Raw genomic sequence first — 72,064 nt, 5'->3', positions numbered from 1 at the left:
CTCAGAATCGACAAACAAACTACACCATTTAAATAAATCACTACATAGGTGCATACTTTTCAAATATAATTTCAGACGGGCCAAAATATATGTAGACATAAAAAGGAGATTGAGTGCGAAAGTTAGGCTTTCTGTAGATGCAGATTAGAATGAGTTACAGGATACATTTTCGATGACGTTTCTTATGTAGTGTTTTGAAAGAATAACACGCATTTATATAAAGTTGCTGTAAGGGTGCAGATTTCTTTCGATCAATAAAAAGTACATTACTTTGGGCAGGTGAACAATTAATTAGACTTATCGGGACAGGTGTGTGTTAAATCGCTATACTGCAATGATTATACATGTCTGTATCGTGAGAGGAAGTGATTCTTAATTAAACCTTCGTTTATTTAACAGTCAGACAGCCTGGAAGGAAAAGGTTAACCTTGAGCTTTGTATTGAACATGTCAGATTTGAAATTGTCCAGAATCAGTTATTTAGAAATCTAGAAATCATGCTGACTACAATTTTGGCGCTTTCTTATAAAAGGCGGTAGATATTTTAATTCTGATTGATTACGCTAACAAGGGCCGTTTTTCCCGCACAAAATGTCTTGGTTTTGATATGCCCTATCGAAAACTTTAGTCAGTCTACGTTTTCTTGCAAGAGGAAAAATATAGAAGACTCCGAGATTGATTTAGAAGAAATTTTCTCGCAAAACATTTATCCTAGGGACTGGATGTCTGGAAATGCGACAGAAACAATTCTGGCGGTAGAAGTGAGAAAATCTCGACAGCCAAGGGGAATTAGCTCAAATGACGCATCCACGTACCTACTTATCCAAGTATCTACGTATCTATGTACTTACGTATCCACCTTCCCACACAAAGTCTGAGGGCCGAAAGAGGCGAGACAATAGAGAGTTTGGAGAAGAAAAACCCAAAGGACCAAGAAGAACGACCACAGTGAAGTTGGAGTGAACCAGAAATAAGCAGGTTATGAAGTTGTACAAGGCAATGACTTCGATTGTACAATCGATTTTATGATGAACCAATTCCATCTTTTTAAACAGATCGGTTATTTATATAAGTATATTTGTGTTTGAAATTCGGTGAATGATTTATTTCAAAAGAGAAGTGTATGTTCCTAATGTAACGTATTATCACAGTTGTTTATGTAATTGATGAAATTGCTGTATTTCATGTACGGGGGCTCGTGTCTTTTTGTTCCATATATCTGCTCAGGTCTCTATTCCATCTGTACGTTTCACAATTTATATCAATATTTACTCGATCCGGGCAAGAACACCGACGGCGATCACTCTCTAGATAAAATAACCAAATAAAGCGGACACTTTGTAAGAAGGTACAATTCGCCAATCAACCTATCAACACCTTCATCACCCACAGCTGCCAGCATACAATTATATTTGCATGTGAAACCTAATTATTTGTAGGACTTCGTACGGGCTTGAGAGACACGTCAGTATAAGAATTGATCCAAATAATTCAAAGGTTAGACAGAGCAATAATTATCCAATCGCAGTATTTGCTGATATGCGGGCCTATTTTGTGTCAGACATACATTATGCGTCACAACGTTAAATTTAGTATCTTCTATCTGTGGATGAGATGAAGAAAGCAATTATCTGATAAAAACGCTAACACTTACAGCACTAATTGATTGTAATAGGTCATGAACGATGACAGATAACAAGAACGACAATTAAAATACAATAACTTGATGAGATATCAGTTAAATAGTCTAAGGAATAATTTAGAGCTGGTTCGATAAAACTGGACTGGATTAAGATGCAACTATTAATAGGAAATGCTCAGCAATTATGGAGGAAACATAGTATGAAATATTATCCGTGAAATCATTGGAAGACGATACACTGTCTCATTACGTATTATTTAGAGGAAAAAAATCAAGATTTAAGCGGGAGAGTTATATTAAATATGTTGATTGTAAATAAACAGTAGGGTTGGAATGGCTAGATGTAACAGGAGCGACAAATACTTAAATCTATAAAGATATTTTATCTTCTCGTACCTTTTAACTGCAGAAGAAATTGCATACTGGTATATACATTTAGATACTGATATTTTCAAATTTAACCATGATATGGTGTGTATCTTACAAGTGCATATATGCACTTAACCTTATCCCCTAATCTTTGACCGTTACCCCTCACCTGCCATCCTTAGGCCACTGGAAGAGAAACAACGTTCAGTCGTCGTCAGTTTGTTATAAACGAAAGGCGATTGTCTCAGAGGTAATCAGTATTTTAATGCGAAAATATTTGTTCTAAGAAAAAACACCTGGGCTGGTGATCTTTAAATATTTGTTATAGCAAACGGGTCACGACCCAACTGGGATTTAAAACAGTTCTTATGGCAACAGAGCTACCAGCCAAGAGCCAACCCACGCACCAAATAGCATAGAAGCCAGAGCATATCCTACCATTTTATTAACTACATCATTAAGTAAATAATTAACCATGAAATATGTATACAGTTTATCCCCTAGATATAAATATGTATCATATTCTAATAAACGTGAAGATGCGCCAATGAATTATTTCCGTCCTGTATATATGTATCTGGTATACTTTGATACAAAATTCAAGTTCACCTGAACGTTTTGACTTTTGTTGGTTCTGTAAACTAGTCAAAGTCAGTGATGCGACTAGTGCAAATATATTAATCTATGAGGCACGTCCTTTATAACAGATACAACTCTCATTATTAACGGGGCATTTTCACAGTAACACATAACAATGCACGAAAGCCTAAATATGTACATGACTTACTCAAACAGATACCATTATTAATGAGACAATATTGCCCATCCAACATGAATCGTTTGTGTAGACAAATTAAATTTGATAGCCAAGCAATGGCAGCATCCGATAAGAAGCGATATTTAAGTCCTATAAAATACTGTAACTATAAGAGATTTGACGATAGAACATGATGCTTATGCGGTATACAAACTGAAGAATTGTATGTTAGTTGCATAGATTTTCAGTTCCAGGCAGATATAGTAGATTTACAAGCATTAAAATGTTGTTTTGGAGTTAAACGCCATTTCTCAGCAGAAGATGTGCTATATATGGCAACCAGTATAACTGGTGAAGAAATAACATGGAGAAGAAGAAGAAAAAAAACGATTAGAACCACTGAACCACTGGAAGCTACTGTCAGCTCTCTCACATACCAACAGTGACCTATCACTAGTCCACGAACCCACCTGGTGATATGGCAGTGATCGGTATGACCGAACGCTTTGTTCACTCGGCCACCCGGGTTCCCCAATCATGAAACTGATTTAATAAGAACTACATATATATTTTGTCTGTGATACAATATCCTTTCAAAATATGTATGGCTTAGTAATTAATAAAAAAAATGAAGAAGACATACACGATTTCATTGTTACAATATTTGATGAGATCAAAAGAAGAAAACAGTTCGATGAAGGAAAGTAATTTTATAAAGTAAATAAAAGAGAATAATTGGAGAAAGATTTATTCCAGTCACTCGGACAACAAAGCATATGTAGTGGAATGATTCGATCAAACATTTAGGACTTGAATATGGAAGTATACTGCTGAAAATGAAACTAGAAACAGATATATTACAAAACCGTATTGATGGATACTGTAACAATGAATGATACCATCGATCTTTCGACATGTCGTCAATTAAACCAATCAAGGAAGAAAGTAGTTCTAAAGTGTGATTTAAGTTATTTTCGCCATCTTACTGCAGATTACAAATGGATCCCCCAGATATAAACTTAGTGATAAAAGCTTGACCTCAAAGTATAAGTGTATCGTTTTGTAAAGACTATCTTCCTAATTTCACGGGATTGCTTTTTCTAATTAGAAAAACAATTTTATGAGTCCCTGTACCAGAGAATTTTAAAGGACAGAGTGTATATATTATATATATCTTCAAAATTGTGAACATTTGGAAAGCTGAATAATGATTGACTAAAATATGTGCAATTGACATGGAAAGGGTATGACGAATCTTTTAATAGACGAAAGACAGAAGGAAATTTTGTGTCACTAAAACGTTGTAGTAGTTATTATGTAAAAGTGTGATAATATAAATGTAACAAAATTATTATGTATGTTTCAAAGAAGTATACTGAGGAAACGGAACGTAAAAATTCATAGTACACACGATGTAAAGATTATGCAAACACAATGAAATCACGATGGTCTTTTACCGGAGGTGATACAGTAATGACCAGAAAATGCAAGAGAATAAATATTACATGCGAATGTGGAAAACCTATAACCAAGATTCCACGTTTTATCATGCAAAAGTAGATTACGTGTCAATTGTATAATTTGGAAAATCCCTTTAAAAATACGAAATTTCGATTGCAAGGAAATAGTGCAGTGTGAAATTGCACAGACTTTATTTGCTTCAAAAATACCAAACATCTAAATGAAGAAAAGCAAAGGCTTCCCTACTTTGTAATCTATATCTATTAAAGAAATAAAAAGAACTGTAAATGAAACTAATAGTTATAAGAGAGCTACAAGTTCTGTTTTAGAAAAGCTTCGACGAAAAAATATTTGAAGTTGGAAAATAAATATATAAAATTAGTTTTATATTTTTTTAAATTATATATATAGCTGAACCATACTTATAGACAGTAATCAGTAGAAAAATGGATATTTATATTCTGTAAATGTCAGCTTAATTTATCGATTCAATTCGTAAGGTAGTGTTACGATAAGTAGACAATTTGGACATTTAGGATATGTAAATGTCAGCTTAATTTATCGATTCAATTCGTAAGGTGGTATCACGATAAGTAGACAATTTGGACATTTAGGATATGTAAATGTCAGCTTAATTTATCGATTCAATTCGTAAGGTAGTGTTACGATAAGTTGACAATTTGGACATTTAGGTTATGTAAATGTCAGCTTAATTTATCGATTCAATTCGTAAGGTAGTGTTACGATAAGTAGACAATTTGGACATTTAGGTCATGTAAATGTCAACTTAATTTATCGATTCAATTCGTAAGGTAGTATTACGATAAGTAGACAATTTGGATTGGACATTTAGGTTATGTAAATGGCCACTTAATTTATTGATTCAATTCGTAAGGTAGTGTTACGATAAGTTGACAATTTGGACATTTAGGTTATGTAAATGGCCAGCTTAATTTATCGATTCAATTCGTAAGGTAGTATTACGATAAGTAGACAATTTGGATTGGACATTTAGGTTATGTAAATGGCCACTTAATTTATTGATTCAATTCGTAAGGTAGTGTTACGATAAGTAGACAATTTGGATTGGACATTTAGGTTATGTAAATGGCCACTTAATTTATTGATTCAATTCGTAAGGTAGTGTTACGATAAGTAGACAATTTGGACATTTAGGTTATGTAAATGTCAGCATAATTTATCGATTCAATTCGTAAGGTAGTGTTACGATAAATAGACAATTTGGATTGGACATTTAGGTTATGTAAATGGCCACTTAATTTATTGATTCAATTCGTAAGGTAGTGTTACGATAAGTAGACAATTTGGACATTTAGGTTATGTAAATGTCAGCATAATTTATCGATTCAATTCGTAAGGTAGTGTTACGATAAATAGACAATTTGGATTGGACATTTAGGTTATGTAAATGGCCACTTAATTTATTGATTCAATTCGTAAGGTAGTGTTACGATAAGTAGATCATTTGGACATTTAGGTTATGTAAATATCCAGCTAGGTTTATCGATACAATTCGTACGATAGGACATTTCCGTAAACGTCCAAACAGAGTTATTGATTTAATTTGCAATATAGTGTAACGAAAGGTATAAAAATGGAAATTTATGTTCTGTAAATGTCCAGCTAGATTTATCGATTAAATTTGTACGATAGTGTTACGATAGGACTACAACTTGGATATATAGGTTCTGTGAATGTCCAGCTAGATTTATCGATTAAATTTGTACGATAGTGTTACGATAGGAAGACAACTTGGATATTTAGGTTCTGTAAATGTCCAGCTAGATTTATAGATTAAATTTGTACGATAGGAAGACAATTTGGACATTTAGGTTCTGTAAATGTCCAGCTAGATTTATCGATTAAATTTGTACGATAGTTTTACGATAGGAAGACAACTTGGATATATAGGTTCTGTAAATGTCCAGCTAGATTTTTCGATTAAATGTGTACGATAGTTTTACGATAGGAAGACAACTTGGATATTTAGGTTCTGTAAATGTCCAGCTGCATTTATCGAATCCATTTGTAGGACAGTTTTAGGAGAGGTAGAAAATTTTGATATTTATGTTCTATAAATGTCCAGCTAGATTCCTCAATTTAATTCGTAAGATAAGTGTTACGATTCCATGGTCACAACTAAGTAACAGAAAGAAGCAAAATCTACATGCTCTGTTAAACTTAATCAAAATGTATTGATCACAAACGTTATAAAAACTAAATAAAAGAAGAACTTACCGTATTAGGAATTGAAACCAAGATAATAATAATAATAAAGTTATATTTCTGTCCAAAAGAATTGAATGTTCCGAATAAATATGAAATTCTCGAATGAACTGATATGCTAACAGTCCTGATGCATCACGATGACATTATCCAGTAATTTCCAGTAGTACCGAAATATTATTGTAGCTCGATATAACATTTGTGGTTCCAATCAATATTCTTAGCAAATGTTTCCTCTCAAATAATATCTAAACACAACACTAAATACGTCAGAAGCCTGATGTAACAACAAGAACATAAGAAATAAGAGTGACCAAACATTCCAGGTCCACGAACATATATACAAACATAACAAGTGGAAACGCATTTGCTTCTACTCCTACGTGACAAATAGCAAATATTCCACATCGTAAAAGAAACCGCCTGGCTCAAACCATTTAATAGAAAGTAACATTTTTCTGCTGAGGCACCATCCAATAAGAAATACCCTAACATGTCAACATCATTACTACTACTATCATTAGTAGTAGTTTGATCATAGCTATTTATAGATCATACGCAATCTTGGCAGTCTTAATATGATAGGATGCAACCTATGCACATGCACAACTTTAGCTATAGATAATCAGCTTCCAGACTTGAATACAGTTTACAAAAGGGATCTACATAGCAACAGGAAATATATGCAAATGAGTAAATCATCGGCATATGCAGATTGGTGTCAAATAAAAAGCTAAAACATTAATGATAAATATTCCATACAGCTGAACAATGTATGATATATAATATGAAAACCTTGAGCAAATATAAGTTGGTTGTATTAATAAGACGAACTATTCAACTTAACATATTGACAGACTCAATAGCAAAGATAATTCTATATTTAAATGTACAAACTGTCCACATCAGCTAAAGGCTTCTTTTTTCTATGATGTGATTTTAAAATTACATTTGAGCCAATGAAGACTATTTCGCTAAAACTGAGAACACGATTAATTGTACTGGTGTTAGCGAAGCAAGCCTAACGTTCAATGCATAATAGACATTAAAAACAGCTTACCAACCGAATGTTTCCTTAAATCATTTCACAAAGAGTATTTTCCAATAGTTTATAGAGAAGACCATATAGTTCAGCTTTATGAATATTTATTATTAGTTGCAAAACTGTTTATCATTAACTTGCATTAAACAACTGCTGAATTGATATTCACTATTAATGATAGAAAATCTTCCATCTATATATGTCATATCTGTGAATAAGTGTTAGTTTCCTACGAAGCAAACTGCAAATTAAGAGATCGTCATCACCTAATTGCTTGAAGTGGAGGTCCACTAATAATTAATAATTAGTGTGAATACGCTTTTGAGCTCATTATCAAAGCCTGTCGATTGAAATCAATAAGTATAATAATTCCAAATAATGATGAAAAACATCAATCGTCTAGTACATATTTTATAGTTCTTAGATCTGTGAAACGGAGTGAAACTATCTAGAGATCGTATTACTCTTTTTACAAACCGAAAGTTAAAAATAAATAAGATGGAAGCAACAAATAAAAAAATCTCTTGCAATTTGCAACAAACTAAGATTACGTTTATTAGACAGTTATCGGTTCATGTTCTCGTTTTAATCACTATAGCCAACTTGATGAATATCTTCCTGATGATAAGTTCGTTTTATCTTATTGTGGAAAAAATATCCGAACGTTGAAGCATGGAAACAAGATTTTTTATAGAAATAAGCTATCATCAATCAAATATTTTTTTTTTAATCGCTGGATCAGGAATTAGGGTAGAGAACTTCCAACATGTAACATATTTTATGAAGCATTTTAGGTTATATTCTCATGGTGATCTTCACGTAAAGAAGGATCCTGTTAAGTGATATTTTTAGAGATTTCGGATTGTATGTATGAATAATGACAAGGTTGATCTAGCAAATTTTCAGAACAAGTTCACGGTGCTAGCTTGGATAAAAAAAAATAGAATTAGAATTACTGTACAGGTATAATTTGTTTTTAATGCTATAGTCTTGAATCATAAGATGAATAAAGCTGATAATTGAATAAATATGTTAAAGAAAATCATGAGTGTTGTAAGGACAACCAATCACGAACTCACAGAGAATACGATATATCTCTATCAATGTCATATATTATGTATCGATAGGTCAACAACCCATAAACCTCTGAGATATTAAATGGGCATGGGGAAGATTAAATAAAAGAGCTTAAGGCAATTTTATGTCATGGAGTGGTGATTTAAAACCGGAAGGATTCTAAAAGTAGATTTAGTGTTAACAATAGACTTACTTAAATATGTTTTAAGATTATCTTTTGGCATCACAAAATAGTATTTCCTGGTGCGGTTATCTCAGTTAAAACGGAAATTGACTGACGATAAAAAATGAGCAACCCTTTGGTACCTAAATTATTATGTACATTAAACAAAACGATTTGTTAAATACTTTCGTAATGTGAAGCTTGTAGGTGTCTATGGAGTTAGGAATAAACCTAAAGAAAGTTATGGAACATTTATATTCAATCTAGAGCAGTGGCTCAAATTATATATATATATATATATATATATATATATATATATATATATATATATATATATATATATATATATATAAGCTTTAACAACGTTTCTCAGGCTTTGATCACGTCTCAAACTTAGCTAAGGTCATTATAAACACCAGCACCCACTACAACGAAAGTATACTCATAACTTATCTGTTTATCGTTAGACCAGTAAAATGCACTGTGCTTAGCTTAGATGCAATGTTTCAATGATAATACTTTTTCTCGATTAGTAGAGGAATGTCGAGAAAAAGCATAATCCGGTCAACTAAATACTGTGTTACTCAATCTTGGTGACTTAATTTATGAATGTAATTATATGTGTTTGCTTTGTTTTGACAGAACGAGTCATTGCTGTTGCATTTCAAAAGTTATTTGTCATATCTTTCTTTTTTATTCATCATCTCATCATCCCATTCCAAATAAACTAAACTGAACAGGTAATTACTTTTTGTAAATGATAACAATAGTTCATCTTCTTATTACTGCTGCTCGTCCTGTGTAATGCTGGAAGCTTTGCAGCTGTCTCCGACTGACAATAACAAGTACCAAACAACGATTTCTTCCTTAATTACTTTTACGGTAAAGAAATCAAGCAATTTTTTTCTTTCTTCAAGATTAAAATGTGTTTGGTTTTAATATAATAGCTAAATTTTACTCTATCATTATATATTAGATAATAGCTGCTTTTTGACTCTGTCATTAAATGATTACATTTCTTTTTGTTTGTTTTCAAAAGCAAAACAGATTCTTAGTATCCTTATCCGAAGCAGATTATAGGGTTATATCAAGAAAAGAGTTTTTCACAAAACAAAAAGTAGAATCATTTTTAAATATATTGAAAGGAAAATGATCGGTTGATAATTCGTCCCTACTATCTGGGATTAATTATCTGATTTCATATCTTGACAATATTTAAATCTGAAATTTTATTAAATTTTCTTCTATGTCGTGCTATAAATATAAATATTGTATCCGAATCGGAAATTAAGGTTGCGAACGGGAAATAATGTAAGAACAAAAATGAATTACAAATAGATTGAAAACTGTCAAATTATATTTTGTGGGTTTTTTTAAAAATTTTTTATCAATTTTTTTTTGGATGTCTTCATTTCTTTATAATTATGATGTATTTGACATCGATGGAGAGAGAGAGAGAGAGAGAGAGAGAGAGAGAGAGAGAGAGAGAGATAAATTCAAATCAGCGTCTCTAGGAGATTTAAAAGCAGTTAAATCAATACAATTATTTGGCATGTTTTATCATATTGTAGCAGTAAGAAGATATAACTGATGATGAATTATTAAGGATCCTAAAATGTTATCATACCAGACATGCATGCTAACGTGGGAATGCACGTGCCAGCAGTAAGAATGTGGAATGCAGCAATAAGACATAGCCATGATGGCATCACGGTATAATGGTGCGTCCGTCTTGCTACTGATAGAAGTCTGAATACCAAGCTTTCTTGATTATTAACAGTATCTATTAAGTCTTCCATTTTTCACTTGAATGGGCAACTGTTATCGGTGTCAAGCAACTCTCTTGGACGATCTTTCTTGCAGCAAGTGAAGGGAACACAATTTGCTATCTGATAGAGGAACCGGGGAAAAAATGGAATATTGATTTTTGCTTTATCAAATCATGTCGTCCCGCAGAGTCTGTGATCGTGTTAGGGGAAATTGTTCATCATGTAAGCGATCAATCTGGCGGCTGTTATGAATGGTGTAACGCACTAGACTTCTATCAGCGAGGATTGGGAGCCTAGAAAAACACTTGTAGTAATTAACTATTACTTTAATATAGAGAGGTAGGGGAGATACGGAGTCTAGTGCTTTATTCACTAAGCTTTATTAGTAAAAGCGCTAAATTAAATAAACGAGACATGTTTCATTCAATATAACGTTAAATACTTAGCATACCAGCTATAACATCAACGATATATTGTCATTAAAAATTCAATCGAAAGAAAACACACACACACACACACACATACATACATGCATACATACATACATACATACGCACGCACGCACACATACATACATATATTCACTGGAAATGCAAAGTGCTCGCCTGGAATATTAATTTGGTATTATAATGAATTCAGACAAGAGCATCTATGCATTATACGAATGAGATGTATATAGAGACTGATCGCCCATCATCCCACTCCAGGTCACTGGCACATTATCGCATTCGAGACTACAGGCACATCAACACATTCAATATTGGAATTTATCTGGAATACCAATGGAATTCAATTGGAACTTCATACATTTGAACTTGTGATAGAACTTTTAGACTATTTGGGATTATATTCACAATGCTGTGAGTTCGTTTAAATTTTCACTTTGCATGTTAAGGAAATAGATTATTTGTTAAATTTTGTTTTTTTTTTCTTTCTTTGCTTTTGATATTACTGAGTTTAAGAATATAGATTTGTATCATTGTATACACATCATATCATACATTATCATTACAATGATGAAAAGGGAGAAGAAAAAAAGGTTCATCTGCGTGTAATGGCAAAGATCAGTAATGTTTTCCAATTCACTTTGATCTAGTAAATTCAAATTATTGTTATTATTTCAGATGTCATGTTTTATGCGTTCTCCTATCGATACCAGTACCTTTTTTAAAACACATCAAGAAAAGCTAGGAATGTATGACAATATGGTCTTATGATCTTCAACTGCAACTGTGAATTTATTGGCAGGAGTCATTTCTTAAAATACGTATTAAGCTGGCAGTCTAATATTCTGGCAAGAGCTCTCTAATTTGAAGAACTAAATGGTTCAGTAATATGTCATCCGCGTATCGAATTAATAGCTACTTGGAGTTTACGTTGGATTTCAGACAACTTATTAACTAGTTAGTAATTGGCCAAGACACATGATGTCAGCTGATTTCTTTAAGTCGTTCTTTTTAATCCGCGTAATTGGCTGAGGAGTGTAAAGCTAATCCTATAAGTAAAAGAAACCTTTCAGAATATGTATCACTCTCGATCAATAGGAGCAAAGAGTGTATTTGTAGCATTTGAAGACGGAGAGTACATGCTACCCTCGAGAAATGTGTACGTTTGTATTTTTCTTGGACAAAACAATGTAACGTTCTTGACCTTTATTCAGCAAATTCGTAATATATTTCCATTCCATTTATGATCTCACCTTATATTTTTGTTTTAAATTTCAATATTCAGAACTATTCAACATGCTCAGTCATTTTCCGCTCCCATTATCCACTTTCTCGCTCTATTACGCATGCAGATGCATATTTCCATGCATGTGTAGCAGGCAGTCTTTGGTTGTTAATTGTATGCCCAACAATCAAAGTAGTCGGACGATTATAAAGGATGTTGAACAATGCAAATGGACTTTATCTTCAAGTGTTCGCCGTGAGGAACGGCTGAGTGTGTAGGTGAATAATACAAGCAGTCAATTGTCTTCCGCATAGCTTGACCTCACCAAGATGACCCCTTTCAGACTTCAGATTTCACAATTGTCTTCAGCGCAATTTGACCCCACTGGGATGACCCCTTCCATAATAATTGATCATTTACACTTTATTTCGTGATACTAAATAACTTTGTAATGTCACGTGATACCGTACATTTTGAATATGGGCATGTGCAACGTTAGCAGCATCTGATTAAATTTTTGAACCTGACTAATGTATCGTCTAGAGACTGTTCCAAAACAATGGTCGTTTTGTCGTGTGATAAACCGAAGCTTACAGTTGTATTTCTAGTGATGGGGTTTATTTCCATTTCCAAAAGCTGCTAAACTTTCTTAATTCAAAATATTTTGATTATTACGTTTTAATGATGGTCCAGTTTTTGTCTTCTCAAATATATTCCACAGATTATTCTTGCATGCGAGAACAGTACAATGTTTGCTTTTTCTCTTTACATAAAAGCGAATTGTATTTTGCAATTTTTTCATATATATCACGTGATAAATACTCAGTGTAGCTTCTAAAACTATGAAACATCTTGATGTCATTTAAGCAAGTATTCAGTGAAACAAATATTTGCTACCTCTTTGCAATTTTATGACCATTTCAAAAGCGGAGCAAAACATTCCAATTTTCTCAAATATCAATAGAGTAGATATCAACTACTTTTCCATGTAGACCGTTCCAATGTGATTCAGACCCTTACAGCGGTCTATATTTCATGGGAAACGGGAATAAGTAGTTCCGCTATTTGAATTAGGACTTGCGCACCTCATTTGCTAAGATACTTTTTATTAATGGCACAAAAATGCAAAATTGACAAAAGTAACTTCTTTCAGAAAAATATGTCAACTTTAACTATAAGCACAAATTCAGTCAAGACTTTTATAGTGCAATCAGTCATGTCAGCCAATAGCTGGTGAACCTTGCATTAGTCAGAGATAAAGAGATTGGGGGTAGGGTGGTATTTAGTAAGGTTGATTGATGCCGTAGAATTATTTTTGGTATAAACGGTCGCAGTATAAAATCATCTTTAAAATCTATGCTTTAAGCAATGGTGGGTTATTATAAAGAATGAACAAGTACAGACAACCCTGAGAAAAATTTCTTTGAAAATTCTAGTTTAACATAGCTAGTTACATAGTGTCTGCAGAATCTGACGAGGTGATTATATTCTGTCTGCAGAGGAGGAGGAAGTTCCATTTTGTTGAGAAATTCAGAAGGTAGTCACATTATGTCTCCAGAATTTGAGAAGGTGCTTAATTCAGTCATGTGAATAGGTGTGTCATGACAACACCGATATCAGAAGTCGAAAGTGCTATAAACAGAGTATCGATACTAAATTAAAGTTAAATTTTAATCTAAATTCTAACTTCAAATAAACATCTAACGGACTCAAAATAAAGACTCACTACCATCAGTTAGATGCCCATTTTCTAGCTTTGAAAGTAAACGTCCAGTTTGATTTTTATTTTATTTTCATTTTCTTGTCTTATTTTAATATCAACAATATTTAGATTTATTAGTTTCAATAATCAACGTGGTCGTTGAAGTGATATAATTTCATCGGATGTTTACTTATAAATTACGATAAGACTAGATGTGACAATAAACGTAAAGTCGACATGTTATTTCATTTTAAATTTAAAGCAAAACGCCATATATATCTTCCAGGCAAGAGAAAAAATCTTACGACTTGAGGTGGAATTATGTTGAATATGTCGGAACCTAAAGAAAATAAACTTGAAGTGTGATTCTGAATGTTCTTGGTGACGATTGCTAAAATTACCATGAGATAAAAACAAGTCATTCCTGAAGACACATTACCTTATGTGATGATTTTTAAGTTTCTGTTACGTTCAAAGCACACCATAATTTGTACAATGAATGTTTTCTCGGATATATTAAAAGTTAGTTTAGATCTGGTGTTCAAATCTCATGGAACTCCTTTAATGTCTTTGGTAAAATTGCTAATCATTTGCAGTGAAGATTTCAAGAGACGATTCTATGGAGATTCTGACACATCCGTCTTTAAACAGCACGGTCTGTTTGAATGCAATTATCAATTCGATGTTCGTAGGAGATGGTTGTTACAATAATTCATCCAAAATTCAGATGTGTCGGGAATAGTACATTTAGAGTATATATTTTCTTCAAGTCTTTTTTCAAGGTCTTGGCTTGGGACGCATGCCTATTGCAGTACAAGTTTGAATGACCATAATTTCTAAGAACTACACATCATAATCAAGAAAAGAAATCCAGTAACTTAAACAAAATCGATTAAAATTATCGGATTGATTTTTTCAAATTTTATCTGCTGTACTGATAAAATACCATGAATAATTTAAGACGTATCTTTCTCTTTGTAGCAATTTTGGTGTCTTGTTATTAATTTTCCGATAGGAAATTTGCAATAATTAGCACTTTCGTGTGCCCAGATAAGAAATTTATAATCAACAAAATGCCGGGTTTCGCAATCTGCCGCGGAAAAATTAAGGTTTTATTTCCCAATAATGACCCCAAACCTTATTATTATACTGTAAATCAAATCGTAATGTGCGACAAAACTACTACAGTCGTTGGTATTTTGATTATAACAAAATACCAATTGCATTGTAATGAATCCACCAAAACAAGGTGACTGGCTACTGAGGATTGATAAAAGTCACGCAACCTATCTGCAAAGAAATTATCTCTGATTGAATACAAAAAATAATTAGAAGAGAGTGATGTTAAAATATTCGGATCAATAAATGTTGGCATGTTGGAATATCATTGAAATACTGCAGATTGTATGATAAATAACAATAGTTAAAGTGAATAACTAAAAGTGGATAACCAAAAATTCAGAAATAATTTCATATAACCCAGCAAAGTGCATAAGGATTCATTGACCGTAAAGGCTATCCACACCCCTGTTACACCACGCATTTTTCCTCTTAGGCTTATCATGCGGTAATATGGTGTAATTGATGGCGTCATTGTTACAATATTTATTAAAATCTAATATAATTGGATCCGTAGCTAGCAGAAAAAACTATTAAAATGAATTAGAATTAGACGTAAATTGCAAATGAAATCTACCCACGAGTTTAATAAACACTAAATGTGGGATTTTTGTTGTCATTCATTAAACTACTTCATATAGCTTGATATAAAGGTCTCAACAAAAGGCGAGTGAAACAAACCAGTTCGATTTACTGTTGTTTCGCCTGGTGTTATTACTCGTAAATATTGTCATTAGTCTTTAATATGGGAGTAACATTTTGTTTTTCTAATATAGTCAAACTTCTGTGTTGATTAACTGTTGCTGAAGTCTGTGTGTATGTGAGAGAGAGAGAGAGAGAGAGAGAGTATGGAAGGAGACATCGGTGCCACTCTTAAAACTTTAATCTGTGAACTTAACTTACAGCAACATTTTTATATACAAACATAACATAATAATTAAATATGTAACTTTTAAAAAAGCAAGCATGTCACCATACATTCAACCAGTATTGAAAAATACTTGCGTTTTGACAAATAGTGTTCATTAATACATAAATATAATGGATAAAGAGATTAATAATAATCGAAAAGTATATCTAGTGCGCCTATTCACTATGCTTAATGTGAATAATAAATAAGTTAATAATTATTTAAAATGTCTGGCATACGCATGTGATTATAAAGAGGCTAATTGGGAGGCTGGATAATTATTGTATACATAAAGGGACCTAATGGGGGGATATTGATAAGTATTTTATACATAAATGGTCCAGGTGGGAGGCTGGATAATTATTATATACATATACTAACGAGCAACAGTGACGTTCAGTGTTACTTTAGTGGCAACCATTTTATCAGGTCCCCACCCACCCACCATTTCTATCTAAACCATCCAGTTCATCAAAGTATAGCTGGCCCAATAATCTGAAAAGTTTCACATCAACTAATATCCAGGTATATAATATAATAAGGTATAAGCAAAATATATATTCGAAAGAACAAAAAGGCTTGCGTATGGTTACAAAACAATTCAAGTAAAAGTTAACGGATATAGGTCAAAGAAGCCAAGTTTTTTTTGTGGATGTAGGAAAATTATCGAAATGAATCATGCTTGAGTACATAATAGAAAGAAATCAGGTCACTATTTCAAAGTACTGCTCGATAAACACTTACACAATAATAATAAATTTTTCTGGGCTGATATGAATTGCTTTCAACGAAATACCACAAAATTGTCTCCATCAAAACGGTGTCTTAGCTAGATTAGACTAGCTGAGAACGTCTTCTCATCAAAATTAATTATCAAGGAAAAATAGTGCAGAATTCGATCTACTAATTAAGTAAAGATGCACAAGCTAGAAGTTACTAAAGATAACGATCTTAACAAAAGTGACATGTAATAGAAATATCGTTGGATGAAGACAGTTCAATTATAACAGTTTTTCGTACGTTTTTAATATATTTTTCTTTGATATAATGTGAAACGAATGAACAATGGCTAAACAGACATAATATAAATATATATTTAATACAGTATTAAACCAAAAGCATACGGTAATGAAAGAATCATATTTAGCCTTCAGAAGGTACTTAACAGAAATGTTCAACTCTTCCAGGTCGAGGTCCAGCTAGCGATTTTCGAGCCACATGTAATGTCATAGTAACCAGATAGTTGTACATGCCTGGCTTATAAGCAACAATCGGTGCATTCAGCTAAGGTCAACTGCTATTTTTACTCATTTTCTCTGCTTTTAAATTATAGGCAACGAGATATATTTATCAACTATTCATTATTTGGTTTATTATGGCTATTTATTTTCACGGCGTGAAAGTTTGTCGTCGAAGACTGAGATGTCACCCCAAAATGTTTCCAACATTATTTTGAGTTTGTGTGGGTTTTTTTTTGTAAACAAAAAAGAACAAATTGGTACACAGAAATTGAAAAAAACATAAATCATTTTCATACAAATACAAAGAACATGTACAGTGTGTTTCGTTTATGCGAGTGAAGTGGAAAACAACCACAGAAACGCCAAGTTTCAAACAGTATTAATATACATTAACATTTAGTTTCACCTAGTATTTCGTAAGGGAATTCCACTTTGTATTTTGTTTACATCCAGTCTCGAATACAGAACAGGTTTGTTTAAGTTATTTTCCATAAACCTTTATCACATTATATTAAATAGTCGTGATTGGATAGCAGCACAATTTGGTGTGATATTTTTAGCCAATACATTGAGTCTATATTCTGACGACCAGATAATTATATTACGAAAAAGTCATATAGATAGTAATATCTTTAGTCAATATGAGGACAAGAAAGACTGCTTTTTCTTTTCGAAAATTTTCTTTGAAATGAATTCATTAATATATCAAAAATCATCGGGGCGTTCGTATGCTAGGTATCCATTTGAGGCCGCGCTGCTGTCAACTTTAGTTTGCTTTGTTGGTTTCAATTCTAGATGGTTTTTACCATGCATATCTACATAGGTCTTTCCATCCCCAAAAGGTCCCCCGTTTTGCACATACGTCATGTATTGCTTTGATGGTGGATCAGAAACAAGCACATCGCATTCATTTTCGAATGGCTTATACTCATAAATCTTTCTTAGTAGTAAGAGTACGGGGGCATACAGAATATTGGAGAGAAATATTGCCATGTTGAGCCATAGAAAGCCAATGCTCTGTACAATTTGCCCAGCGACAACAGGTCCAACGGCATATGCTAAAGAATACGATATATCAGCTATTGCATATACGCTTCCATAGATTGAGACATATCTAACGTCTACGAGGTATCCCAGTGTTGGCAGTAGGGCTGTATCGACCATAGCGATTCCAAAACAAAGCACGGCCAGAGGAAATATAAGCACAAAAAACTCCGTACAGAATGGTATTACACAACATGAAATACCTTCCATTGCCAAACCAATCGCTGCCATGAGCCACTGGTATTTCGGGAAAGATCTTGCAAGTTTTACAGTTAGATATACGCCTGTTATGTGTGGAATGAAGGCAGGGAACCATACCAATCCTATTTCCCATTCAGTTGCATTCATAACATAATGCATCCACATAGCTATGGTCGGTTCCAAGAAGGCAAGAGATACATTTGCCATTGCCAGGGCTCCGGCTGTCACAGCGATATACGGGTCCATTAGCAGTCTCCATATTGGCGTGCCTTTCAGTCGCTCTTCTTTTGGAATCAATGCCCTTTGCTTTCTGACTGGTTTCATGACGAACAGTAGTAAAATCCCATCTAGCAGACAGAGTGAAGCCAATACCAGGAAAGGGAGCTCCTTTCCAAAGAATTCGTACAACACACCTCCAAATGGAGGGGCAACAAGGCATCCAAAAGATATGAATGCCAATGCAATACCCAAGGCCTTGCTTCTCTCCCCCTCCTCTGTAAACCTATCTGCTATCATAGCCAGTCCTGATGTGTCTGCAAAAGCTGATCCAACGCCTTGCAAACTTCTTGCCAAGAATAGGATCGCGTAGCTGCCACCAAATGCAAAAATAGATGTGGAAAAAAACATTATCACTAATCCTATAAGCATTGGGTAGTCATACCCGACTCGGTCTATGAAAGCGCCTGTAAAAGGGTTAACTAACAACTGAAGAATCGCTTTCGATGCAAATAGTAGACCTATGGCACCCCCTTCATCTCCGTAAGAAATTGGGGGAGGCGGAATGTTTAGAAAAGTATGTTTGGACGTATGTGTTACGTTTGGTTTGGTGGTAAATCCTGTATAGTTTGCATAGTAAGAATATGAAGTGCCGTTGTCTAGAGAAGCTATTGTCGTGTTGATCTCATCCATAATCTCCATTTCGTTTTTGCTAGCTTTCATTTTATGAAGATATTCTGGAATAATTGGGACAATAACCATATAAAGCATGTTATCCAGAAGCAGAGCTATACATACTGTCACGAGTACCAAACGTCGCTGATGTTTCGGATCGCTCATCTTTTCGTTTGCTCTTTCGTACAAGCTCTCAAGCTTGTCTCGAATGGCCATCAGCGTGTAACCCATCTTTACTTAGATTTTGTTTTGGATACAGATACAATTTTTGAATCGCTTCCTTAAAGTTCAGCCCAGCAGCAATATAACTTTCTTTTATATCCAACTTTGGAATTTATCTTGGTATTGGTACTCACATGCAACAGTCCATGAATTGAGAAGAGATCAACATCTGCATTTTTTAAGTCCACTGACATCTCCTAATTGAGGGTTCATCTTTCAGGTCTCCATGGCAGTCGCAGTCACACGATCCTCTGCATCCACCAATCATTTCCAGTGATCCTTAAAGAACGAAGAAATGTCCATGTTATTGAACATTCTTTCTGTACGGATAGCAAACAAATAAACTTCCTCTATTGCAAATACTTATCCACAAAGTGTCAGAAGACATTCTGAATACAAAACTATATATGCAAACGAAGAACTATCTTCTCTTGCAAAAAAAAAGATATAATTTTAAGATCAATTACTCCCGCTGTCTTTCTACCATTCTGGAAGAAAGCTTGGCATATAATTGTCGTCGATGCCATGTTAAATATTGGATATGACGATTCAGCCTGAAATCAGAATTAGGCGGAGATGGACATCAGTAAAGTCGAACATTTTTTACTAAATATGTTACAGGTGACCAAAAAAGTAAGATGTCCTTTACTTCAATTCATTGTATCCGAATTCACGAGAATTAACAGTAAAAGATTAACAATATGTGTGTTTTTAAAATACAGCATGCATTTAGAATAGTTGGTTATCACTATATCGGTAATATGGATCCAAACGTAATAATTAGAACAATGAGTAACCGTGCATAAGCAGTAACAATTGTTACCACGCATGGAATGCTTCCTCCAAACACTGCGAGTACTATAAGACTTAAAGGATTGCCCCGTGATTTATTGGAAAATTAATTGAAACGAATTGACGTTACGAATATATGCAGTCTGGATGCAACTATTTTTGTGAAAACGACTTTGAAAATACGTGAATATGTAAAATGAGTAATAGAAATGTGATTCCGACATCGTTTCAGTGCCATACAAGTCAACAAAACGCGAGTAATAACACTCCAACAACATCGATGTTTGACTGGGGAAAGCAAATGACGGTGCGTTACTATTAATTTCTTTTTTTTTTACCTTCCTTTAGATAGCATGAATTTAACCGAACGAATGAAAGAAACAAGAAGACACAAGAATAGAAATGGAGACCGAGAACAAATATTATGAGTATAATACTCGTATACTGTATTGCCAAGATTAAGATCAAATCATGATATTGTGTATCTACTGCATCTATAAAGTCATTTACTCACACCTTTCATAACATATATTAAAACTAACATATAACACTAAGGTGTTCGACATAATCATTCATGTCAAACTGCATTGACAAAACCTTTAGACCAATGGCTACTAGCAGTAGAATCAGGCGATCGTACCGACGCAATCTTCATTGATTTTAAAAACGCATTCTGTTTTATTGAAAATTCGGTGCTCATTAAAAAGCTATCAGCCTATATGTTTTCTCCAAACTCAGTTGCCTGGTTCACGTCATATCTCACATACACCAGGTTGTCTGCACGGGTAAATATACTTCTGAACCAAGTCATATCTTATGTGGTGTTCCTCAAGAATCTGTATTAGGGCCACTTCGTTTTCTATTATTTATCAATGATTTAGCCTGGTATCCAGCGGACTCTAACACATATCTTTTCGCTGACGATTCTATATTGCGTTTATCTGGTAAATCTCTAGACTCTATTAAAAATAAACTTCAAATCGACCTCAACAATATATCAGGTTGGTGTCATCAAAATAAAATGCATATTAATATCTCTAAAACGAAATGTAGGACAATTGGAACAAGGCACCGTCTATCTACTAAGATGGATTTACTTCTAGCTTAAGATGGCTTAGACATATTGTCAAAGATCAAAAACTTCTTGGTATTTACATTAATCAACATCTCAGCTGGAATGCACATATCTATCACTTATGTGCAATGGTAGTCAAAATAATAATTCTATTAAAAGTACTTTTAAAATTTCTACGTCCCCAATCACTTGAACTTTATTTTTTTCGGGTTATATATACTACCACTGATAGATGATGGCTATCCCATTCGGGGAAACACATCCAATTATAATCTATCCAGAACTGATAAACTTCAGAAAAGGGCAGCCCGAATAATACTGAAACTTCCTGTTATGACTCCCTCGAATGTCCTCTTTTCACGTCCGCAATGGCTACCTATACGAAAACGTATTCTTTATTTTAAAGGAATATAAATCTTTAAACGGTCTTTCTCCAGATTATATCACTAGCATAATTGGACTAAGATCATCGAATACTGAGCGTAATTTCCGATCGACGACTAACAACGAACTCCAGATCCCGTGGTCGAAAACCAATAATTACAGAAGCTCACTTACTGTATCAGCACCTACTGTATGGAATTCCTTACCACTGAGGATACGCAATTCAAATTCCCTTGCTTCTTTTAAAATATCTTTAATGAAATTCTTTCTTGAATAACGACAACGACATATTAAAGGCTCTGAATAGAAAACTTTATCATTATATCCATAAATAATATGTCCAGATCTTATTCGATATATGTAATACGTACGACTTATGCTGAAATGTACGTATCTGTGAATAAAATATTACTCATATGTGTATATGTTTCCTAGTATAGTTACACATAGTCATTCATTTTAAATATGTATGAATGAGTGTGCGAAGAAACCTGATAATGTGCATAGTCTTGTTTTGTTTTGCTTTTTATTTTATTTTTTATTAACATAGCCAATTACAAAACCTGAGTCTCACGTGGCAGACGGGTCAATCATGACCAAATGTGGTATCCTCGTTAAAGATAGTTTATTATTATTATTATTATTATTAAAACAATAACATATGGAGTATCATTAGCAATAGGATGGCTGATGCAATGGGGGTATTTTTAAACTCTCTCTCTCTCTCTCTCTCTCTCACACACACAATTCTGACATGTCCTGACGATGTGGACCGGTGTACACAGAGCAAAATTAGTTGTTTTATTTAGACCCTGCCTTTGGATATTTCTAATTGAATTGCTGATAAACAATTGTATTAAATATGTTTACATTTATCATATATGCTACAATAATTATCGGAACCATATTTATGGATAATACAGAATGATTTTGTTTTTATTCATCCTTTGTGTTTATGAAAATCCAATATTTTTATATATTTTTTTTAAATATCTGAAATATTTTGAATTAAAAGATTGGTGTTTTACCTTCTGACACAAAACAAATTTTTTTTGTAATGTTTCCATATATATGTCAATTATGGCAAATAGATTAATCGTTATAGTCTGACAAATATCTGACATATTTACTAGCCTGATGGTTGGATTTAGTTTATAATTTTTATTACACGTTGTACCTCGCTTTTAAAATAATCATATCATTATATATGGTTTAAAATTTTCATATCTTTAACTAATATTTATATACAATTTTTCATTTCTATCAGGGGATAAAATCATGCAATGTAAGTCGATTGTTCACAAATCACTGTCGGTGGATAGATTGGCTGGCTCAAGCCGTTTGGGATTATTGTTAATGTTGCGTCATGACATGAGACTGAGCGTTTTCATTGAATAAATATTCCACGGGGTGGGGTGGGTGGGTGGCGGAGCATGCCGACTACTCAATTATCAGAGAGAATGTTCCATAATAGTTTATTGATACAATTTTGATGTCAACTTTTTTAAAGTTCTGCCATGTAAGACACATTGTAAATCAACAATAATGTACAGGGGATAATTTTCGAAGGGAAATACATTCTAACTTTACGTCAATAACTAATTTCATGTTTTTCAAAACTTGGTTATATAACGAGATAGACTAAAGAAAAAATGTTGCAAAGAGTGGCAACTCCTACCACGTGAACAAAGTTGAAGAAATTAAAAAAATCAACATTCTTATTAAAAGTGCCATTTTATATTTGGGGCTCTTGTGGTGGCAGAGTGGTCTAAAGAGTAGCCTTTACTGACCACTACTTTTCTCACATCTGTCCACGTGGGTTAGAGTCTCGGGCTCAACCAATGTGAGTATTTGAGAAAGCTGCCAGAAGTTTCCCGTTGGTATGTGGTTCTTACAAAGGTTTTCTCGGGTTCTTCCTCCACCAGTATATGCAGGTCGCCATATATATGGCCTATCTTGTGCTGAGAAATGGTGTTAAACCCCCAAACAACAAATCCTGTACCAATTATACTGGCCGCCATATATAGCATATCTGGTGTCGAGAAATGGTCCTAAAACCCCAAAGCAACAACCGTTCTGTGTTAAAGAAGTGAATGTTGCAAACAATATAATTAGGTCTAAATTGATTATGATTGATTAAACTTAAACCCAATTGATAAGATAGCTCTTAGACATGATATCATCGGTAAAACACGTGCAAAACATATTGTAAGGTCTTTCACATCATATTCAATGTATGTATGTATGTATGTATGTATGTATGTATGTATGTGTAGTAGAATACAATCGTTGAGGTATGGTCTTCTAAAGAGGTAGCTAATAAGCCACAAATAAGGAACCTATTCAAAACCTCAACAGAATGCAAGTTGTTGTTGTAGGGTTTAACGCCATTTTTCAACACACGATAGGCTATACATGGCAGCCAGTGTTAATGGTGGAGGAAGAACCCGGGAAAACCTCGGAAAGAACCACCGACCCACGAGAAGTTACTGGCAAGCTTTCTCACATACCCACATTGGCTGAATCCGAGACTCGAACCCACGCAGACAGAGGTGAGATGGCAGTGATCCGTAACGGTGAACGCTTTAGACCACTCGAGGCCCCCAGAATGCAAGTAAAAGAGCTCGGAAAATGAATAAAATTGATATGTTTGTTACAAGGCAAATATCATCTATATTATCTTTGTATTAAAAAGACATGAATGGACAAAAGCCGACTAAGAATGTCATACGACACATAGGAGTTAAGTCCTCATAATGTGCTTTCATACTTGAGCTAATGGTAACCTTTCATGCATACTTATGAACATGACAGAGCAGAATACAAGCTTTAGTTAGCATTACATTGCAAAAGCAATTTACATCTATGGACGTGAGCAAATAAACATGTCTTTCTTCATAGGATAAGCAACATAAATTCTACTGAGATAACCATAAATGATTATCAACAACGTTTTCCTTCAATATAACCATTACTTTATATTTTGGGTAAACGTTTCCCAGGGCACACTAAGTCGATTTATCCTTTAGGACATTCTTGATACACACAAAATATGTTCGGATCGCATTTGCCTTCGAATAAGTAGTTTCGGAGCACTAATTTTATTTAAACACTACATTTATATCAGAAGTATTCCATTATGTTGACAAGATAATGTTTTAATAGCGTTTCTTCAAGACACAATGTTCCGTTTTTCGTGTCCGTTTTTCGTGGGAATCGATAGTTAATTTCTGGTTTTGCGACAGGTTCATACATTAGACGCGCCAACTAGACTCTCACTAAATGCTTTATGGAAAGACTAAAGATGTAGTCAGAATCTTATACCATAACTGTTGTTTTTGTTTAATATATAAGTTTCTGTAATTACTCAGAGTACCCCATAATTCATAAAGTCTCTATAATTATTGAATATAATATCGCATGTCGAAGCGGTTTCAGAAGCTATAGATGTTTTGCTGCTATATTCAGTTCATAGTTATGATCAGTTCCAAAGCACGTGTTTTGTTCTCACATCAGTTCCAAAGCACGTTTTTTTTTTCAATTTCCTGAAGGATGTACCTTTTTTTTCTTATTCTTCTAAATTCATGGTATTGTTTTTTCTTATTATTTTCTTCATTAATATTCTAATAACATGGTATTATGAACCAAAGAAGTTACATTATAAATCTAAAGCAAACAGGCAATACGGTATGGGATCAACAGATGCTGTAAAATTTGCAATATATTATGCAGTTAACCGAGTTACCTGACTATGATGGCGAGGTCATATAAAGTCGAGAGTGGTCTCATCATAAAAGTCTCGGTCTGTTGAATTGCAAACTAAAATATAACATATTATCTAACAACGAAGAGAGACGTCATGTGAAGGCGTTTGTCGTCTCATACTGATTGTCACGGTCTGTAGGCTTACAAAATAAAATATAATTCAGACTGAACACGACGTAAAATCATCCAGACATTGATATTCGTCACGTTACAATTTGTGAGTACACTAGGGATTTGTGGGGTTACACATCTAATATTATTGCTGTTCAATAATACTGTCTTTAGTGGCGGATTTAATTTCATGATTATTTGTTGCCGACGAAAAAAAAATAGAATTTAAAATCATCCACGAATATTTTTGTTTTCACAGTGTTGACAATTTTAAACCTATGACAAACTTTGCAATAAAAAAAGTCTACATCGTAATAAAATTTGATCTATAAAACGCTGAATAAATCGCCATGCCTTAACATGATAGATATTTCACTGTATGAAATTAACTTAATAAATCGCCATGCCTTAACATGATAGATATTTCACTGTATGAAATTAACTTAATAATATCAAGAAAATCTCTGAAAATAGTGCATAATAGTCACGTACTGATTGTCAAAGTCTGTAGGCTTGACAATAGTACAGAAATAACACGGGACATTTGTACATAATGGTTACGTAAGAACAGTACAGAATGATCGCGTAATAATCGTATATAATAGTCACATAATCATATAACAATATAGTAACTTAACAGTAGTACATGATGGTCACTTAAAAATAGTACAGAATGGTTACGTAACATTAGCACACAATGGTCACTGAATAATATAGTACACAATGTTCTGTTAGCAACAGTGCATGGTGGCCACTTCACAATGGCGCAGAATGGTCACTTAACAATTGTACAGGATGGTCACTAACCAAAAGTGCATAACGGTCACTGAATAATAGAGCAGAACAATGCGAACGAAACAAGGTTAAGAAAGACACAAAAAACTTGAGGAATGTGTGACTTAGCGCGTGCCGCATGATCAAAGCCCACAAACATACTGTCCAGGGGTATTTCTCCGCCTACTGTTTATGTGCGTGGTAAATGATTGATATTTCTACATTTCCAAACAACATATTTCACAAATGCTGTAACATGAAACTCAAATAACGAAAACATGTGTGTTCTGTAACTTGCGTTAGAATACAGTTTGAATTTTTGGGTGTATTCATAACATTGGTTTATCTACTATAATGTCATTTTCAACCACTTAGATGTGGTCAAATTAGCATATGTGCATTTTGGTACTTTGAACTTAAGCTGGACTTTCTTGCTCAAGAAGTTTCGAGAATATAGGTCAAGGGCATTTACGTGAAATTTCTTAGAACATTTTATAAACATAGAGCAATGGCCGTCAGTCTTCCAGGATATAGAGAGCCTTGAAAATGTCATAAAATCGGTTATAATAGATTTGATGTCAACGAGTTTTCTGATGCAGATTTATATTGTAATAAGTGAATCAAGAAGACAAAAACAAGAATATTCATCAACAACAAATATCATCGTTAGATACGGTTGCAATTGTAAGACTTCTTCCATAAAGGCAAGCCATACAAATATGACATTAGTCAACGTATAATATGGTACAGCATACACCATTGAATGCTCACAAATGTTCTTTATATGTTGCTGATACCTTCCATTATTTTCGAAACTTTATCTCAAGAAACTTTGAAGCTTAATAATTTATTCCTTGAAAATGCTTTCCAGGGGCTATTTTTGGGAATATTATTGGAAGGGAACGCGGATGGGTGTATCAAAGTAGATAATGAGTCTGTGTGATGGAACCTCTTGCAATTTAAGTATTTCCAGGACACAATTCCAACGACCTAACTTTATATGAAAATTTACTCTTGGAAACGTTCCTGATGCTTCGCGCCTACTTCCTCCCGTCCCCCCCCCCTTTCCAGATTCTACGAATCCCTGTGACTTACAGTGTTTCGAAACAACATAATCATTTCCTTTCTTAAAGCATAATTACGAAGAGCGATACAAAACGGCAGGCAAAAGCAAAATGATCAACTCTTTGAACACAATGGTATCACTTGACTTCTAACTAGGTATAAATTAATGTTATTAATTTACTTAGGTTCAAATAAAACAATGAAGTGATAGTTCGTGTCACAAATGAGACAAATCATGAAATAGGAACAGCACCATCTCCTTCTACATTATTTTCTATATTATAAATATTTGATGCAATAAAATTAAGGTGGTGTCTAGGTGATAAGAGCAACATATCTTGGTAACATATATTCCTGAAGTGCAATATTTTTATCTGTATGAGCAACTCTTTGTTTGTATCCAACTGAATGAGTTTATATCATGAAAGAATGTAACAAAAACTGGTATCCGAAGATACAGATCTTTGTTAGCGGTGTCCATTGCAGATCCAAATTTGCAAATAATTGGTACAATCTTTTACTTGATTCAAAATGTAGTGACAATCAATGTTCGTATTCAGTTGTTATCTCTCAGATTTCAAACTTCTACAGGAGGGTACTAAGGAGATGTCGTGCCATGACGTATCGTACGTGTACAAACAAAGTCTAGTAGTCCCCTGACACTTGGTTATGCTTATATTTTGCTGACATATGATCATTAAACCCGACAAGCCCTCCCAAATGTCTCGTAAATGTAAACGAATACCAGACTTTCGTTATCAACAGGAACCAACGTGAAGATACCAAAAAGCAACTTACCATTTAGCGAGTTGTGATAAGTAGCACGAACTCCACTGATATATATATATATATATATATATATATATATATATATATATATATATATATATATATATATATATATATATATATATATATAACAATCCTTTCAAGTGCACTCGATACAGCAAGAGATCACATGTGTCAGGGATTTATTAAGATAAATGCAATACACCGACAACGAACAGTGCGAAACCAGTATCTAACTAGCGTGAGCGATTTTGACTCTTCAATGTCTTTTTTGCACGGCAAATAAAAAGCATAGACAAGACAAAGAAATAAAACAGAAAAAATGATTATGTTTGCAAAACTTTTCATGGCTATTTCTGCAGGAATTAAACCTTTAACTTTATTATGTTTAAACTAGTTTATTTCAACGTGGTGCTGATACTGGAAAATATTTTTATTGACCTAGAAATCGATGAGCCATAACGACATCTGTTCTTTTATGTAAATTAATGTAAGCGCAAATTATATCCCGATATCACATTGTTATAGTAAACATTATAGGCTATTAAGCAAATTTAGAGAATTTTTTAAAAGAAAACGTGTTGGCTGCAAAAGATAATTTTATTTGTGCATGGCTGTCTTTTTGTAGTCTTCTTGGTTAAACCGCTTGGTTTGAATGTTTTAAGGCGGCGTATCTAGTAAGATTCCTTTTCTTTCCTTTTCTGGGAACTCCAGTTGGGGTTGTGAGCAATTGCAATAAGTGTTATATCACTGAAAGTGTGGCCAGAGGAGGAGTAGTGTTCTGCGACCTGGCTTCTGTACAGCTTCGTCATCCATTAAGATCTATGAAGGATGATCCTTTTGTATAGCTTTTCAGTTTCTCCGACATACTGAATGCTACAGATCTTACATGTGATGAGATAAATGACATTCTCTGTTTTGTACGTTTTGTTTGGACCATGTATGTTTAATTTTTCTCTAGTCACTGTGCTAGAAAATGTCCTGGTCTCTATCATATGTTGACAGGTTTTGCACCTTTTATCGCCACAGGGGCCAGATTGACTAGGACGGAATTGATTAGTGATTGGCGTTAGCTTTGCCCTGACTAGGATGTCCTTGAGGTTTTGGTTTTTTTTTTTGGTCTCCGTTAGGCTACTACAGGTTTGTTAGGGAGGATTAACTGTAGCTACTACATGATTGTTATAGAAGATTAATTTTATCTTTGGGCCACTGTTTCCCGATGATTTTACCTACTTTGGGGTTTGTCTGGATGGTAGGTCAGGAAAAATGGTATCCTATCACCCTTTTCCTTCTTTCCATATTTTAGTATGTCATCGCGATTTGTTTGTTTTATCCCTTTGGGCTGCCTCCGTAATCAGGTCTGTGTCGTAGCCTCGGTAAATATTTAGATAGCTCTTCAGTCCTTTTTAGGAACGCTTCATCGTCGAAGCATATCCTCAGTGCCTGGCTATATGGGATGTTCCTAATGCAGTGTTTTGAATGACAGTTGCTTGGGAGGAGATACTGGTGTTTGTCGGTTGGTTGCGAGTATAAGTCGGTATGGAATTTGTTTTCTACCAATCTGCTTGTTGTGTCCAGGAAAACGTGGTCTGAGTTGGAGACTTCTGCCGTGAAATTTATTGAGGGATGGAAGTTGTTTGCCTTTGATATGAAATAATCCAGACTTTCTCTTCCATAGTACCACTTCATTTCTATATCCTCGATAAAGCATACCCACTGATATGGTGTAAGTTCAACCGATGCTAAAAGTTGACTCTCCAGTATTCCCATTAAAATATTAGCATACAAAGGGGCCGTTTTTGTACCCATTGCGGTTCCATTGATTTGGAGGTAGTTTTCTTTATTGAATTCAAAGTTACTGAGTTTTAGGACAAGCTCCAGGAGTTTGACTAGGAAGTGAGTGGGTGGATTGCCTACAGTTCTAGTTTCCCATGCTTCTCAACACGCCAGTATCCCTTCGTTGTGCGGTATGTTAGTATACAAAGATATGACGTCTAAGGTCTGGCAGTAATGGTTTGCTTGCTTTCTTTTTTATGAGGTAATTGTAGTGTCCTGAAGATATGATGGTAATTTGAGGACATGTGGTCTTATAAAATGATCCAAATATTATGATATCCTTTCTGTGCGATGCCGGTTACCGGATATTATAGGTCCGGCCGGGTTTTCTTGTTTGTGGATTTTAGGTAGACGATAAAATCTACCTGCCCAGAAAACCCAATCAATCTTCAGTAACACTTGTTTTAAAATAAAAAACGCAATGTATGTACAGATTTTGGATCCATGAAAGCTATAGAAAATCGTAATAAAAGAAATCAAATTATAGTTGTATTTTATATATTCTTGTAGATCTGCAATAAATTATGAAAATGAAGTATTTTTTCCTTAGATTACGATTTTCAACATGATATGGTATGACTTCTTCCCAGCTAACAATTCAACAATGTTGCATCAACGTTGCACTAAGGTTGTGGCAGTGCTGACATATAACATGGTGGCAACTTGATTTGTTGAACTTGCTGGAATGTTGCTACAATGTTGTTGCTTAATGTTACAAAATAACATGCCTAAAACATAAAACATTCCGACAACATTTGAAACCTATAAGGAAAAGTGAAGAAAGAAAGCTTCTTGTGTTTCTGAAACCTATATGCCCCAATGCTATCAAAAACGTCCAAAACTTCAATTAAACATGACAAAAATGTCAGCATTAACATCCATTCAGAAGGTGCTGAGATAGCAGGACTTTCAAGATGGCTACTATTGTCACAATATTTGATGCCATGTCTGCACCATTTTCATTTGTGACGAATCAAATATCACCAGTTTTTTTTTATCATAATAGAATACGTAGATTCAAAATGACAGAACACGTAAGTGCACAAATCTTGCAGACAATGTACACATTTGCGCACTTGAAAGGCAGTGATGCGTGATAAAGTCAAATATAAAACGATGAACTTTGCACTGTACATAATTTATATTGAACTGTTAAGATACACTGAATAAGAATCTGACAAGATTTAATAGTAAGGATGCTTCGTTAGGAAGAGACAAGTGAGTGTAAAAAATGAAAACAGGTCTACATATATTTTACCACCATTTTTAGTGACTTTATTAAGATTACAAATCAGAACTAGTATCTCAGCGAAGTCAGTCGGTGTCTTGTTTTGCTTATGCTCCTGTAAATTGCAAAAATAAAAGTAATACTTGAACAAAGCCATATCACTTCAGTACTGCTTACATATGTAGAAATTAAGTTACCTAGTGTAATGAAACTTCCTTCGCTGTATTTGTGCTTCCCTTAATATCATTAAGTAGGGTTTACATGTCAACTTTTACATACATTTGTCAATTGAAGCAAGTGGTTGGTGAAATCAATTTGCACAAAGGTAGATTTTATTTGTCATGATAATTCACTTCAGTAATATTCCAAGTTGAAGCAGAAAAAGATGGACGGAATTTTCTGTACCAAACTATTGGCAGTTTTTCTTTGCAATTTAGAAATGCATCCACTTTTGAAATACAATTCCCAAAAGACAAAATTCTAATCCAATATTTATGAAATAAGAGAGTAATTCCTGGAAATCTAACGGTACATGCAACATTACTTGTAAAATTGGCAATTTGTAAATGCTGTAGCAGAACAACCAACTTGGATGAAAAATTCAATATATTGTTCTTGTAGTTTTCTTTAGTTTATTTTTTTACTTCATAACGTTTAGAGTATTGTAAAATCAAAAACAGTTTTGAAAAGAAAGTAATTTTAAGTCTACTTTAAAATTTATTCTTTTCTTTGAAGGCATTGCTGCTCGCTATTATCATACTACAGCTTCAATATTTCATTTTTTCATGAACAAAACATTACATAAAATAATCGATTCGGAATATAGAAAAAATTTAGCAAAGAAATAAAGATAGGGCTTGCACAGATAATGCACAAAATGTTGCACATTTGGTAGAATATCCCAAGTATTTCCATTGAAATTTGAGTGTATCGTCCAATCGCACATTTGACTCCTTATGTACGTACTTATCAATCAAACTATGCCAGTATTATATAATTTTAACCAATAGCATCATATCAATAATAAAAAATATCAAAATAATGACAAGGCTCATTCACATCTGTAATTATCAAAATTGAATTACTTTTTACTGTGCATTTCCTATTTTTAATGTATGCATATCAGCATGTATACGTCTGTGTGAACATTAACTTCTTTAAATTCTGGTTGTAATTTAATATAATTTATTATAGTTAAATTTGTAAATATAGTTTGTTAAGAACGATAAATCTTATTTTCTTGAGCTATGCGCAGCTAAAAACGTGAACTCTAGCACTTTATTACGTAAACCCATCCCCACTATTTGACTTGAGAACCCCGCCGGTCCCCCTCCCCCCCCCCCCGTGTATAAACATAATTTATTTCATACGAGTCAGATAAAAGTCACATAAATGCGCCAAAACCTTTATCATGTTATGCATGAATTGAACACGTTGGCAATGGCACCACCAGGTGGCCTGATATTAATATGTGTATGAATGCGTCAACAGATATGATGAAACAATCAGCCAAAAAGAATCTCTGTTCCACAATAGCAAAGTCAGTTCATGCAACTAAATATGGGAAATGTAGATTAATTTAATTAATATACATACATGGCTGGTTGAAATTAGCAGACAATACATCGTCTCAGCCACAAACGTTATTATGCTGCTATAGGAAGACACAAATGTCGGTTCGTATATTCGTAAAAAATTGTAAGGTCAATGATAGCATGTAATATCTGTAATCATAAAAGCTAAAGAATAAAATATATTCCCCCCAAAAATTGTAAACTTCATTCAGTTATTTCTTTATGAATTAAAACAAACACAAAAAAATACGAAACTGTGATTGTTCCTCCTTGTTCCTCCTGATAGAGTCAAGTTAAACACAACATTGTCACAACGTTGTAACAAAGTTACATATTATCTTTGTAAAAATTATATTATTTATTGTACACGTTGTAATGATCAGCCATTTGTAATTTTATTGGACATTAGAGGGCTATTAAAAGGATGTTTTAGCAACGTTGCTAGAACGTTGTATTCCCACGTAACCAAATCAGAACCATCCAGCAACTTGTGAAAACGTTGTGTCTTATCTGCATTGAAGTGTTAAGAAATCAAATTAAAGAACTACAAATACGACATCATAAAACAGGTAAATTAGTGCGTGAATGCAATGGAGCCAAGTCTGAGGAATGGTTCATACACTGTTTTCAAGTTTGACGTATTCGGCAATGTTCATTGTATGCATGCTTACGTAATTCATCCATAAAACGATTCATGTTATCTTTGTAGTTAGCATAATTTTTGCAAATAATTACTGTTGTGGTTTGTACATTTATCGAATATGTACTATATAACTGCTGTGACATTACTTTGAACGTATATGATTCACTTTCTCATGTTAGATAATTTGGTTTCTATTTAATTTTGGCTATTTACCCATTTCTTGCATGTCCTCTAACTGAATTGCCAAATAAATAACATTTAATGAAAGCACGCAAGCACGAAGTGCGCTAACAAAATCCTCCATGAGGAAAAACATCAGGACTTTTTGCAAGGGCTTTATTTGCGTAGTCGTATATTGTGTTAATGAAAAGAGCAATTGGCCATGTTATTTAATTTGTATAACACGCACATCTTGGGACTGACAAACTTGATCAATAAGAAGCAAAGAAATCTAGGTTTATGTCCAAAATGCTAGTTTGTAGATTAGTCTTTGCCATGGTCATGAATAGCATGGAAAATCTATACCGACACCACAATTTCTCCCCAGCAAATTGTATTGGCGCCGCTTTTGCTATCTCCATTTTTTTTTTCACATTCCAAGGACTTGAAACAAGATGCAATCAAAGGAGTCATTCAAGCAAACCCTCAATTCTGACAGAAAGTGGATAGCTTGGTTTTCTTTCTTTGACATTTCATCTTGCTTTATAAATCACCCGTTCTATGTTGGGAAGGAGCCAGAAGTTAAAGAGAAATCAGCCAAAAGTTAGATTTTCTATATCAAACAAAGCGCAAGAAGTCGGCAATCTAGCTTAATAGAAGGAATAAATGAAAAATGTAAATGGGAAGAGAGAGAGAGAGAGAGAGAGAGAGAGAGAGCATGGCCGTATCATGCCAACTGTTGTTTTTTTTCTCTCCGATATTTCAAAAGGACTCTGATTTTCCTCGAAAGGGCACGAAAGCAAAAGTCTGTGTTCATTTACTCAAAGTATGTATAATACACATTAAACATGAGCAAGAATAAAACGTTGGTCAGATTTCAAGTGACAAGTGACTACGTTTGAGTGTGTATGTTTGTTTTGGGATTTTTAGCCTGGAGGTTCCAGAAACACCGGACCCACCCACCCTCCGCGATCGGGCCCTGAAAAGAGAGAGAGAAAGTTGCAATAAAAGTAATGATGAAGAAACAATGTCTTCATTTATATAAAGACTAGATATTTAAACAAATCCATTTGTAAGCACGTTTCTATAACTTTCTCGTTGATTAATGATTCTTTAAACTTTGTTGTTTATTTAACTTCCGATTGTTTAGAAAACTAATTTCTTTATTAGCATGTGAATATCACAGAATCCGTTGATTCAGACTGTAATAAAAACGACCGCGCCGTGATCGATTCCTTCAAAACAGCGGTGGAGTTGTTTCCGATGACGGAAGAAACGGAGATGAAGTACTATCCAACCGGTAAGGCAAGCTAAATACACAATTCAAATTCTTCGACACTAAAGGTTGCTGGTTTAATCGAATCGTCAAATATTTGAACAAAGTAATTGCGTGTAATTGTCCGTACAATACAGGAAACAAACCAATTCTAAACGTATGCTCCATTCACATGAAAGTTTTTTTTTGAGAGCATGCAAGTTACTAGTTGTGTGGGCGGATGATGATCTTCTAACATGTTTCAGCAAGCTTTCATAAATTAATTTCCATGTATGTGTGTGCGTGTGTAAGTGTGTGTGTGTGTGTGTGTGTGTGTGTGTGTATGCATGTTTCCTTGCTGATTTTGTCACAATTTCCTCAATGGGAAAACAACTCTTTTGTAACGTTAGCAGTGAAGTAAAATATGTGTTGGTGGAAAGAACTTTTTACCATATCATTAATTATTCAGTCATGAATGTCCCCTCTCTTAATGTGAAATTGGATATTATTCATACGCTTCAAAGAACATGTGAATTTCAAATTTAAAATAATTAAAAGGATGACCAATCGGTCAGCTTGGAAAATTGAATATTTGTTGTCATGCAACTTTCAATATATTTATACAGCCATTTTTTGTTTTTAGAACATATTCGTGTACTTCTGCAGTCATTTGTACCATTTTAATATTAGCATATATTTGTGATTTTTAATATATGAATATATACATTACAACATATGTGTGTGTTTTTAGTTAATTGTCTCATGTTAATATATCAATCTATAGATTACAGCATAGATGCGTATCTCTACGAGCTAATGATACTCGTACCGTTAAAAACAAAATAATTTAATGACTTTTTAATAACATTGTCTACTTACAATAAAATTTCAACGTGAATGAAATCCCAAAATAAGTGGCGAATAAGCGATATTATTAGTTGGAATCGTGAAAATCGACATTACAACCTAACTGAAGCCCAAATATGTACCCTTGCTTCTAACAGCCACGAAAAAATCTCAGCAAACCTTTCTACAATGTTTGCTTTCTTTTTGCTGAACTATAGTGTTGACTGATCGAAGCCCATTGATGTATTGGGTACTACCCCAGGTGTAACTGAAGCCCATTGATGCACTGGGCACTACCCGCTATATAAATTAAGCCCATTGATGTGTTGACTAGCAGCAGAGGGGGCGAACAGACCAAAAGCTTTTTGCACAATAAGCCCTCCCACGGAAACTATTCGATAGAGGGCTTATTTCGACGAAATAAACCCTTCTATTCAGAATACAGGACAAAAAAAAATGTCCCCGATGATGCTAGCATCGCTCGCGGGGTCATTATTGCAAAATCCATGGGGTGGGTCCAGCCCCCCCTGCTGCTCTACGAAATGAGTTTCCGTGGGAATCTTCGATTCCTAAGAAAACATTTTTATGTCGCAAATAGTGTATCAAGGCCGACGCGGTATCGTGTACGCGGGTCGTGTAAATTTATTGTCACAAATCCGTGCTGGTTTCTTTGAGCGCGACTAAAGAAATTCTTAAACTTATTAATGTCCATGTCGCCGCTACACCAGGTTTGATGAATATTTCTCAGCGTGTGAACATCAACTCCATTAAACACCGCAAGAAGATTACAGTTATCCCTGATTACTTTTGGAATTTGTGTATAACGCTGAGTAACATAAATCACATCAGTGTTTTTATGACGACCTCGTGAAAATATTCTTGCAGGATTTTTTTGCTTGTCCAGCATCACATCATCATACACTACTAGGTTATTTATTTCCCCGTCGAGGTCTTCCACGGACGGAGCTTCTTCAATATCAGTTATAAATTCAACAACATCCTCGCCGTCTTCACTCAGCGCTTTTGCACTCTCATTAAAATCTTTTATAACATCATAACAACGTTGATCATCCACAGACGGAGCTATCAAGTATAGTTTGTCCCATTTCATCCACTTCATTATCATGTTCAGCAACAGCTGTGTTTTACCTGATCCTGACGGTCCTATGATGATCATTCTGATAGAATTTGGTAGCACGGAATTATGCTTGACTGGTTCTTTCCTTCGCGTCGCAGAAAAATCAGTGATCTCCATTTGTATATAAGGAATAATAATTATGGATCTATATTGTGTGAAGTGTAAGGCACAAACCCCTACGAATGATCTAACAACCATTACAACAAAAAATAACAGACAAGCACTTTCTGGTAAGTGTGCGCGATGTGGCACAAAAAAATTTAGATTTCAAAAAAAAAGCCTGACAAAGTCAGCGGAGGTGACATCGCAGCAACCCTCGGACGACTTCCAGGTACCCCTTGGGCTAAATATCCCGGAGAAAAACATCTCCCAGGATACAATTACTGCGGTCCAGGGACACGACTAGATATCAGACTTGATGAACAATCTAAACCAAAACCGGGAGAGTATCCGATAAACGCTATCGACGCAGCGTGTCACATGCATGATGTTGCTTATCGAAGTAAAGATCTGCAAGACAGGCATATCGCGGATGTGAAATTAATTCATGCACTAAGCGCCATAAAAAATAAATCATTTAAGGAGTCACTCGCTAATTGGTTAATAAGATCAGCGATGAAATCTAAATTAGCATTAGGCGCTGGATAATTAATAACGATGCAGACAAGTCCAAGGACTTCCAACGCTAGTGTTTCCATGCAAGCGATTTATTATTCCCCGGCCGGATACTGGAGAGGTAACTCAGCAATTAATAAACTCGCCAACGCGGCATCAGTAACACGCGAGGTTGCCAAAAATTGGCTATCAAAACAAGCAATATGGCAAATCTACTTACCACCACCTCGACAAATCAACTTTGCACATTTTGATGTTAGTGTCCCCAATGAAGTTCATCAGGCTGACATACTATTCCTGCCTCATGATACTGTCCGTAGAAAAACATACAAATACGCGCTAACAGTAGTTGATGTTGCTAGTAGATACAAAGAAGCAGAACCGTTAGCGACTAAAACAGCGTCCGAAGTTGCCTCTGCGTTTTCGCGAATTTATCAACGAGGACCTCTAAACTGGCCACGATTATTACAAGTTGATCCTGGCAAGGAATTTCAGGGCGCGGTGTCATCACTGACAAAGCAGCATAACGTTACCATACGACGAGGACATACTGAAATTCATCGGGATCAGGCAATTGTTGAGCGATTTAATAGAACACTCGCTGAGAGATTATTCGGATACCAGTACGCGAGGGAATTCATTTACGACACGAGATCTCGTGAATGGGTTGCAAGACTGCCAAACGTGATAGCCGCACTGAATAATGAAATTACCAGAACAACAAACATGAGACCTGTAAATGCAATCACAAAAAAATATATACCCCGCGTCAGTGAACGTGTTTCAACGCAGCCAACGACGCTAGCGTCCCCGTTGCTGGGTAATGTCACCGTTAGGTATTTATACGAACCCGGCGAACTCGAAGGAGGAAAAAAAAGGGCAACTGATCCTATATGGAGCGTTACAACACATAAGATATCTAGCATAACCAGATCAACTGGGAGAAACGCAATCTACAGATTAGATTCAACTGCTCCTCAGCGTGGGTTCACACGCGAGCAACTCCAGGTGATCCCCGCGGATACACAATTACCACCTCGATCACTTAAATAACTGCAGCAGCACCTCTGCGTCGATTACACTCAAGACAGGTCAACATCACATTTTCACGTGTATGACCGCGACTGCTATCTATTCTATCTACGGTAAATTGCCTTGGATTATTTTTCGAATACTGCCACAGCAATAAACAATTACAACTCGCGCAGTGATTATTCTGCTGCTGTTGTAATTGTATAATAAATGTTTCGTCGAGATCAAACTCGTTGCCATTTTTTTTGTCGCTCTGTTTGTAACCGGCTAATTTCTTTCTTATTGTATCATCAGCGATTGATCTGTTGATGCTGTCGTTGACAACATCATCTAATACAATTCTTCGTAACTGACCTATCCTTCTTACTCTTGACACGGCTAAATAAACTAAATTTGACCACTCGATGCGATCATCAACAATCCAAACTGTTGTATCTGAAATAGTTAGTCCCTGCGAACTGTGGATGGTCATAGCGTATCCTAGCGTCCACGGGGATTTGCTCATTTTCAGTGCCTGTTCAACAGCATCAATATCAACTGTGACAATATCATTTAATACTAAATTCTGTTTTTCCGATCTCCCAGGTATATCAACGTCGGTATTCTGCAATCGCGTATCAGCTGGTCTATAACACAACGGCACTGGCAACATGGGAAATTTCTTCTGATGTAACTGAAATAACCGCTGCTGAAGTGTGTCCCTGACTATCTTTCTACTTGCCACAATTAAATCACCTGGTTTCCACGTTTCCCAAAAGTCGCTCAGCTCCGTCTCTGGAATTATTTCACGCATTATCTCACACTGGACTTTATTGGTTTGTAGCCTGATCAACGCCTTAAACTCTTTCAGCGTTTCATCGAGTGCTCTAACATCGTTAGTTATTTCCTCATAATAATCTACAAAAGTTTTCAGCCACGTGTGTGGAGATTCACCTGTAAATGGCGGTGGTTGACCATGATCGCCGCACATAACAACTGCGGTATTTTTCTTTAGCAACCAATCCAGAAACTGTTTTAATGTATCCAACGGCACAGTGTCTATCTCATCCCAGATGATTATTCCAGGGATATATTTCGTTCCCATTCGCGTAGGAGTCCATGTGCCGCCGCTGTATTTAAAAAAACTGTGATACGTGCACGCGTTAACATCCCGTTGTCTCATCTCCCTGGCAAGTCTATGTGTGGGTGTTAGCACAATCATGTCAGAGTTTTTAAATAATTCTATCGCGCGAGTTGTCTTACCGGAACCACCAGCCCCGTTGAGATAAACTGTTCTATGTCTCACAACAGGATCGTGCACCGGCGGCAGCGAAGTTGTCGTAGAAATTGAAAATTTCCCAGATATTTCTGCGCCGCGATATTCATCCTCGATTTCAACATCAGCTGATTCACAATATCCATGCAACATTTCATTTTTTATTCTCCATGAACCCCACGATGGATCATTCGGTATAACCTTATTCAACGCCGCTAAGTGTTTTTTATCGATATAGAATGAATCCGTTGCAACTCTCACTGCGTCAACGGGAAACCTATTAATCATCGACAATAGGTTTATTGATACATAAGCTAGCATCGAAGATCTCAGATGTGTGTACTGAGATGATTCTCCGTCGATATAACTAAAAACAGTTCCTAATTTTTCCCCGTTTGACAGAAACACATCTTCGCGGGTACAAAACGTATTATTCGTGGCGGCATTAGCGACAATAAGATCCAATTCGGCCTCGTCCATGATTAATCGACTATGATGTAGTTTATGATCATACGCTCCACCTTGAGTAAATTTTCCTATTATTCTTCGTCCTAGATCTTTTGCTGTGCTTTCATCAGTTCGGGGAGCTCTTTCGATGATAGTGTCGATAAAAGATTCTGGATACTCCTGGAAATTATTAGTTTCTTCGATGACTTGCGGAGTTGGCAACCAAACTTCGGTTTGACGACAGTAGCATATAATCGCTTCACTGACCGTCAGCGACAGCAGTATTCGACTGTCAAGCATGTATCGCAATAACACTATTGGTGCCCATCGCTTCTCAACGAAATGTTTACCAAACCAAGCATAACACACAGGATGTAAACCCGTAGCGAGTTTAAACGACGACACACAAGCAACCCCGGTCAGGTCAAAATCAGGCAATGGTCCGTTTATGGCAACTCTTGTCATCGAGCTTGTAATATGACCAAACCGTTTAAAATACTCACTACATTCTCCCCGCCCAAGAAAACTTCCTGGATAACACGCCGTCATATCCACGGATATCATATCGCGGTGATCATACTGGGTATTCCACAAACCACCGTGTCCGTATTCGATACAGCTCTGTTGAATATCCTCGAGAAAACTCTTCGGGGTTGGTCTCCATGAATTTCGTTCTCGGGCTATATGCGTGACAACACCCGGGACAGTAAAACACTGCGTCAGTAACGTATCAGTGTCCGTCGCATGATATTTTTCTGCGAGTTTTTTCATTTCGTGATGTAATGCCGCCGTTCTGTATACCTCCCCGTTGGGTTTCACAAACTGATCAAACTCTCCCTCGAGGTCACTTCGGAATAACCACACCGACACTGGATCGGTTTTACTTATCTGATAAATAAAATCAAACATAGAAATGCTTGCATTTCCAGAAACTCTTCGAGTTTCAATGCTAGCATTTCCAGAACCACTAGTGGTTCCCCCGCTAGCATTTTCCAATTCCGGATAATACTTTACAACACGATCTCGAGGAAATATCCTAACCGAGTCAGTCCAGGCGTGACTGTTATGATCGATAATAGTTATTGGTGCTCCACGGGAATCATATTTACTCTTGTACAATACCTCACCGGTCAACGATGAAACCGTTATAGGAAATTTTAGTAATCGTTCGAGCTCGGCAACATCATTTATTGACGCTCCTTCATCCACTACTTTTGCCGCCCACGCTGCTATTTTAGTCTGTCTTAGCGGTGTTAGGCCGTTTCCTCGCATTGCATTTTTAAAATGTTCCATTACTCGCTCGGCTACACAATTCAACCCTGTGGATTTTATCAATGACTCTGACATCTTCATCGGTTTGAGTTTATCAACGCGTGGTTTCTTCATCGGATAAATTCCATAAATGACTGCGGTCACAGGATACGCTCTGGCATAATATGGTATATCAATCCCAACAAGTACTCCCGGGTTTGAGTCTTTGGTTACGACGACGGTTTTCCCCCGCCGGGCATCAAGAATAGGGTCTAGTTTGTCTCTGATAATCCACGTTGTTTCACCTGTTTCCGTGTCGTCGACGCCAACGATAAATTTTATCTGAATGAAATATTTTTTATCATCGAGATACCCAATTATGTTCGACGCGATTGTATCGTTGATGGTACCATCAATGATGGCATTTTCAGAAATGATTTTATACGAAGACCACACATGTGCGGCACCATCACGACGAAACTCTTCTTTGGCGTTCTTGATAACACCAATTACGAGTGTGAGTTCTCGTCGTCGTCGATCAAAAGTTAACCGGTCAAGATCGAATCGACCTCGGGGAAATTGGAGATTTCCAGGTTTTATTCTGGATAGTCTTTCAAAACTCATTATTATAATTAAGACAAGTATTTAAATAGACAAATATATTATATGCACCAATGCAAGTGGATTAAACTAAATTCATCAGCGCCGTGTAGCAAACCATGCAGACACGAATACTGTGGACAACATGCTCAACAGGTCCGCGGTGGGAGTCTAGGACCGATACCGTGTATCAGATGCGGCATTGGAGTACGAGGAAAAACGCAATTATGTTCAGCGTGTGGGGGAAAACGCTATCGAGAACTAAAACGTTATTACGATAAAAAAAATCCAGACTCGAACACGTTCTCGGAGCGTGATTACATAAATAAGTTTTCAGACAAATTATGAATTAGACAAATGATTTGCTTATAGTATAATGAATCAAGAATTCGTCCCCGAACAAGAATTTGTTCCCGAACAAGAATTTGTTCCCGAACAAGAATTTGTTGCACATCCAACTATTCCAAATTATGAGGCAAACCGAGATGGCACGGTGCGACACTGCACGCGAAGACGACCAGTTGGTACAGTTGATAATGCTGGTTATTCAAGATTTACTGTTACCAAAGGGAGGTATTTATGTCATCGTTTCGTCTATGAATGTTTCTTTGGAGTGATCCCTAAGGGTTTTGTCATTGATCACATTAACGGTAACATACTTGATAACTCTATAAACAATCTTCGCGTGGTCACTCAGAGCAAGAACTGCCTACTGGGTAACACAGGGCGTTGTAAAACAGTTGCAAGAAGAGCTATTAAATCTATAAACGCAGGTGAAGAAATTGTATTCCAGTCAATAAACGCCGCCGGTAGGTATTTCGGTATTTGTTCACCTGTTGTACAGCGTGTCGCAGATGGGATCTGCAAAACAGCATTTTCAAAGAAGCTCAAACAGAAGATTTCATTCTGCTATATAACTCTTATCGCTGACACAAACGACGATAACTCCTCCACGAGTGTGTAACGCTTTGCAGAGTTGTCGTCGTCAGAGGATTTGCTCCCCTGAGAAAGCCACCTTGATAAAATATTTTATCGAGTTCATAACATGTAATCATTTATTTACCGTAGAATATATATTTTTTTACAAACAATATCCTCGTTTTACTGAATATATCCGACTGTTTTGCTCTTCTGTGCTTGTTATATGACCGCGCTTGAGAAAACATACAATTAAAATATTTTAAACAAGTCCCGCCCACTGCTAGAGCGAATTTCCAACTCGCAAGTAACAGTTGGGTTATATACGAAATCGCTCCCTAAGACCTTTGGGTCGATCGAAAGTCAGCACGCGCAAGCAAAACCATAAATTAAATCCGCCAATGGCGGGTGTCTTTTGTGCACCATCCAATGGTCGATTCAATGGATGGTTTTGCTCTGCTGCTGATCGTAGAAAATGACCCACCTGCATGTTTGTGTCGTCTTAGGATAAGTTAGGATAAGATTACATGTTCATTGTGCCTTTACTTGCTGTCATACTCGAATCAGAGGTTAAAGGTTGTTCTGTGTTGTATCGTCCCTCCCGAGCTTTTAGACCGTTATTTGACGATCTAGAAGTTCCTCATGGGGGTGAGTGACCCCCAAAAATAAACAGATAGATGGATGCATAAAGCTCTACGTCACCTGGGTGCCCACCAATAGAAACATTCAGAAAGAGTGTTGGCCAAAAATAAACGGTAACATGAGGTGCCTAAGGGAAAAATCACAACACGAAGGTCTAATATAAGACCAAGAAAAAAAAATCCTAACAAAGGACTCATGAAAGAACCGTAGGCCGGTGAAGAGTACCCAGTAAGTGATAACCGCTCATCATCTATCTGTTTATTTTTGTTTTTGGTGATGCTAGCACGAGAAGTCCCTTGGACGAGAAATGCAAAGCATTTTTCATGCATTTAAAAATATAAAAATATATAATAATATGAATCACGAAAATATAAATACCATACTTGTTGAAATTAAAGAATTACAACAGCGAGGTTTTAATATTTTACTAGACACTGAAACAATTATGTCAGATTTTGAATCCTTGAATGAGCTATCACAATCGGGGAAGAACAATCTCCCCGCGTGTTATAGGTTCATTAAGGGTTTGCAAGATCGCATTTACAGATCACTTGCCGGGATAACTGAAAATCAGGTATCTGAATTTATTCCACTGTGCCGTGCAGTTGAGAAGATTCGTCTTGTATTGTCAAGCGAGTATGAGACTCGAAAATTAATTAGCACCAGAGTGAGACGGTTAAAAGGTTATATAAAGAATCTAGACACGGAAATGCCTTGCATTTCTGACGAAAATACTAGTATTTGTGACTACGAGGCCGACAAGGAAGTATAAACCGCCGCGTGTGACTCACAGCACAAAGTGAAAGTAGAACCTGAGAAACGCTAGCCCGAGAAGTCCCTTGGACTTCCGGGGAAACTCAAAGAGTTTCTCGAGTGTAAAGCACATTTCCACGGTAAAAAAAAAGTGTATTATTTTTTTTGCCCGAGCGTGGAAACTCTTCGAGTTTTACATGAGAAATGCTTTGCATTTCCAGAGAAGTCCTTAGACTTCCAGGATTTGCTTAAGCGTTTCAACATCAATACAACAATGAGAATAGTTCATAATCTGTTCTCGTTGACACCAAGCTGTGATCATATGATTTTGCTGTAGCTGTGTTAATTGTGACGACGTCAACAAGAAGTCTTCGTCGCCGTACACGTCAACGATTATTTTAACGGGAAAATACTGTTCGTGTGAGTTTCCAAATGCGGTTTTTATTGCCGTGTGAAGAATTTGCTTATCATGAATATGAACTCGTGCGTGAATGTATTCACACATTATATACAACTGTTTTTTTTTAAATGCGTGAGCGTGGAAACTCGAAGAGTTTCAGGACTTCACCAGTAAGTTCACGGAGACAGTCTCGCCACGCAGGTCCAACAACCCCCCCCGTTGGTCGGTGAGTTTAAAATTTATCGTTGACAACCACGGATTATTACACCGCAGATAGACCACATTGATTGGTTCTTGCACAATCAGAAAACCAGGGGGGTCTCTTGGTGTGAACGTATACAGGATAAATCCCTGTTGGGCCGTCGTTGTGTCTGCGCTGTAGCTACCGTCAATGACGTCACATACAAGATTGACCGCGACCACATCTGTGATATTTACGATCCCGGGTGAGATGTGTCTGCCATCGGATGCTGTACTGTTATCGTGTCTTAAAATAACAGGTTGTGGTTTTATTTTCGTGTACGCGGCAAGAATATCTTCGAAAGATTCCGCGATAAGATCCCGGACTGATTTTCTTAGTGTGTGTACGTTATATCCAGGAAGTTTAAAATCTGAAATATCCTTCACGGGAATACCAAATCGGGCTGCAAAATTCGATCTTTTTTGGGTTCCATAATCGCCTTTGAGATCCAGTAGATGTTGAATTACTTTTTGATTCATAAATTCCATCGTGGATGCGAGTTTGTTTAGTTTTTCTATGGTGGTGATAATGTTCGTGCGAGAATGCAAAGCATTCCGAGAACTGCTTGCAGAAACGCTAGCGTTTCCAGTTCCAGGTTTTGTTATATCAGAGATATAATCTTGAAAATATACTCGCAACAGGTCTAGCTGTTGTTTATGTGCTTGTTTGATCGGATTAAAAAAATGAGCTTCTATGTCTTCTGGCTGGTAATTCCGGAATCTCCCGTCTTCGAAACCTACCCCTATTATATCCAAGGGGAGTCTATCTGATGTTGAAAACCGGGCTTGGTCTGATCGTAATTGATCTGGAAATAATAAATGCTCGCCGCGCACGAGGTCGTGTAGTTCTTCCTTCGTGGTCTCGAAATCCGACTTCGATGGTGGCGGTGGACCCGGTCCGACCTCGGGTCGTTCTTGTGGCCATCCTAATACTGTTCGGATTGAGCTGCTATAAATATCCACGGCGTATCCCGGTGTTGAGATTTCAATGACCGCAGACAGCGTTGGTTCGTGCGCGGTCACAGATATTTTGGCTTCCTTGCCGGTGATTCGTTTTATTTGGCGTTGTATCTCCGCGTTGATTTCTTCGATCTGATAACTTCCAGTGGGTAGCGCAATTGTATCCCAGTCGAATTCGTCAGAGTCGGCTTTGGTTTTCCACGAAAACACAAACGAATTATTCGGCTGCAAACCGGAAAATGATTCCGCTCTGACATTAGGCCAGCTGTGATACGCACTGAGCTTCGACAACGCGATTTCGTTCACGGCAATTGGAGTTCGAAAATTAATGCTGAATTCTGGTGTCGTCGAGGACACTGAGATCATCGTTGTTTTTACCGGCGTTGTGTTTGTGACTATTTGTTGAAGCAGTTCTTGTGGCGTTGCCATCAGTGACATTATTTATTTGTTTAGTTTTCAAATAGTCATTGTACACATCTGACATTAGTTTGAATTCAGAATCTGATATCAACGCAGCGTCGCTGGATTGCGCGTCTAACGATGATGATATCAGCGATGATAATTTCTGGTATGCGGTCGTGGCTGTATTTAATTTTGTCGTGTAATCGTGTAATTTTGTGTTAGCACACGAGGATATTTTTTTTGCTATGATGCCGAAAACTCCTGCTGTTGCTGTAGCAGCGGAAACAGAGATCGTGGCAGCGACTACTGCAGTCACTGGAGTGACCGCTGATAGTATTACTCCCGCGGATGCAACAACGGCGGATACTGAATAAACCATAATATCCAGCACTGTTATGCGGCGCTTGTATTTTTTTACTTTTTGACTGGTTACTTCGATGACAGTTTTTAACTCAGATTGCCACTCACGGACTTGATTGTATCGATATTGTTGAGCATCTGGAAATCCTTCGGATTTCAACGTTGACATTATTATTTAAAATCGCCGGCGATTTTCAATTACGCGGTAACCAATTGAGGCGTTGCAGCGACGAATTCCAAACACCACCAGTAAGATGTTGCTGTTAAAGTATCGTCGGCGGCTTCAAGCATAAATGTTTCCTCGGTTCCGCTGTTTAGTATTACAGTGCAAACCCCGGAATACTTATCGGTGGAATGTCTCCAAGGATATGTTGTGAAGATTTCAAATTTAGCGGCTGAAAACACAGACAACCTGTAAACACCGGTGGCTGTTGCTGTATATTTGATAGTGCTATTTTGTCGTGACCATGTTGCGAATCCCGATGATACCGTGAATACGATGTTGGTGATATGCCCGGGAGTAACTCCAGTGGGAACTTTAATCAAACTGGTTTTGTTAACGATCTCAGGAATACCCGATACTATATTCTGCTGTGTTTGTTTGATCGTGTTAATGTTATTTTCTATTATCTGAACTTGATCTGAAAAACTTTTTTCCGTTCTGACTACACCTAACCGGGTATTAATCTTATTGATATCGTTGGCGTTATTAGTAAGATTTGGTATGATTTCAGAAAGTTTCGTGTCGACGACTGGAGGATCCCCAAAGAACTTATCCACGGCCTCATCAGTTTTTGAGAAGTTTCTTCGAAGTCTTGTAAACGCGCCCACGTGAACATCATACTCTGCACGCAGCGTATTTAGTTTACCGTTGATGATGTCCACATATTGTTTGTTTGACGCATCCTGGTCGGATTCGGGATTCGCTAACGCGGTTATTTTGTTGCCGCTCATGTCAAGTCCGCCGGTCATTACGTCGCCGGATTTTGTTACTTTGTCGCTGACTAGGTCAACAACGAGTTTGTACTGCGCGTCGACGTATTGTTTGTTTGCTGCATCGTCGTTCGAGGCTGGATCTCTGAGTACGGTTATTTTGTTTCCATTCATGCTGAGTTCGCCTGTCATCGTGTCACCGGCTTTTTTCACACATTTATCAACACCTTTATCAATACTGTCTTTGATGCTTGCGATTGATATATTCGAGTCCTTGATCCGGCCGCCATCACTAAATGCAACGAAGTTATCCTTGGTAGCTCCAAGAACTCTGCGAATTATGTCATTGAACTTAATGTTGCTCGTTCTTAGTTTTCCTTGCTTGTCTTGGAAAATAGCAACTTCATCTGGGTCAACTCCAGCTATATTCAAAAGATTATCGACTTCATCTCGGGTCGCATATTTTGAGAGATCAACATCTGTGCTTGGTTTGACTTTTCTTGTGAAAGGTCTTCCGTAAATATCCACCATTATTCTTATTGCTGTTTTTCAAATGCGTGAGAAGTCCTCAGAAATCGGAGATTTCCAGGGACTTCCAGAAATGCTAAGCATTGGAAACGCTAGCGTTTCTCGATGCGGTATATTCATACACTACTCGATGCGGAGACGTTGCTGGATTTCTTGAGATTGCATCAAGAACATTTAAAACCTCGTTCCCACAAATGGGCGGATCAATTAATGTTTGTGTTGGTAGCGTCGACTGCCACACTGGAATTGAAAATCCTTTGGATTTCTTAGAAAATCTGCTGTTGAGAGTGCGAGGCACTCCGCGGACATACCTGAGAAACTCAGTTGGCGGTGCTAAACCGTACGAATCGAAATAGATAATTCCACGTGGATCGATCGCGTAAGCAACCCAGTGAGTTCCCGGACCGTCTTTGTTGTCGAGATTGATAATGCCAGTTTCTGGATTATTCGGCCGCGTCGGTAATTGATCTCGCATAAATACTCCTCTGAAATGTTTTATACGCAATTTTTTAACAGCATCGAGTAAATCAAAATTGCTCAACGGCGTTAGAATTTTTTTGGATACCATGATGGTGGAGTTCCTGGTAGTCTTAGCCCTGATCCGCGAGTGGATCTCCCCTTTTTTTTCTTGTATCCCTTTCCCGTTGCCTTCTTTAGTGCCATTCCAGCTGCGGTTCCAACTGCACCTAACGCTGCAGCTTTTGCCGCTGCGCCGAGTAATCCTGGAATTGCAGCAGCTAGTATTGGGATGAGGGGAAATATTCCACCGGTTTTAGTCATGTCCTTGATAGCTGCAGCAGAGAAATCAAGGCGGATACCGGTTTTTGCTGTTAACGCCTTATTAAAATGTTTAAGCTGAGTGGCCGTCAATGACAATTTGTTTGGACCACTACCAAGTTGATCTCGTTTTAACGTTATTGATGTCCCGCACGTGCTTGCGTGTTTCGATTGCAATTTCTTCGTTTGACCGGAAGTCAAGGTGACATTAACATGACTGTATGACATTATATCCTAAGTTTGATTTTAATTGCGTTACATATTCTCGATTGGAGCGTCGATGACCCTCATTCGTCCGCCAACACCTTCAAGCAGCATTGCTTTATCGGAGAGTATGACAGCGATCGCTCTAAAACCAGCAGGCGGGCCGAGGGGAAACACACCTACACGAGCTTTGAAGTGTATATCAACGACAGATTGTTTTGTTAGATCCAAATGTTCCAGCGAAAAGTAATAAATCGGATACAGCGTTGTAAAATCCAGTTGTGATATCTGCAACCCGGTATCAATATTCTGATCACGTCCCATAAATGTCATCAAACGATGATACGCCCGTGCAACTTCATTTCGCTCATAATCTATCAGTATATCCTCGGATGGTTCCTGATGCCCGTTTATCCGCAGCGAAACCTCAGAGACACCAAGTTTGTCAAATATCATATTACTCTGTAGTTGGGAAGACAACCTCGCATTTTGCTGGAGTGCAACAAAAATATGTCGCGGCGCTGATATTCCCTGTTGTGATGCTATGTGCCACGTAAACTGCCCGAGACCGGCACCTTGAATGGAATCTGTTGATGTTGTTAACCACGATATCAGTGATTTACCGCCTGTGTCCATGAAAGAGAGTAATCGTTGCTCTTCAGTGATCGATGGGGACATCACTGGCATCCACAAAGCAAGCTTGAATAATATTACTTTACCGCCAGCAACACCGTCTTCTCGCCAGATAGCGTCAACGTCATCACTTTTTCGGTTAAGTACAACTGTATGATTGGCTCCAAAAATAACCTTTCTGACATGTCTGCAAAATCCAAAGATGTGAGACAGTGGAATTGCGCATGAAAATCTCCTACGTTCACCTGATAACATTAATTTACGTGTAGCAAAACCTAAATTGTAATCTGGACTAGGCCTTAATATTGGAAAATTATCACCTGGCCTGGCCGCAAATCCAGCCGGTTGTGGGTCTAAAGCAGTGCCTCGTGCTGTTTGTACTTGAATAGTAGATCTGTGTTCAGGATGATCAGAATTATCCTTAGCGAACATCATAGTCGGACCAGCTGATCTAGTGTAATCATCTGAGTATCTCGCTAATCCCAGGATTGTTGTAGCAACGTCGACATTATCCTGAATTATTTCAATTTCTCTTCCGTCAATGCTGTATGAAGCACTTTTGAACAGCGCCATGATACCGTTGTTAACAAAACCAACTCGAACATTAGCTCCGTATGCTGTATCAGCGGCAACATCTGTTACAAGTTCACCCGTGACTTCAAGAAATGCTTCAGCGGGCAGGAAATATCTACTTGTATCCTGGACTCGTAATTCAATTCGTCCGCGTTGATTAGGTACTGTTGCCTCATAAGAATAATACTGATAATCGCGCACGGACTCATCTTTTAGTGTTGGTGCATCAATATCAAATGCGGGATCGGATACTCGCTTGAACATTTTATATAAAATTATTGCCGTTTAAAACGAAATCCGCTTCCTGATATCAGGCTTGTATTTATTTGTTCGGGTGTTTGGGTTACAAGCTCTGCAAGTTTTTGATTGGCAGCCTGATTTATTACTTTACTGACGTCCGCGGGCATAAGTTCAGTACTGGCCAGTTTCACCGGTGGCGGTTTTTTTGATCTACGAGTTAACCGTAACAGTCTATCCTTGATTGACGCGAATGCCTTCCCGGCGAGATCACCAACAGATCCAAGGGCTTTATCCTTGACAACATCAATAGCTTTCATCGACAATTGTTTTGCAATCGGTAACACCTTAGGGGCTATTCTTGAAAACAAACCAGTAATTGTATCACCGAGACCATCTCCGTAGGTTGCTCTGTAGACTGGTAATCGCGAGTTCACTACGCGGACTGGTAACACGCTAGTGTGTCTAGGTTGAGAATTGTGCACGATCATTTTATTTAATTATTGTTTCTCTAACTAAATTTGCTAGTCGCTGTGGTAACCGTCTGCGAGTTCATCAATGAGTCCCCGGTAAACGCCGATATCCATAATGCCACGCTGAAATAGTCTCTGACAGATATCTGCGGCTTCATTTATAATTTCCGGAGAGTTGTTTCCGGCACGTCTTCCTCCGATGAGAACTTCCAACCGTGATACATCATTGACGATATTATCAGGGCAAATAAAATTATTTCCCAGACCACTACCAGTAGCGGCTGGTGCGTCGTGAAATTCTTCCTCTGGAGATTGCGGTCGAAGTTGTGGCTGCGGTGGTGGAGGTTGTTTTTTCCGCTGCCGAGTTTGTTTCTGCTGCTGCTGCGGTGGTGGAGAAGAAGATTGCTGTTGTTGCAGAGGTGGAGGAAGTTGATACTCGGCGGGCTGTTTTTGTTTTAGTTGTTTCATTTGCTCGTTATAAAGTTTTTTTACTTCATCATTAAGAATTCTATACTCTAAATCATCATCTCTAGCCTGCGGTTTGCCTGTGCGTATTCGATATATCCATTTGATAAGATTATCATCAGTTACTTTATCATGGGGAGGGTTTAAAATTCTAGATTTATTAAACATACTAATTAATATTTTTTTAACTAATTCTTCTGGTTTAGAATTTTTAATATCTTCGACAACACCTTTCTTAAATTTTGCAGCTAATTCTACGTTTTCTTTTACTGGTTTTGGTTCTTCTCCCACATCGGCGACGTCAGTACCCTCAAGTATTTCTTCACCGACAGGTGGAGGTTGAGCCGCAGCGATATCAGCTGGAAGTGTTCGTAAAATCTTCTTTGTCTGTTTAGTTCTTCTTGCTATTTTTTCAGCCTGCGTCGCAGTTTGTTTTGATACCGGAAGAAGATCTTCTTTGATGACAGTTGTAACTTTCTCAGTAGCTTTAGTCACGGGTTTAAATAATTCCTCCGCGGATTCTGCAAAGACTTCCCGTGCTTGCTGTCTTAGTTGTAATTTTTGTCTGACACTATCACGGACAGGAAGAAATTTCTGAATTGCTTCGAGACGTTCTCGAGCTAATCTAGTAGTAAGTGCTTCTCCGATATTTGCCATTATTTATTTGTCAATGATTTAATTCCTTTGACATAAAAATGTTTTCGTAGAGCAGCAGGGGGGGCTGGACCCACCCCATGGATTTTGCAATAATGACCCCGCGAGCGATGCTAGCATCATCGGGGACATTTTTTTTTGTCCTGTATTCTGAATAGAAGGGTTTATTTCGTCGAAATAAGCCCTCTATCGAATAGTTTCCGTGGGAGGGCTTATTGTGCAAAAAGCTTTTGGTCTGTTCGCCCCCTCTGCTGCTGCTAATACCGCTGATGTAACTGAAACACAATGATGTACTGGCATGGCCAGATTTAGACATGGCGAGGCACTGAGCTATGGGATACTGTAGAGACCCTATATTGTGAGTGTTAACAGAGAATACAACTGAACTTGGCAAAGTTTTGCTAATTATTAAAATGTAAATTATGTTATTTATATAAAATAAATTGCATAAATAATAGTAGTGAACATATTATGCAAAAACAAATCACGGGTTAATTATTACTTAATTATAAATTATAATAAAATTGTAACAACTTTAAAATTATTCTGAAATTTTCGAGGCTCCTTCAGACAGTCGAGACCTAAGCTGTAGCTTATTCCTAAGGCCGGCTCTGTGTACTGGGTAATATCCGAGGTATAACTGAAGCCATAGATGAACTGAGTAACAACCGGGGTGTAACTGTAACCCATTAATGTGTTGGGTACTACCCCATGTGTAACTGAAGCCCACTGATATACTGTGTATATCCCAAGTACAACTGAAGCTAACTGATATATTGAGTACTACCCCAGGTGTAAGCGAAGCCCACTGATGTATTGGGTACTACCCCTGGTATAACTCAAGCATCGCTGATGTATTGAGTATTAACCCGGATTTAAATGAAACGAATTGATGTATTGGATACTACCACGGGTTTAACTAAAGCCAACGGATGTAATGGGTAATTCCCTGGGTGTAAAAGAAGCCAATTGATGTATTAGGTAATATCCCGGGTGTAACAGAAGTCAGTTGACGTACTCTGTAATACCCTGGGTGTAACTAAAGCCAGCTGATGTATTGGGTAATATCCCGGGTGTAAAGAAGTCAATTAATGTACTGGATAATACCCTGGGTGTAACTAAAGCGAATTGATGTATTGTGTAATATCTCGGGTGTAAGTGAAGCCAACTGATGCATCGGGTAATATCCCGGGTATAAGTGAAGAAAGTTTTGTTGAGAGTCGGTATACATTATATAAGTTAAGTTTCAGTAATTGTTTTCAGTAACACCATTTTGTAACATAACAGTTTTATAGAAAAGACAGTCTCGTGTAGAGCACTTTCAAATGTTAATATAACATTTCAAGAGTGTTTAGAACAAGCTTTTCAGTCTAGGAATGCGTGAGTACACAGGAAGCAGTAGTGATTGACAAGCACACTGAGAAGTCACACAGTATCAGCCCAGGAGAAATCATGCAGTATCAACCTAGCCTCGTTCATCTGCTCATATTTGTATATTTATTACCATCTTGATAGCACGTGCTCTTAAGACTTTGGGAAAAATCAATTACAGCGTATTCTATAATTGGGTGGGTATAATGGTATAATTTAGCATTCAGCTAATGTTCCTGATTGAATATATGGGGATGTTTTAGAAGAAGAAACAAATTACTTGTCGAGAATATTACTCATACCTCAATACCAGACTCACATGATTGAATCGGACATAATTAATATATATATATATATATATATATATATATATATATATATATATATATATATATATATATATATATATATATATATATATATATATATATGTGTGTGTGTGTGTGTGTGTGTGTGTGTCTACAAAACACATTCAAAACATTTAATATCGAAATAGCATGGCTTACAGTTTGAAAAGAAGATATAGGTGACAGGCACACTGTTATGGTATCATTCGTCATTGGCATATGATGCCGTTTGACTGGCATGTGGTGATCAGTTTTATTAGGCAGACATACACTCGATCATATCTATATTGTCAATATTGAATTATTTTGATTTGGTAGACACGTGTGTAAAAAAATTCCTGCTTCATATTTTAAAATGAGTTGGCTGAAAAGTGTCTCTTCGAAGTTGCATATATTTTCATTCTCTATACCTTTGTGCTTACATGTTCTATCTCTTTTCCTATAAATGTGGCCAATTGAGGCACCCTACCCACTTTTAATCAGAATGCAGACATAATAATAATAATAATAATAATAATAATAATAATAATAATAATAAATTCATGTTTTGTTTTATCATTTGAAATAGACTGGTAATTATTGACATACTCATTTATTAAATTTACATACTTTTAGTGACCGTACTTGAGTGTGTGGGAAAAAATTATTCTTATAAAATTTTCATATAATAAATCCAATTTATTCAAAGACGACGTCATTGCATTAATTAATACTCTTACGAAACAGAGTAAAGTAAGCAAACAAATCGACAGGAAAATTTAGAATGGTTTTAGTTTTGTTTTGTGACACAGAAATATTAGTTACTATGTATATGAATTTGCTTTGATCCAACGAAATGGTCATTCAGATTTGTCTGTCTTGGAAGCTTGGAGGGAAACGAAATTTTGTTGAAGGACAACAATAGAGACTCGTGTTTGCATGTTCTGAATATTACCATATTTCCTTAATGTTTATTTTGCCCCCGGCTTTGAACATCACCATATTTCCTTATTTTATTTTGCCTCTGACTCTGAACATCACCATATTTCCTTATTATTATTTTGCCTCCGACTCTGAACATCACCATATTTTCTTATTGTTATTTTGCCTCCGACTATGAACATTACCATATTTCCTTATTATCATTTTGCCTCCGACTCTGATCATCACCATATTTCCTTATTGTTATTTTGCCTCCGACTCGGAAAATTACCATATTTCCTTAATGTTATTTTGCCTCCTACTGCTTTACTAATCAAGAGAAAAGCAATGCTGTTTTTATACATTTCCTGGAGAATTTTTTCTAATATTCATGAATTGTTTGTTTTTATAAATATACAAGTGCACTTATTAATCCACTTATAAATGTGTGTATGTGTGTGTGTGTGTGTGTGTGTTTGTGTGTGTGTGTTGTATAAACAAAATTATTGAACTTAACATTAGCAAAATAATGAGAAATTGTCATATTAAGAACAATGAATTTTTATTCTAAAATGTATTATTTCAACTGAAAAAACGAACGTTAATATTTCCCCTTTTCTTTACAAATATATAGGAGATTGTTTTCTTCAGATGGCTTCAAATGAAATCGTATGGACCTTATTTGAAATAATTACATTTATTTAATGCCTGCAAGATATATTATTTTTAAATATTAAGGAATGTAAATAAGGAGCTAAGGAAATAAACGACAGTGATAATGGTTACTCACGAGAACAATTTATGTTTTTTAAGCTTCTAATAATGAATCGTATTCTGAATTTTTGTTTGGAGCTTCAAACAAAGTATCATATACTGAGCTTTGTTTGAAACAATGTGTTATATACTGTGTTTTTATTTGGAGCTTCAAACAATGTATCATATACTGTGTTTTTGTTTGAAGCCTCAAACAATGTATCATATAGTGAGTTTTTGTTTGGAGCTTCAAACAATGCATTATACACTGTGTCTTTGTTTGGAGCTTCAAACAGTGAATCATATACTGTGGGTTTTTTGGGAGCTTCAAACAATGTATCATATACTGAGTTTTTGGTTGGAGCTTCAAACAATGCATTAAATACTGTGTCTTTGCTTGGAGCTTCAAACAGTGTATCATATACTGTGGGTTTTTGGGGAGCTTCAAACAATGTATCATATACTGTGTTTTTATTTGGAACTTCAAACAATGTATCATATACTGTGTTTTTGTTTGGAGCTTCAAACAATGCATTATATAATGTGTCTTTGTTTGAAGCCTCAAACAATGTATCATATACTGAATTTTTGTTTGGAGCTTCAAACAATGTATCATATACTGTGGGGGTTTTGGGAGCTTCAAACAATGTATCATATACTGTGTTGCTGTTTGGAGCATCAAACAATGCATTATATAATGTGTCTTTGTTTGAAGCCTCAAACAATGTATCATATACTGAATTTTTGTTTGGAGCTTCAAACAATGTATCATATACTGTGGGGTTTTTGGGAGCTTCAAACAATGTATCATATACTGTGTTGTTGTTTGGAGCTTCAAACAATGTATCATATACTGAGTTTTTGTTTGAATTGTCAAACAATATATTATATACTGAATGTTTGTTTTGGTTTAAAAAATTAAACCCGTTATTATGAAAAACTCATTACTATCCTCTGATATTTTTAATATTTTATCCACGAAAGCCAAACAAAAATTTTGTATAATCTGAACAAGTTTAGTCTTTAAGACATGTTAAAGGAATGAATTACATGTTTTCAACCTAAAATCAGTGTAACAGTACAAATTATCACAAACACGAATTTCAGTTGAATTTAACATTATATATTAAAAGAATCAAATCAAAAGGTAGTTGATTTTAAAAAATATATCCGTCAAAAGGTGTGTATAAAAACATTATGATACATTATACTCATTGAATAACGAAGAAGCAAATAATTCTGGAGGAACTGTTTATCTTTGTTAAGTTACCACAATAAAACAGGTTTAAAAAAAACACAACATGTTTTCATAAATTGTTGAAAAATATGCTCATCGCAGAGACTGCCTCAGCTATTTTTCTTGTTCAAATTTGCGTAATTCATATTTATCCAATCCTCCTAAGTATGATTAAAGATTATGCGATGTTAAATTACGTTATGATCAATTGCATTTTATCAGAGGCACTGTAATTTTATGATCTTTCTGTCGTAAAAGATTTGATTTTCGTGAAGAAAAGAGAAACAGCATATCATGAATTGCCTGTACACAGTAGTAAAGGAAACAATTTACAGTAATTAGAATTGATGTCTGATTCCACTGTGGGACTATAGAAACGGAATAATTGTTCATTATTTACTGTTTTCTTTTCGTGAAAGCACTATTTTAATCCAGCAGGCATTTCTTGGCAATCTTCGGCAGTTGTGCTACTAAGGACTGATTGGAAAAGATATCAAAGTATAGAAAATAAAACCTACCGTGGCCTAATATTTACTATGGAACTTTAAACAAATTACAGCAAGTCCAACAATTAACGAGTATTTTTCAATAGTTTTCTAACATATCAAAACAAATACAGATTCATTAGATGTATTTGATGGTATATTTTTATATATGAGCAAAAACTATAAATGTGACCTACCTTTCCATGGAAGTTCCTATCTTCAAAATTACCTGTCGCTCCTGGATTGTAACTTTAAAAGGAAATGATGAGACGACTTTCTGGGGATTATATTTGAAATGAACATCGAATTCTGGTCACGTGGGGTGATTTATTATGAAATAAACAACGATGAATCGATAAGGTTTTAAGCACGGCCCAGCTTGCTGATATCGGTTTCTTTTGTCGATACTGAAACTCTCCGCGCAGAGGACCATTTTCCCGTAACTAAATAATCTAGCGGGTACCGCCTCCTTCACAGCGCAAGAATTCCACACAAACGATACTAATGACCTAAAGAGATAACACGCTGTCAGAAAGAGGTGGTTGAATGGTCTTTACAGCACACGTGGAACTGAGCTTTGGAAATCGTCTGGTATTGAATATTTGTGAGAGATATGAACTAATGAAACGGTCAATATAGACACTGATTACCTATCCCAGGGGAAGGGTGGATGAGAGAAGAAATACCGTTTATTGTAGAGTGATGAAAATTACACATATTGGAAACGGCCGTTTACAAACCACAATTAGCAGCTGTGCGCTTTGATAGTTGGTCTTAGAACAGCAAGTTTTATCATTTTACATATACCATTTGATTAAATTAAATGTGATATCCACATTGTACATGTACTATTTGATTAAATTAAATGTGATATCCACATTGTACATGTACTATTTGATTAAATAAAATGTGATGTCCACATTGTACATATACCATTTGATTAAATTAAATGTGATATCCACATTGCACATGTACTATTTGATGCGATTAAATGCGATATCCACATTGTACATATACCATTTCATTAAATTAAATGTGATATCCACATTGTACATGTACTATTTGATGCGATTAAATGAGATATCCACATTTAGTCACAATAATTACGCAAATAAATGCGCAGTTTACTGTTGTATTTACTATAACGCGGACAACCAAATAGAATTTCCTCTGAGACAACTATTTGTTTTCTGCACACACATAAATGACCGCGATGATCATACTCGTATTTCTTTATGCCTGTTTATCACAGTACATATACCACAAAGTACACGTCAACAAAGTAAATACAATCGACCAACTGTTCAAGGCCAGAAATTTTTCATATTTTGCGTTCGAACTCTGCGCAATTTTCTATATTATCCCTGAGCCGACGAGCTTGGCGGACACTTATGCATATTTAGATTCTAGTAAAATAGTTCCAAACAGTTGAAACCTTTACTTTCTTTACTGAGATGACTTGCTAAGGTCAATATATTTGCCTTGATCGTAACTTAAGACTATGTAAACTTCATAGTAAAAATGTGTTAACAAGCGTTTAAGCACAACATTTAAATACCCCTGCTCATCGGAGCACTTCCATTGTTCGAAGTGTGTGGTTTTGGGAAGTTTTCAAGGTCTTCAGTTTCGGAGTTAAACAAGTCTTGCATGAAGTCCGCAATCCAGAACTTAAGGAAGTTTGGTGGATCGAACTGTCATAATACACAAGGGTGCCCAGATTATTGCTGACCATTAACCACAACAGTTATATATTGGGATAGTTCGTCTTCGGAAAGTAACATTTATAATACGTGTGGTCATTGTCTACATTTCAATTTGTTTGTTTTGATTATAGTAAATTGAAATATATCTTACTGCAGAACGGATCAGATTTTAGCAATAGTAAAATAATAATAATAATAATAATAATAATAATAATAATAATAATAATAATTATTATTATTATTATTATTATTATTATTATTATTTGGTTGGGGATTTTTTCTTTAAACTACCATTTACAATACGATTAATATTCAGAAGAAAAAATCATTCAACTTGAATATGTCTCAGCTCTTGCCTTAGAGTACTCATTTTGAAAAATGGAAGGGATGTTCCGTAAATGATTTTAGACCTCTACCCCTGTTTCTGACATGTTTTCATATTTTTATTATAAACAGTATATTAGTAATTTAATGTTGTTTGGTGACCTGGTGGCGGAATGGTCTAAGGCGCTCTCCATCACAGATAATTAGGACATCTCACTTCTGTGCACGTGAGTTCGAATCTCGGTTCGAGTAACGTTTTAATGTGAGTAAACGTGCCAGAAGCTTCCTATGGGTCGGTGGTTCTTCACGTCTTTCAAGGGTTTTATTCAACCAGATACACTGGCTGCAATATGTAGCGTCCCGCTGAAAATGGTGCTAAACGCCAGAAAGAAGAAAACACAAACAAGAAAACAAGTAGCTGTTAACTGGATTGAACAGAACACAAAGGAATGTTCAAAAGAGATAATATTAATGCGTAATGATGTCACCCATGTAAACACACTTGGGTATGGCTGATAGTGCTTCCGTTCACAACAATTGTCCGTATATGCAGCTGATGTGTAAATAATGTTATATTGAGACTGGTTCCAAGATCAATATAATTGCTGAGGTGTAAATAAATAATATTCATCCTGGTGACAAGACTAGTGTTACCTTTGCTTTAACTAAGTAACAAGACAAGATAAAACCGAACAAACATTCAAGTTTCCAAAATATAAATTTCTTTCTGCAAAATATAAAATCAAACAATGTTAAAGAATGAACAATAACTTACAATGTATAAATACCTATAATCTTATCCTAAATTGTACTATCATTTTCACATCAATCCGGAAACTATCCAAAGGTATTCCGAATGAAGGTTCCAGTGTAGTTATGTGCTAATGTGCTTGCATCACGGAATACTCCAAACGTTTTTACTTCAAGGCCATCACGTGAAAGTAGAATATCATTAAAGTATTTGAAAGTCTCATATAATGATTGAATTATCTAAATGTTCAAGTCCTTGAATAATTTTACATAATCCTCAAGGTACTGTGTGTGCCAAGTCAATTTAAATACTTATAAAAATGGTATTAACATCTGTCTCGCCTGGCTCTCAGCACTGAGAGCTTAGTGTTAGGACCTGTCAGTCTGATGTCAGGATAATGTTACTGGGTGGGACATCACGCTTCGTGTCTGTGGCATGATGCGATATGACTCAAATTGTTAAAACTATATTAAAAATCCAAAAACTTAAGCATAAACATGTTTTCCACTCTGCAAGTCCCGAACATGTTATAAATAAATTATGATTTCTTCCCTCTATTACAAAACTGGCATATGAATTGAAGGATCCTAATGTGGGTTTTTAATTCTCTTATATAGTCTCTACGTGCGCATCAAATAAGCAAATTATGCGTCACTAAAATGTTCTCGAACATTTAACTTATTAGATTGTGAAAATAAATTAACAGTCATAGTCTGACCTTCTCAAATTGTTAAGCCAATCAATAGCTCGGGCGTGCATGATATATCTACAGGACAAATACACTCCTAGTTTCATGAGATACTTCCAAATTAATGCGTTCCGCACTTCAGCAAAATAGTTGATGACTTGACCGTGGCAATCAACCTTGATTTATGAATGATATTTTACACGTATAGTACGTGTACTTTTACTAAAAGAGTTTTTACTATAATTTTTTGAACTTGTGATAGAATGGTTAGGCTTATTTGGTATTTAATTTATTATAATGAACTGCCATTAGCTTAGTGTTACGACTCCACGTTCTTCAAGTATGTAGCAGAAAAAAGCAACATGCAAGAACTAATTTCTTTCACTAAAATACAAAATATAAATTCAATAGACATTTTCAGTATAAATACCAAACAAGCCTAAATGTTCTATCACAAGTCCCAAAATTAAGGTAGAAAGTGTCAAGAAACCATGAAATTAGGAAACAAAAAAAACATGCTGAGAATATTTAATGTAGGAAACATTATTAGGTCTTTAAGTTTGTTCTTGCAGTCGAAATAAGTGAGTTTTGAGAGCACTCTTGAATGGGATCACTGTGTCTTTGTGTCTAAGTTCAGTGGGCAATTCATTCCACGTTGCTGGGCCCTGGTATGCAAAAGAACAATATATATATATATATATATATATATAGTGTGTGTGTGTGTGTGTGAGCAATTCTCTAGAGTGAATTCGATATACCTTGAGTTCTGTCGTAGGTAAGACTGTGTAGTCAGATGAGAATTAATTACTAGGTCTATATGCGGGTGTGTCTGCTACGCACGGGTGCATTTTCTGCCGACTTTGTAGCATCACGTTTTATTCATGTGTGCTTAGTCGTGACTGGAGCTCGTGGGCAAGGCTATGGATGCCGTTTATGTGCGGACCTGCGTCCGAATCTCAGTACAGCACGAACTAGTCTTTTCTAGCCTGTATGATAGTATAGTATTATTGGTATTAAATATTTATTCTGCTTAGTATTATCAAGCAATATTCTGCATAATCCAGGGACAACACTGTTCGTTTTGTTTGGTGGACTGGAAAGAACCACCGAACCACGAGAATCTACTGGCAAGCTTTCTCACATACCCACATTGACTGAATCTTAGACTCGAACCGCCGCAGACAGAGGTGAGATGGCAGTGATCCGTAATAAAGAGCGCTTTAGACCACTCGGCCACTCGGGGCCCCTGCCATTTACGTACGGACCTGGGTTTGAATCTCGGTATGGAATGAACTAAAACAGTTCTGGTCTGTATGATAGTATAGTAATATTTGTATTAAATATTAATTCTGCCTAGTATTATCAATCATTGTCCTGTATAATCCAGAGATAGCACTTTCGGTCCTGTTTGGTGTAAATGTATGTATGTATGTATGTATGTATGTATGTATGTATGTATGTATGTATGGTACGTATGTATGGTACGTATGTATGTATCTATGTATATACGGTACGTATGTATGTATGTATGTATGTATGTATGTAAATAATAACTAGGTAAATAAAATGGTCGAAAGAAAGGAAATTGCTAAAAACAAAAACATGGGGGAGACCGCCCTGGTGGGCCAGTGGTTAGAGTGTCAGCCTCGGATGCGGGAGGTCAGGAGTTTGAGCCCCGGCCTAGTCATACCAAAGACTTATAAAAATGGTAGTAACAGCTGCCTCGCTTGGCGTTCAGCATTAAGAGGTTAGTGTTAGGACTGGTCGGCCTGGTGTCAGGATAATGTGACTGGGTGGGACATCATGCTACATGTCTGCTGCATGATGCCCAAGTGCTAGACATCACTATAAACTGCCACATTGCAGACATCGTAGCGAAATGACTGAAAAATTGTTAAAGCTACGTGAAAATTCCAAATCACATACACAGAACATGAGGATTTTCAGTTATGAAGGTGTTAGTAGTATTTTAATAATTATTTTACATTACTGATAAGATAAAAGAGTTGTGTTCCCCTTATGCTTATTTACTGTCTGTCCATGTTCCGTACTTGCGGTTTTCGTTGACTCCCCCGAGATCTTTCTACCTTGTTTACAGCCTTGTCGTTGGTCTGCAGAGAAATTATCATTTCCACAGCCGCTGCAGACTATCACAGAGTACCACTGAAGGGACTGTTTTACCATATTCTGACCCTCATGACTGACACACTCTACCTCTACCAACCCCTCGGCATAAAAGTAACCAAAACATCTATAGGCCGCGGTGGTTGGGTAGTTTGTCATGAGGTTTAGAGTCGGGGAAGGGTGGCTGCGAACCATAGAATAGCGAATGAGGCAAACCAACCATTTCTGTACTAATAAGAGTTTGCCTTGTACTTTTCACCGTTTAATCAACATGCTTATATCATGTCTAGACAACCCTTACATCGAATAGGTCATTATATACAACAACATCTGCAAAGATTAATTAGAGACAATTCGGAAATTCTTTGAAAGACTCGCTGATGCAAATTTCACAATTAACGTATCCAAAATAGAATTATGTCGTGCTTGTGTTATATTTCTAGGACATATCATGGAATATGGCCAAGTTAACCCTCTGTATGCTAACGTCCATGCTATTTCTGAATTATCTGTGCCTATCAGTAAAATGCTACTGATGCGTGATTTGGGCATGTTTGGATACTATGGGAAATTTTGCTCCATTTTTTTCATAATTGCTGGACCCCTGACAAATTTACTGAGTAAGAAAACTAAGTTTTATTGGTCTGAAAAATGTCAGGATGCTTTTGTTAAGTTAAAGACCATATTTAAGAGTGCACCAGTTCTTTCAGCTCCACATTTTAGTCAATCAGATAAAATGTATTTTGGTGCAAATCATGTTGGGGTTGGTGATTGAAGAAGACAAATCTTCATTTTTCTTTATGGGGCGATGTGTTTTGTATCATCAATTTGAATTGTTTATTAGTTACATTTTTTTATTTATTTGTTGTATGACATGGACAATTGTATGTTGGATATGACCTTGTCAAGAATCAAGTTCGTTTCCTAATTAACCTGAATCATTGATATATTTTAAATTCTGTAAAGAAGTAATGCATAGCCAACTGTTTCTTATGAGCATGGGTTTAATATTAGGATTATTATAATAGACGTAAATATATTTATTTGGGTCTTGGTCTCGGTTATTGGAATTCCCCTGTAAATATACCTGGCCTACCTGGTCTATTCCATATTCTATATATAATTTTAGTAGCAGACATTGGAATTATAGCTAAGATTTTATTTTGTAAACATCAGGAACCTTCTAGAAGGTTATGACTCCAAATTACAATTTTAAGTAAACCAAAACGCCATTTTCTTTCGAAAGTTATGTCTAGAGTGCGACTAAGTTCAGATTTATCTGGGCTGAGTTATGTGCGCATTAATAATGTTCTTGTTGTGTAATGATAAACATGCGCTTGTGTATTTAGTTTGGAATACGGAATACATTCAATTACTTTGTTTCTTGCAGGTTATTTTTGTTTATATAAGAAAGCCTTAGGTAGAATAGGAAAATGAGCATATAATAGAAAGGTTGCTGCATTTGTATGGGAAAATATGAACTCGTTTTGTCGGAAGGATATACTGCACTCCCAAGGACATTCAATATATCATCCGAAAAACTCGTTCATATTTTCCAATACAAATACAGTAACCTATAAGTGCTGGACTTATTCTCAACTGAACAAAAATAAATAATTGTATTTATGACGTAAATTAATAGCAGCTATTGACAAAACAAGGCGCATGACGTAGTCAGGTTTCTATCCTTACGAAGTCAGTAGTTACTGATATAACACTTTCACGTTTATTGTTGTTTGCTATATTAGCCTTAAGGCTGCCTGGCCTCACCTAAACTCTAGAAAAAATCTAATTTTAGTGTTCTTTATTATACCCGCCTTTATACTATTACGACTCTTTGTCCAAAAATAAGTAACAGAAAAGAGCGAAAACCATCAAGTTTTGTAAAATTCAACAAATAATTTATTTCCCTAGAATATCAAGTGAAAATATAAATATAGCTTATGGTATTTCAAATTAAATCCCAAATATTCCTAGAATTTCTAACACAAGTTCTAATGATTAAAGTTCTGAATAAACTTTAGTGGTATTCCGAATAATTTCCAGTGCTGATGGTTTTGACGTGCCTGTAATGGCCAGTTGTCCCTAATGTACTAATTGCCTGAATCGTCATGATGTGCCAACAGCCCTTTGTTGAATTACAGTAATATAAGTCAAGATTTCTTTGGTTGAATTCGCTATAATTACCAGTTAATGTCTCTTTCCAATAATATTACAGAGCACTTTGTATTTCCAGAGAAGAATCATCTGAATTAAATAATTTCAGCCCAAATCAAACACTGAACAAAGCAAATATCAAGATCATTTTACACGAATAATACTTTTTCCAGTATTCAAGATTATATTAAAAAATAAGACACAAGAGAAGAGCCAGAATGTATGACGAAAGTTCATTTCTAGGACATCCAAGCTATAATTAGACAATGTGTGTTACTAGAATTATAATATAGAATGTGGTAAACATCAGGTAGACCCAGCATTTGTCGACGAATTTCCAATGTTCTGGCCTTAGATTGAGATAAACATTGTTTACAAAACCAAAATCAATGTTTCGTTTCAGGCAGAAAATTAATTTGACTTTGAAAATGGTCAGCTACAAAATAAGATATTTATTAGGTAACCCATAGCATATAATGAACAACAAAAAAAAACCCTAACAAACAATGCAGGTTAAATATACATAACAAGCTGGTCTGACTAAATTCAAACTATAGACAAATCTCATTTTTATTAGTGTTTATTATACCCATCTTTAGATGTTCCGGCTAAAATCAAACTCTAGAAAAATATTGTCTTAGTACTATTTATTATATGTAAGTTGTTTTACTGATTGTTATAGTCTCCTTCAGCTGATCATACTTAAAATTATACTCCAAGGACCCTGGGTTAACGAGTGGTCTAAGATGCTTGTCTTTACAGATCACTGTAATCTCACCCGTCGGTATGGGTTCGAGTCTCGGTTCAGTCAAAGTGGGTATATGATAAAGACTTTAGAAGTTTCCCGTGGGACTATGGAAATATCGGGGGGGGGGGGGCCGGGTTCTTCCTCCACCAAATATACTGGTGGCCATGTTGATAGTATCATGCTGAAAAATGGCGGTAAAACCAGAAACCAACTGTCAAACTCCATAAACAAAATCGCCATTGCTGCTGTTTGTCACACCAGCCTAATTATAACCTGGCTTAAGTCAAACCCAGTAAGATGTCAGATACATGTAATGAAGAAAGACGCAATGGTGTACACAGCCTCCACCCCATAAAATACAAAAAACACTCACACTTACACACACAAACACACACACAATACAGCAAGGAAGAATGTAAGTACAACATAACACAGTAATAAACGAAAGAAATAAAAAAATATTTCTTAATTTTCAACCTGCTTGATTTGAAAGATACGGAAATACATTTATCTTGAATTTATTTGCTTTTACAATTTATGACACTGATGATTAATCATCCGAGCATAATTAATGCTCGCACGTGCTTTAAATTAAAACTTCATCAGTGCATTCTGACACACATAGAGTTATTTGATGACCATCCAACTGTTTCATTTTCTCATTATCTGACATATGAGGTATTCGTTAAGTCTGATACATTTTTCTAATGAAGACAATTACCTTTCCTAAATTATCGTTAAAATGATTAATGACTAAATCTGCATTAACATGCTGGCTTGTGCATAAACTCAGCATTGGAAGTATCTGATTTTCTTTTCTTGGCATGAAGAAGCAAGTAGGTGGCATTGATTTTGTGGGATGCGATACTTATAACCTATGAACTTCAGTCCTAGGCGATGAAAGACAAACTGAGAGAGAACGGGTATCACAAGTTCCAGATTGTGTTTTCCCTGTTATTCATAGGATGAGGAAATATGACCGACCGCTGGCAAAGAATCGTCCAGTATAACATAGAATTCAAAGGACAAAATGGGCAATATCTTGTCACTTGCCACCTCTTTTCTCACATTACCGGCGATAACTATATTCATATATTTGATTCTTATGTGAACACATGCATATTTTCATATATCTTGGTTATATTTTTTTTTTAACTGCCTAAGAAGGCAATTAAAAATTATACTTTTATATATATATATATATATATATATATATATATATATATATATATATATATATATATATATATATATAAACTTCTGGATATATTTAAGTTAGTAAGCATACACTTCTTCAAAGAAAATATTATTTTTAAACCCATTTAATTTTTTTTATATAGTTTCAAATATTTAAATTTTATAGAATGAAAACAATATCATATTTGACGAAAATCTTCGCCCAGTTAATTTCCTTGGAAGTGACATGCACACAGAACTTCTAAAATGGCACTTTAAATCTATAAAAAAAATGTATGTGAAAAAGCATATCTCCTGTGAGATCTTTAGGTGATATCTGAAACGTCCATGATCCAATTCCGGAAATATTAAAGGGTATCGATTAAGTCCCATCAATTTAGAATACCACAACCAGCCTTACGTATTCTGTTAACTCTCCAGGAGTACCCAAGAGGTGAAGAAAACACACTTAACAACAGTAAGAACTATACAATCAAGTATTGCTTGCACCCAGATGATGTTTCAATTCAATTCAAGACTATGCATCCAACGGACAAAGTAATGTATGTAATATGTGATTTTGAAGGGAAAAAATGCTAAAAGCTGATGTCTCAAACCTTTATAAGAAAAATAAATTATAATTTTCAGCATTTCACTGTTCGAATAAATATCAAATAACTGATTTATTTATTTATTTCCTTTAAATGCATAAAAATGTTAACTATGAGTGCATAATTATTAATGAAATCTGTTCGTCATGGACTTTACTCTTTATTATATTAAAAATTCCACAACACTAATTAAGTTCATTATGTTTCCTTCACCTTTCTTCATTTTAGATTATATCCAGTGCATTGAGTTATAAGCTGAGATGTTCCATGGCAAATCGCTCTATCACAGACACTAAACTGGAGTAGAAAAAAATGCGTAGGCTAAGCAATGTTTTATTTTCTAAGCATTGTTACATTTGAATGACATGACATTACTTTTTAGTTCAAATCACCTTTCCGGACAGGCTGCCTGTTAAGGTTGTCAGTCCATGCAAACATCATGAGCTTGAACTAGTTTTTGTTCTGTTTAACCTTCAATGCTGTTTGCTATTGGTATGTATCATTCTTTATTAGTTACCACATCTCCAGGAAAAATCAAAAAACAATATTGATTTCTGTTGAGACTAGAGTAGATGCATTAACAAATGATTTGCTTAGTTACGGCAGTGTTGCCGTTAAAAAGAGTCGTATTGTTCTGTCCGTAACCGTTTCTTTACCAAAACCCTGAGTAGAAATTCACCATTCCAGATACATAGCTTGCTCACGTGACCATCTGCGAGAGGGTCATAACTTATGATCACATCCTATGGGATTCCAAGGTAGTGGTCAAAGGTCAAATATATGTTTGCAAACGCAAAGACATTTAAATTTAATTTTATCAAACTATGTGCATTAATAATTTTAGAGAATCACACAATATATATTTAACTTAGTTTGAATTACGACCCTATGTCACGATTCGGAAGGTAGTTGCATGTGCTGGGGATGGAGCAGGAATCATGTAATAAAAAGCCTGCGGATTTGCCAGTGTGAGCCAAGGAATTTGCTTTAGTGTTATCTCTGTGGTGACCATCTGCAAGATCGAGTGAGTGAGGTTTGCTGGTGCGCCTTGAGTTCCTGGAAGGAGGTCAAAAGTCAACTGAACAAAAGTTTGACTACATCAATGTTTTCAGATAAATTCTGACCATTCCTCATATATAAAGCTGGAAGAGTAGTGGGGGGGGGGATATATGGACAATAGGAAAATACGTTACAGAACCCCCTGGGACTGTATACGGATAAGACTTATACGGAAAAACCTAGAACGCTTGGTGGGAACCGGACTGGCGGGACAGAGACATAGATAACACATACAACATATGACATACAAACACAAACAAATATACAACCGACTTTTAAAAAAATTTAGGCAAAAAAGCAAATCTTTTCCAGGCATCTGAGTGGCCCTGAAAAGGGCCTTTAGGTTCTTCTTCATCTATTTTCTCCACTTCTACCACCATCTCCTTACTTTCTCAATAATTCCTTTCTTCTTTTCCGTCTCTGGAATCCAGTCAGGATATCCCATAGATCTAAGTTTTTCCTGCACCTTCATCCAGTTTTCATTTAGTCTCTCAAAGTCCATTTTTTTCTTTCTGGTTTCTTTATCCTTTCGTTCTTTACTCCAGCTGTCTTTTATCTTCTTCACCTCTTCTTCCATCACTTTCTCATTATTTCTTATCCTTTCTGTAGTTGGTCCATCCCCCACTTCACAAATGACCACTCTGTCCAATGAAATGTGTCTTCTAGAAAGCACCTGACTCTCATGACGTCATCAAGTGCCACCTTCAAGGTACTCACTCTTAAATATGAAGGTTGAATGAAACCTCGTAACTTTTCTACATCCTCTTCTAGCATACCTTGTATTAGATCCCTGACTACTTTCAGTCTAGTCACAAAGTCTGGACTGCCTGGATACTTCCATTCCTTCTCTAGCCTTTCCACCAGATAGGTTGCGTCCATGATCCAGTACCAACAGTCCTTCAATTTGTTAAATAAATATATTGTCATCTTTTTTTAGTTAATGTTGAATGGCGCGAACGACAAACGCTTTGACTTGAAGCACGGATGTGAAGTAAAACATCCATTAAACTCACTTGACATATTATCTACTATCCACACACGGGAAAGAGAAAAAACAAACACTTACTCTACTATCCACAAACCACAAATATACTATCAACACAAAGATGAGGAGCAAACCCAAACCACAAATATGCTATCCACCGGAAGGAGAAAAATCAAACCCAGATATACCATCCACACAGAAGGGAAGGTAAACATCCACACATTCTACAATCCACACAAACGTACGGGAATGCTTACAAACGCCAAAAATCTACTTTCCACACAAGCGTATTCTCACTTACCCAAACACACACTCTACTATCCACACAAGCGTATGCGCAAACACATTCTACTGTTCACACCAACGTACGTGAGCTCAAGCAAACACACACACACACACACACACACACACACACATACACAATCACATCAGTAAAAGAGTGAGTGTTTATAATCACACAACTCCACATTCACACAAATTGGTAACTTTAATAGCATCTCATTTCTAGCGCTTTGGTTAACCCTAAAAAGGATTTCTTATAGAACGCCAGATGCACCTGACTAATGGCGACATCTCCCAGGCCTGGCACCACAGATACAACGAGGACTCCAATCGTTCTCACAATTAACCGTTGTGGTTGGGAGCGCAGAGGGGGTTGATTGGCTTCACTCTCCCAGTCTTCACTCTCAGGGATAGTGAAGACTTCCCTCTCTCTTCTCCTATTCCACACTCTTAGATGTTGTGGCCTCCTTATATCCTACGCACGCAGTTGTACTGGTACAGGCTGTGGTGCTGGTAGAGGATGCGGTGCTGGTAGTGGTTGTGGTGTTCGTCTCTGTGGAGGCGTCCTCGCCTCATGCTTCACCTCACACACACGTCTCATCATTACGTGAGGTAGGATATGTTTTTATATTTTCCTCCTCTTCTTTCTTTTTCCTCTCCGCCTCCTCCTTTTCTATCCTGGCCTCTACGGCTACGGCCTCCATAGACAGCTCATCCAGGAGTCGCCTGGTATATTTCAGGTGCATCTGGAGTTCCATCAGTTTTTCTGCTCATTCTTCACAGTTGATGAATGAAAATGGTTAGACAGACTGACGAGCGCTCCCTTTATATTTGTCAACAAAGGGACATAAAGGAAACATCGCCTGTCATCAAAACTTGCATTACCCATATCATTACCCCCAAGATACATGGATCGTGCGGACTTAAAAGAAACACTCATTCACTTTTTTTAAAAAAACACTAATTTCAATCACAAACCAACTGACATTTTGACAAGCTAGGGAAACGAAGTGCTTTTTGACACACTTCTAGCAAAGTCAAACAAACGAACTGCTTATAGACACACTTCTATTTTTTTAACTTACTAACATGCCATTGGCAATTTAATTAGTATCTCTTTTCTATAGTATTGGGGTAGCCCTGAATAGGACTGTTGCCTTGTGGACAGGGAGTTATGGCAATCATTTATTGTCTAAGAGTGCGTCCCCGTCTGGCGGCAGACTTTCGCACAGGATTGGGCCTGCTTCTTCGGAAAGAGAAGGAGAACTCTTTGGTGTCTACACGGCATCCTACAAAACCTACATTTCTGGCAGAGATTTCAAATGTTCTTGTTACCAATTGAATATTTGGAGGTGATTTAACAGTTGTTGACATCATTCCGTGGGTGGGAGTCGTTAAGTTGTCGACACTGTGAGTCACTTGCAGCTGGGTGTATACATTCTGTTGTTGTAAGTTGTGCTCCTCCTGCGGTGCCTCATTTTCTCTTCTTGGTGTCGGTCTTCTTGGGGGCGCATTTCTACAATTTCTTCTATTGGCACCTTTCTAATTGTTTCTGCTATCTTCTTCCCATATCAGCAAAAGTGTGGTTCGTTTTGTTTGAGTACGAAGGTTCCATCCTGTGGTAACTTGGAGGCTTAATCCCCTTATCACATTCAAGGCTTGTATGGGGAAAATGGCTTCCATCGCTGACTCTCTTAATAAATCTCGTGCTTATTGATGCTTGGTTAGTCGACGACTGTTAGTTAGTTAGTTGGATTATAGTGGTTTTCGTTCTTTTGAACATGTACCACTTTTTTATTCACGCACTGCGTGATTTTTAATTACTCCTGGGGGAAGGAAAAGGAGCCTCATCCCCCAGGCTTTTATGTACTCAAAGAGTACTTTTTAATTTAGCCACTCAGGTGTAGGACTAACTAGTCCTTAACAACCTGACTGAAAGGCTAATAGACATGAGTGGGAATAGTCACACCACACACTCGTGTTTCTTAGTTGGATTGAAATGCCCCAGGTGTCAAACCAAGCAGTATGTGACTCCCGCCACGATTGGTCG

General features: G+C 36.2%; 1 protein-coding gene across 1 annotated transcript; it reads right to left on the bottom strand.

The window, feature by feature from the left end:
- Positions 1 to 15,883: 15,883 nt before the first annotated feature.
- Positions 15,884 to 57,718, bottom strand: LOC149803316 (putative vesicular acetylcholine transporter-B). Its single transcript, XM_089953024.1, has 2 exons — positions 57,604 to 57,718; positions 15,884 to 19,806 (listed from the first exon to the last, which is right to left on the bottom strand). Exon 2 carries the CDS (start codon positions 19,534 to 19,536, stop codon positions 17,875 to 17,877), a length of 1,662 nt encoding a protein of 553 aa, XP_089809150.1. The 5' UTR covers positions 19,537 to 19,806; positions 57,604 to 57,718; the 3' UTR covers positions 15,884 to 17,874.
- Positions 57,719 to 72,064: the final 14,346 nt, after the last annotated feature.

The sequence above is a fragment of the Sinohyriopsis cumingii genome, chromosome 3, assembly GCF_028554795.1.
Source record: "Sinohyriopsis cumingii isolate HCF-2022 chromosome 3, ASM2855479v2, whole genome shotgun sequence".
NCBI lineage: Eukaryota > Metazoa > Mollusca > Bivalvia > Unionida > Unionidae > Sinohyriopsis > Sinohyriopsis cumingii.
This window is presented reverse-complemented; position numbering and strand designations above follow the sequence as displayed.

What these genes read in the sequence shown, in the direction of transcription:
- LOC149803316 (XM_089953024.1), bottom strand. Translation starts at nt 19,536, where the DNA reads ATGGGTTACACGCTGATGGCCATTCGAGACAAGCTTGAGAGCTTGTAC.